The sequence below is a fragment of the Pelodiscus sinensis genome, chromosome 3 (assembly GCF_049634645.1).
Source record: "Pelodiscus sinensis isolate JC-2024 chromosome 3, ASM4963464v1, whole genome shotgun sequence".
NCBI classification, from domain to species: Eukaryota; Metazoa; Chordata; order Testudines; family Trionychidae; genus Pelodiscus; species Pelodiscus sinensis.
The window spans coordinates 153,480,976-153,552,652 of record NC_134713.1 but is presented as its reverse complement, the minus strand read 5'-3'; the positions used below and the strand labels follow the sequence as shown (position 1 = coordinate 153,552,652).

The following is a 71,677-nucleotide window of genomic DNA, read 5'->3' as shown; positions in this document are numbered from 1 at the left end:
ACAATGTCATTGAAGGCATATTTTGTTGCTGTGCTTTCTGTAAATTGACTTCTAAGTAATTTATCACAATCACAATTATTTTTAAAATCAGTTGCAAAGTCAATTAAGTAAATGCAATCAATTTTCCATAATTAAGTTAATTGCCAATTGCTTTTCTCTTGTTTCCATTTCTAAATCACTCTCAGTTACCTGGATAGCATAATGGAGTGAAATGTAGCAATTTTTTTTATGATCTATGAGCTACTCGTGGCTTATCAGTGTTCTATTATTTAGCCTAAATTCTTCAAATAACCAAGCACACTCTTGCACCTGCGTGGTGCCCACTGCCTTTGATAGCACAAAAATGTGTCTGCAAGCGGTCAATTGCAGGAGTGATTCTGCAGTCAGATTCATTGTTGCGAACTTCTGTGCTATTGGCTACAATAGATTTCTGGACAGGGGCCTAATGGACCAGCTGTTTGAGGTACTGAGCGCCATCAACAAGCACTGAATCTGTGAAAGCCTAGAGCAATCAGCACCTCACAGGATCAGACCGTAACATATCTGATTGTAGGACCATGGCCTGAGATTCTGATTGCGTCACTGTCATTGGTGTTTTTCATTCAGCTGTGTGAGCTGTAACCCATAATCAGTCTAGGACTTTTGAAAGATTTGGACTTGGAGCTGCACCATTGTTTTGCTTAGGCCCCGCCCAGTGGGCTAGTACAGCTAAGGTGTGTAGCAGCCCAAGAGATGCTGAAGGTTAGAATATTGAAAGAGTAGAGGGGTCCACGCACCAAGGCTCATCCTTCCCAATTAATGGGAACTGAGGCCTCATAGCACCTCACAGGACACGCTCAGCACCCTGTAGGACAGAGTGTTAAAGCAATAAATGCAGGAGGAGTGGCTAGAGTACCAGCTCCTAGATAGGAACATCTGGGGAGTCAGAGTTGTACATTATTCAGAATGAAAGGCCCTTCCCTATGGAACTTGTCTGTCTCAGCTTGAACCTCTCAGCCACCAGTGCACAGCGTAACACCCATAGTTTCAAGAGGGGGCAATTACCAGGGTGGTATATAGTGAAATAATACACACAAGACTCCCATGGGTCAACAAAGTATGCATGTTCTTTTTTTAATGTTGTTTGGCAACCAGAAACTATGGCGTGGATGGTGTCAAGGGAAGCAGTTCTCCTGAAGTCAATGATGCTACACCTATAGTTCACCAACTGAGGATCTGGCTTTATACAAGAGGCTCCCATAAATTAGGAAATATCTATATAATAAATACATAAGCATATCAGTGGTTGGCAGTCATTGCCTCTAATAGGAAAGACAAGCAATGAAAAAGTCATCATCTCTGTTCTTTTATTCATTTTCATGCCTCACATTGAATTTCTTTCCAAATCATGTTTTATGAATTATTATTATTGATCATTATATTTTTTAATCTCTTTTTCCTTTTAAAAATGTAATATTGGCCACCAGTGCAGAGGCTGATAAAACAAGATAACCCACTCCAATGATCCTGGAGGTTTAGCGGATGGGATTTTGTTTTCAAGCTTTCCAATGCAAAAGAGAAATAAAACCAGCAGGTAGGAAGAAAGATGCAAAGTGAAATTCAAGATGCTAGCTAAGATGGAAAGCTGCATTTCTCCGGAGGTCTTATGCTTCCCTTCTTCCGGAAGACAGGAAGGAGCAGACTGTTCATGACAGAAAAGAGAAAACTTCTGGGGGTCTTCAGGGGAAACTCAATCAAAGAAATTATTTTCCCACAGACCAGGGCTGAGCAAACCTTAATGGCTTTTTCCTGATAGAAGAATAAATCATCTATGAATTTATGACCTGGCCTGAATATGACAACCCCTAAACACATTCCAAGTCTGGAAGTATGGGAGTGTTTATTTTTTGTTTTGGTTCTCCCCAGCTAATTCCATTAATGAGAAGAGTAGTTCTCAAAGATCTTTGCAGGTTATAGCAAAAAGGTGCCAAATTAAGAGAAAACAAAAGCTCCTACCATGTGCTTCCAAGCTCTCCCCCTCCCCATACTATGAGAGATCAAATTAAGTGTAAGCACATGGTGAACTGAGAGACAAGTCAGGTTTTTTAGGCGCGGCGTTGGGACCATGTGCAGGCTATTCCAGATGGACAGAAGACTGTAAAACCTGGGCAGAAAGGAAAGGTAGTTGAAAGGAGGCAGAGGACAGCTGGTGTACAACTTCTGACACAAAATTGCTGATGGGACGTGCTATTAGCTGGACCTCTGCTGAACTGATGTATGACTCTGGATCACTTTGTTTATTTAAATAGAAGCTAACATTTTAACAGCAGTAAAGAGCAGAGTAAATAATTCGCCCCGCAGGCTATAAATGCAAGTAGGCTTTCCCAAGCTTTCAAAATATATGGGCTGTATTTAAGGGGATGACTACACTACAAGATAAGGTTGAATTAAGATACACAAATTTCAGCTATATTAATTGCATCGCTGAAGTCCAAGTTCTGTTAATCGAATTTTGGCACTGTCCACACTGCAGGAAGTCCAAGTGGAGAACACTCTCCCTTTGACTTCCCCCACTTCTTGTGGATACAGGACTAATGGCATTGACTGGAGCGCTCCTCTCGTTCGAATTAGCGTGTCTTCACTAGACCCACTAATTCCAACCTTGAAAGAGCCACAGCAGCAGCTTCGATCTTCTTTGTAGTGTAGACGTACCGACTGCATCTTGATTTGTGTACCTGTATTGTTTAGGCAGACAGTCAACATTGTAAAATAAGTTGACAATATAATCATCTTTTCTTGGCTTTTCTTTGCACAAAAAGCAAACCACCAAGGGAACACTACTCAAGTATTTCCTTTATGCTCATAAGTTAATCAACAAACATCAGGGGATAAGACAGTTTTATAGCTTTCCAGTAAAATGCAGACACCAAGTGATTTTACAGCTCCTTTTCAAGAGTGTGGCAGAAAGTCTGAGCCCTGCTTGCAAAGCTGGCAACATTTTTACAGGAGAAAATAATTTGTGTATGACATGCTACCCTGATCACCTAAGGAAGGCCAAGAGGGCTATGCCTACACTGCACTCTTCTTTCGAAATAACTCATGTTATTTTGAAATAACAGAGTGCATGCCTACATGGCAAGCCCATTATTTCAAAATAACAGGCTTCTTACTCTGACTTCTTAAACCTTCATTTCATGAGGAGTAAGGCTATGTCTACACAGCAGCATTATTTCGGAATAAAGTCCCCTCTACACTCAAAGCAGTTATTTCAACATAATGTCAAAATAATGTCGAGCTGGAGGACTTCTTACTCTGACCCCTGTAACTCTCATTGTACAAAAGTAAGGGAAGTTGGAGGAGGAGTGCTCTTACTCAGACTTCCTGCTGCATATTAGCTTATTTCGGCTAAAAGTGCCAAAAGCCGAAATAAGCTTATTTTGACTTAAGCTACGCAATTGACATAGCTCAGGTTGTGTAGCTTATTTAGGCTTTCGCCTTGCTGTGTAGACGTGCCCTAAGGGAAGTTGAAGGAAAAGTGTTCTTCCTTCAACTTCCTACTGTGTAGACAGTGCCAAAAGTCAAGTTAACATAGCTAAAGTTGTGTATCTTAACCTGACATTAGCCCACAATTTAGACATGCCTGAGGATGGTTAAGTATATGGGAGGCAAAATAAACTCATTATCAAAAACTAATCCTCTTTGACTCCAAAATAAGTGTCAATCGTGGACTATTATTTCGTAGCAGTGGGAGTCACTCCTCTATTTGTCACCCGCAGAGATTCAGTCCCCACTTAATTCTGCCTGAAGGAAATAAACACGTTTTTCAGTATAGAAGTAGAGACTTACCACATTTGACAAGTTATGTCTTTTTCCCATGTCATTACCTACATCTTAAATACTGCAGCAGACCTTGTTCTCAATAGAGCTGGTTTTTAAAAGGGAGGGGGAAGGTGACATGGGAATTTCATCTCTTTTCTCCCCTTCAAATTTCAAAATTTCATCAAAGTTACAAAATTTGAAAAATCACAGAAAGTCTGAAAAATTAGGGGGCCACTCACTCAGATGTCAAAATCTCTTTCCCCATTTTGTAGCAAGAAGCAATGTGCCATCAACATTGTAATTTTCTAGTTCGCAGTGGTTCTGGATGCCTGTCATTAGAAGCAGAGTGAGTTTGTGTGAAGCTGTGTGTTTATTTACAGATCTCTACACTAACCTGTATTGCCTACCTTGAGCCTATTTCCTGGCTGAACCATCGATAGCAAAAACACAGCTACAGTTCAGAGGTCTCTGGCCCATGAATCTTCCAGCGAAACTAAAATGATCCCAGCCTTAGGGTACGTCTACACTGCATGGCTATTTCAGGATACTGGAGGTATCCCAATATAGCTAACCCGTCTACACAAGCTGCCCATTATTTGAAAATACTTTTCAAAATAACGGGCGCGCTATTTTGCCATCCCAGTAAATCTTGTTGCATGAGGCATAAGGGATGGATGCATTATTTTGAAACTTGGCACTATGTAGACTCACCAAATTTCAAAATTAGCTATTTCGAATTACTTTCAAAATAAGATACGCAATTTGCGCAGCGCAAATTGTGTATCTTATTTTGAGTGTAGGGTGCTGTGTAGATGCATCCTTACACACCGCTTTCTAATGCACCAAAGAGATGTAGGTTTCCGCAAGAGTTCATTCTCTCTTAAGAAGGGACATAAATCAAATCTGCTTTGTCAAAAAAAAGATATTTCCAGACGGATCTTTTTCTTTTGGCCTGTACTGCGCATTTCCTTCCTGTCCACACAACATTTCAGCCTCCTCGATACAAACAAAACGAGTTGGGCTTTTTTCTTCTTTAAACAATCTTTTAAGAATTAACAACATAATAGATACTTTAGGGTATAATTCTGCCTTTCTGAGGATCTTGGCGCAGAGTCTCCAGCAAGGCCTAGCAAAAATTAGGGGGCAGGGAAGGGAGAATGAAAAATAACTTTTCCAACTTTTCTCTCTTCCAACTTGTCTGAAATAACTTTCCAACCTTCTTCCCTTAATAGCTGCTTTCCTGCATCCCTGCGACCCTGCCTTGCACCCTCTAGGCTTGGGGGGGGGGGGGGAAATTGCGCAGCGTCGCTGGTAGGCAGATCCATACCCATGTATGGGGTGGAGAGAGAAACCTGGTTTGCTTTTGCATTTCATCCTCCAACCTCTTAGCAAACAGCCCGGAAGCTAAGGCAGCCTCTCTTACAAACACGGTGTTTATTTGAAACCTGCTTTTCACTCCCTGGGCCCTTTACAGCCGAACAAGTTCGCGGTTTCTTCCCAGTAAAACGTCAATATTGTCTTAATAGCTGCTGGGGAGGAGGGAGGACCTCTTCGCAGGGATCCTCATAAAAGCCTTTTATTTAGTTTCCAACATTTTCGTGCAATCAATAAAAGTTGTCTGTTATCAAGCAGCGCATTTAGCAAGGCAGTTTATTGCCTGCCGGGCAGATTAAGGAAGAGACAGGAGTGCACCATACATGGAAGGGACTCCTGATTCCCTAGATCTTAGGCTCGGATTCATAAAATACCCCCATCCATTACAGTGCCGATATCTGGAGCCAGCAAATATATACAGACCATAAATTTTCACTGGCCCTGCTCTCGGGTACTTAGAGGCGTCCCAGCTCCGCCTGCCCGCATTCTTCGCCCAGAGCAGGGGCTGGCTGGGGGCTGGGTTACAGGAGAAGGAGCGGGGCAGCCAAAAGATGTTCGCCTTGTCATTTATCAAGTCCGTTATGACTCTGCGATGCAGCAAATGGGTTGTGTAAAGAGGCAACGCTTGACAAGGTGGCATCGTTATCCTGTCCACATGATGCATAATATTAGTGTTAGGGCTTAGATCATCGCATGCTTTTAAAATCATCACCGCTAACTAGAGGCAGGGCGAGCTGGGGGCAGCAGGGAGCAAAAGTTTCCATGTCGGTAATGATGACAGATGGCGGGGTTTAGGGGCGCGGACGTTCCCACAAATAAACATGTCTACTGTAGAGGGGGGCGGCTCGAATTCTCGGGAGGGACGGGTTTGGGGGTGCGCCCCGAGCCTTACGGTTGGCAGGACCCCACTCCTCGAAGTGCAGCTGCCGTTCAGCCCTTCCTCGCTCAGCGCCCCTGGAGAGCTTTCCCGTCGGGACACACCCTCTGCCCCCAAGCCCAGCTGTCACCAGAGCTCGGGCAATGAAGAGCTGCGGCAGCTCTGCCCAGGCAGTGTAAACAGTCCCCACACCGGATTAAAGGCTAGACGCCCCGGCGAATTAAAGGTTCTGTACCAAACGGGCACGAAGATGCGTCAACAGGAGGAGACATGGGAAGGGGACCGGGACTATGAAGTAGCCTGAAGTACAATTGGGAACTAACGCAGAACCGTGTGAAACTGGCCCGGAAGCGAACTCGAAGCGTTGTTCGCTCCGATTGCAAGCGCAGCGCGGCCTAGAACCCACGACGCCATGCGCCTACCGCGGCACTCGCGATGGGGCCGCTGCATTGTAACATGTGTGGCCCGTGCTTGGTGTCATCCCCCCCCCCCCCGAACTGACAGGCTCCAAGCGCGCTTGGCTGGTCTCCTCTGTCTTTCCATGAGTTATCGCAGGCAGGTTGGCCCGGCTGGCATGGCTCCGCGGCGGCGAAGCCCCTTTTGATTTCCCACCGCTGACGGGCTGGTGGAACAAACGTGGGTTCAGCAGGGCCTCCAGCCAGGCTCCTCCTTAGTACGGGCTCCCCAAAGCCAGACTCCCCGCCCCGGCAGAGCTCCAGGAGGGAGAACTCCAGCACAAATCACACAGGGGAGAAGCAAAGCAGCTGCAACTTTCCTCTTCGGCGGCTCTGATAAATGCGGGACTTGGCCCGGCCCCCCAGAGACTCGCTGTGCCGGGCCCACCCGGAGAGTTTCTATTATTCACGAGTATTACCTGCAACACTGATTCCTGCTACTCTTGCTAACAAAGTGACGCATCGACATAAATACTCGAAGGGGGGGGGGGTTATTGTCCGGTGGACATATCTGTAATTCCGCATAGATGGGGGGGGGGGGGGGGACACTTGCTTCTCCGCATAGGGCATCTGAGATTGCCCGAGCGCCCTTAGGCGCAGGACGATGGGCTACAAAGGCACAGGCCGGATTTGCAGAGCTTGTTGGGTCGACTCCACACACACCGCAGGAAGCTCCCCATCGCCCCCTGGGCTGGAGACCCGGGAGCGGTCACGCCCGGGCCGCAGGCAGCTAGAGACCCGAGAGTTGGAGGCTGCCCGGCAGGGGCCGATGGGTGACTTCTTAGGGGGCTTGGAAAGGGGGGAGAGCAACAAAAGGGATGAAATCAGCGAAGGGGGGAGACTGACACGACGCCCCTGGCTGGTGTCGCTAAGCGGTGACACTGCCCTGGGCTTGTGTCCCGGCGCTCCCCGCTCTTGCTTTTTCAGGGCCCGGGGAAAGACGTGGGCAGTCACAGCAGGGCCTGAGCAGTGGACACAGGCAAGTCACTCAGCGCAGGCCCTGTGAGGGGCAACCGCATCCGCATCCCTCCACCCCAATCCTCCTGCCTGTGTCCTGCAGGCCTTTCTTCTCAGCCCAGGCGGAGTGCAGGACCCGCGCCTCCCTGCCCAAGCTCCAGCGGATTTCACCGCGGTCTAAACCAGTGTTTCTCAACCAGTGGTACCAGTACCCTTAAGAGTACTGAGAGAAGCCTGGGGGTAGGTCAACACAACGGAAATTTGGAGAAAAGTGAATTTTTGTTGTAAGTTTTACAGCGTTTTATTATTTCTTTGTACTTTTTACACCCAAAAAATGTCATTGCCCGCCTGGCTACAATTAAGTTGTTTTAAAAAAAAGTGTTGCAATGATAGATAAAAAATATGTGTCTGAAAACTGTAGATGCTGGGAGTACTTATCAATTTTTAAAGGGGTACTTTATTTAAAAAGGTTGAGAAACACTGGTCTAGAATTTAGAAAAAGAGCGACTTGCCACCGGACCCAAGCACTGCGCGATCTCCAAAGCGTAGTATTAAGCGCCCTGCCGGATTGTATTGGCGCAAACCCAGAGCTGTTCCCCTGGACGGGCAGAAACAGCAAGGGGGACACCTCTCAGCGTTGGGAGGCCGTAACTGGGGGCGGGCAGACGCTCTCCGGGTTTGCATTCCGAAAGTGAATCGTTTTGTTATAGTATTCGGATAGCGGCGTGTTTGGAAACTGGCTTGTCCAGTTTCCATAGGAGGGAATGTGCTATGGAAATTGATCCTTCCTCGCAACTCCGGAAAGTGAAATTGGATAGATAGATAGATAGATAGATAGATAGATAGATAGATAGATAGATAGATAGATAGATAGATAGATAGATAGATAGATAGATCCGACAATCGACAAAGGAGCACCGTAAACACTTCTCCCGAGACTGCGATTTTTACAGAACTACACAGATGAAAACGATTTGCATCCACCAGCAGTGACTCTCTCCTTTAAAACCAACTCCGCACAATTCCCATTTCCCGTCCACATGTTTCATGGAGATTTCAAAACGCTCAGGCACCCCGGGGGTTGTGCTGTTGAGAGTTTCCAAGCCGGGTTTGATGGCCCTCGTGGGCTATGCCTGTAACCAGACCGAGGGACTGAAACCTTTTCCTCCCCGTGGGCCACTCCATGGTCAGAAGCCGAATTCCCCAAGAAGTCAAAAGGGCAGCTCCGCACGATGCGTAACTCAGCCAGCTATCCAGTGCGCCCCCCCAGCCACCCCCAAGCGCAGCATGAACAACGCTTCTAAGCGTCTCAACCCCGCTCCTTCCGCTGATTTGGCTGGCCGGGGACTTTGCACTAAGGCTCTAAATGCGGGTTTTAGGGCCGTTGTGTTTGTGTCCGTACAAAGCAAGTTGGCAAGGTGTGGACAGCAGGTCGGGGCGCCTGAGAGAAGTGGAAGAGCTGCGGAGAAACGGGAAAGGATGGGCAAGTGGCCATTAAAACCTTGGACTTCTGTCCATCTCGGGCTTTTCAGCACGTTGGGCTGCCCGCATGCTCCGGGCTTGCTTATCAGCTGCCATGTGACCTGAGTCCTCCCATGTCACATTCACTTTTTCGCTGGCGTTGATTTCGCTACGCATCGAGCTGCCCTAGGCCGACCCCTCCGCCTTGCAGGACGTGCTGGCTCCCAGCCGAGAGCTGTGACCCACAGTCGGTTTTGGGCCGCACGTGCCCTAGCCATTGGGGTCTTACACGTTACTCGCCATGCAGACCTGGCGTTGGCCATTTGACCTCGGAGACAGAAGGCTGCTAAGTAGCGATCGCTCCCATTGGAAAGAGCCACTCGGAGGGTCTTTGCCCCAGCAGCTATTGGCCTCCACGCGATCCCACTGGGCGTAAGACCAATCGCGCCGTGCCCCTGGAAGGTTTGTAGCCGTGGGAGCATTCGGCGCGCAACTCCCACGGACACATGGTACCGGCGGGGAAAGGCTCCCTCCTGGGGCACCCTCTAGCAGCTCTCCTAAAACCCCAATTAGCCCCGGCTAAACCCATGGCGGGAGCGGCGGCTCTCCGTCCTCAGCCAGGTGGTGCGGATCAGAACGCTCCAGGAATCTCTTCCCTCCCGCCTGGACCTCCCAGCAAACTTTGACATCAATAATACGCTTAATGGAGCTCATTAGGCGGGGAGTCCCACGCTTTTGGAGCAAGGAAACTTCCTAGACTGTGTGTGTGTGTCCCTCCCCGCCACCGCGCTCGGGACTGATCAGAGAGCAAAGCACCTCCCATGGTTGTTAAGGTGGGGGAAGTTGGACCCATCCCTCAAACGGGGCACTTGTCAATGCAGGATGCTCTGTTAAGACAAGCGCGGGTGTTCGGGCGCGTTGGGGTGTATCGTGTATCCCTCTGCTCTGACGACCCCAAAGGTCAGGAGGAACTGTTACTTAGCTGGGAAGTGCTCCCACGGTACCTGCGCTCTCTAATCGGTTTTCATTTTAATTGCCGCAGCAGATTCCTCATCCAGCCACCGATTCATTAAGACAAATGAGACCATGACAAACCCCGCAGGCTCTTTCGAGAAATTAGTGAGTGAAGGACGGACAAATGGTTATTTACTTGTTCCCATAATATAAGAACTAGGGGCCACCAAATGAAATTAATGGGCAGCAGGTTTTAAACAAATAAAAGGAAGTTCTTCTTCACACAGTGCACAGTCAACCTGTGGTACTCCTTGCCTGTGGAGGCTAGGATATAACAGGGTTTTAAAAAGAGCTAGATAAATTCATGGAGGTTAAGTCCATTAATGGCTATTAGCCAGGATGGGTAAGGAATGGTGTCCCTAGCTTCAGTTTGTGGAGGGTGGAGATGGATGGCAGGAGAGAGATCGCAAATAGTATTTGTGACTGCATCTCGCTAATTGGCCACTGCCTGTTGAATTGACCCTTACACATCCGTCTCTTGCAATGGTTGGTAGGAATGCCGTCCCAAGCTCGTGAGCACGCAAATATATATTTCAACGGGCTCTGAAGGTTTTACTCCGAAGAATACGTCCCCCCCCCCCCTCACACATACTATACGACTTTTGATGCCTTATTTTAGAGGTAAATATGTAGCATATTTAACTATCGGCGGAAGGGTCCAGGAGCGGCTGTTGTAACGTTATAAATGCATCAAAATGTGACCCCAGAGTATGGAAGATGGAATATTTCATGCTACACACGCACATACCCAAAAAAGAGTCAAATAAAGGCTAGTAGACTGGCCGAGGCGGTGAAGTTATGAAAGGAGACTTCAGATTTCTTTTCTAGGAGCCTGTCCAGGTCCACCGTCGAGAATACACATAGCAAACGTTGTGCCTGAATTATAGCTGAGGGTTTGCTTTATTTGAGTTCAGTTGTGTTTATTTAAGAAAGTGAATAAAGGTTTTGTGTAAACAGCCATTATTTCTGATGAGCGCTCCGCAGCAATAAGGAGGGGGTGTGTTTTTGTTTGGGGATGTTTTTAAAGCAAAGATTGTGGCAAAAGTTGACATTTCGGGGATTGCAATTTGTCTTATGGACGCCAGCCAGTCCCGAAGCATAAACTGTAAGGGAGATTGTGTGGGCAGGCGTGTGAAATAGGGATTCCGAACAAAGTCAAGTTTGAAAACAATTATGTAAACTGAAGCCTGATCTCCAACTATGTCTTTGTTCAGAAATGGAGGCTTCTCGCTGGAGGTGTGAACTCAGCGTTTATTCAGGTTCCTCTGCTCTTCCTCGCTTTTCCTAATGTTTAACACGAACAACTGTTTGATGAACGCAGAGGAAAGAAATAGAATTTAACCAAGCAGGGAGGATGGTGTAATTATCTTCCCTGAATAGATGCACGAGTGTGTGTGTGATGCTGATAGATACAGCCCTTGAGGCAATGTCTGTTTCCTAACAACAATATTTTTAATCTACAGGAGTTCAATAGATTTGTCTATCAAATGTGCCTGTTTTGAAAAATGTGTACTATGTTAGAGCTTGGTTTGTATTTCAGTGTGTTTGAGACTGTTCGTCCCGAGGGTACCGGGGAGAATCCCATGGAAAACCTCCACGCTATGGGCTAAGTACTAGGCTGTCAGAAACATATACTTATTTGTAAACTACTCCTGAAAAGTAGCCCTGCTAGATGCTTGGGTTCAGAAAGAGAGAGAGACCCGGATTGGGTTGTATTATAGGTGATTAGGAAAGCTGCCACGCTCAGATGAACTAGTAGGAAAAGGCCCCGCCGTTTATTATTAATTTTATTCTCCCCCACATGAAAACTGGAGGAGGGGAAATACCTTCTCTCTCTTCGGTGTAATTGATCGCGTTCCCCTGCCTGCTTCTCATAAAATGCTCCATCTACGCTGTGACTGAACTTCTCCCCCCACTGTACGCGATCAATGGAAAATACAAGATACTGCGTGAGCCATTCCGAAAAGTCCCCAGGGAGAGCCAGTGGATGTACAGAAGCGCTGATGGCGTTTAAAAGCGCAGTTAAGCTACCGAGAAGAACCAGAGGCGGGGTTTGGATGAGGAAACCCATTTCTAAAGGGAAATGTCCATTACCGTTTCTCTGGGACTAGCAGTCGATTCTTTGCTTCAAAGAAACTTCAATAGACTACACAAAAGTTCTGCTTCAATAAATCCCTCTCGTGCTCCCACAGTGCATTCAACGTGCTTGGAAGGAACTGACAGCAAAAGATTTCAAAACCTCATTCACTAAATCCTTCAGGCCAGGGGGAAATACTAGATCAAGTAGCAGAAACTAGCTGACGGACTCTGGTCCTTGGTTTTAAAGCTATCTGAGGAATTGGCAACTGGGATAACTCCAGGTCCTTAATTTTAGAGCCGGATTTTTCACTTTCGGTTAAAAATAAAAACAATAAAAAATCTTTAACATCAGACTAATCATTTAAAAATAGTTTATATTTCTTGTAAGGTTAAATAGTATATACTGACAGATCTGGGTATAATCCCAACCGAATCCTTACTAATATAACATTGTATGTACATCTGAAAGATTGAAGAAGAGAGACAAACAATGTCACATCCTTCCATTCAAGATGGATAACGCTATCTTTTAATATTTTCAAAGAAATCGAGGTTTTTTTCTCCCCTGTCAGATAGCATTTAAGGGAGAACCATTATGGACAGATATTTTTTCCTGGGGAGGAAGAAATATTCTTCCACTCTGCGAATTTAAAACACAAAAAACCGAGTAAACGAAATGCGCAAACCAAGCCCAGGGAGGTGAGCTACGACTGCAAAACCTTTCTTCTCCTTTCTAAATATTTCCCCAGCAGTAGGCACAGCGTTGGCCTCTGAAACTTTATCCTCCAAGGTGTACAGGAAGTGTACGAATGTTGAACGTTCGTCAAGAATTAACTTCTAATATTTTCGTGACTCCTTTCTTATGGCGCACCAGGAGTGCTCCTTCTGGATCTGATCAGCTTTCTCGGTAGTGCTGGTTTTTAGTCAACCTGATGGTTTCTTTTAAGATGTTATGCTTAAAACGTTGTGGCCACACGGTAAACTACGGCTCTGTGGACATTTCTCTCTGAGCTCCTGCTTCGCTCATTTCTTATGACCGGTCTCTGACTTCTGTATTCTAATCTATTGTATCAAAAGTCACCCAACGCCACCTTTAAGGTATAATGTGTAAAGTCACATTTACAAAAGAATCGGACAACTTTTAAACAAGAGGAAAGGGTTGTATTTATATACAGACTTTCCGAAGCCTTTTATCTCTCCTTTCTAATAAGTTGGGTAACGATCGTCCAGTTATTTGCTAAAATATACCTCGCGGTATGTTTGAACTAACCTGTTCGAGCTTGTTTTTATAAAATAAACAAAAATAAATACGTGATTATTTGCAAGCTGCGTTAGATAGTTTTGCTGAGAATAAAGAGAGCGTGTGTAACATTTTGCTGGCTACTTGTGTATTTACAGTTATAACGCGTTTCTTTAAAACAAACTCAGAGCTAACATATGCTGCAAGCACGATAAATAATCCATTTATTATTTCCTGATATTTGAAGCCTATTTTGCTCACAAATAAATATATTTATATACGTGAGCTTTCAAACAGATACACAGAACATAGTCGGAGGGATTTTCTCCTCATGTCTGTTGAATGCAGTAAAAATTAAGGCTGGGAAGATCTCACAAAACATTTATTCGCTACAGATTTTCTGTAGGCCTGACAAATATGAAATTTCAGTCTGCACTGAAAATGGTTTGAACCAAAAAGAAAACAAAAGTGGCGTAAGTTTCTTGAACTAGAATGAAAATAAAATAGTTTGGTAGGTTCCACGTAGAGCACCGTTACAGAAATACCCACGTTGCTTTAAAGGTTGCTTTCCATTTACCCACCTAATTATTTTAGTAAGGCTAGAATAGCTGTGGCCCGGAGGAAAGGGCAAGATTCCCATGTACTTCAATGGGGAGAAAGCTCGTGCCATAATGTTTGCCAGCTATATTTCCTTATTGTGTGGTGACAATGCAAACAGGTAGGAGGCATTCGATTTCCCCTGGAGCCCCCATAGAAATGCTTTGGAGCGTCAGGAACAATGAAGAAAACGGGTTTGAAAATCTGAGATTTGGGGCTGGTTCAGGGAGGGGGGTAAGACGTAACCCCTCCCCCCCTTTGCTAGAACTCAGGTGCATTCATCTCGGGAATACCACCTGGCCTGTCACTGTCGCTATGCCTCGAAGGGATGAGAAAGCTGCTCTCTCTTTATTGTCAGCCAGCGTTTATTTCTTGCTATTGTTGTGGAATGACTGAAAGCCTCCCCAGCTCTGTTAGGCTTTCCCTTTGCTTTTGTGGGGCAAGACAAGGACAATCTCGTTCTGTTTGCTAAGACTTTCGCCTTGAGACGGGACAAGGGGTTTGATCCCTTACGCCCCATCTCCGCCATTTGTGTACGGGGGAGCGGATTTCAGGGTTCCTCAAGGAGCCGCCAGCCCCAGGGTTCCAGCGCAGCGATGAGGCTTCCTGCCCAGTGAAGGGCAGGATTTGGGGGCCCATCCCTCTTTTTAAAGAGAGCTGTGGGAGATGAATCGAGAGGGCGGACTGGAGCCATTTGATCACAGCCCAGACCCTGCCAGGAGATGGACAAGCAGAGAAGGGCGATCCACGCGCCTCCTGCCACGGAAAGGAAAGCACCCCGCCAGCCCCCAGCCAGACATTCACAGCGCCTCCATTGGACTAAGGACGAGCAGGTAGCACGCAGCCATTCTAGACATCCGCCTACCCACTCCACTGGGGCTACGTCTAAACTACACCCCTCTGCCGACAGAGCGGTGTAGTTTAGACACCCCCACGCTCCTCCCAGGTCAGAGCCTCCGTGCCACATAGAGAGTGCGCGGTCCCGTTTCCTCGGGCTTGTTGACCGCTGACTTTAACGAGATCAGAGGAAGGTCTCTCTAATCCCAGCGATTCTTAGGTCACAAACCCTTCTAGCCTTTCCTAGCTGTGAAAGAGCCAGCCCTTGAACAAAACTTCAATGGCCTGCGAGGGGTTAGGAGTTGGTCCAGGTTCTGAGAAGCATCAGAGTAACCTGGTTGGCTATTCACACCCATCGGTGAAGAGGATGCAAAGTATCGCTAAAACGCACACATTTACAGTTTAGACACAAAGCAAAAACCCAAGCCATCCACACTCCCTGCCTAGTGCTTTAGAGCAGTGTTTCTCAACCAGTGGTACGACTAGGAGTACCCTCAGGGGTACTCAAGAGAAGTCTGGGGGGTACATCAACACAACTGAAATTTGGAGAAAACTGAATTTTTGTTTTAAGTTTTACAGCACTTTATTTCATCACCTGTCTGGCTATGATTAAGTTGTTTAAACAAATGTGTTGCAATAGTAGAAAAAAGTGTGTGTCTGAAAACTGTAGGTACTGAGGGTACCTATACTTTTTTAAAAAGGGCACTTTATTTAAAAAAAGGCTGAGAAACACTGCTTTAGAGCATCCGTTTTTCCAGGGATACTCACAAACATGATTGGCAGGAAATGCAATTTGCTCGTTCAGGCTGGTCAAGCTGTGCATAAGCACTTCATATACACCGTGTAATATAGCTTCGTGTACGCAGGACTGATCGTTCACTCAGGAATTATTTTTAAAAAATCTACGAATTTAATTAGTCCGATTTTCATTTACACCTCTGGAAAATTAATCCGAATCTTTTAAATCGGATTCGTCTACTTAAATTGTGAACGTATTAGTTGTCTTTAATACGCTGGAGGGATGAATGCACAGTATCAGCCTTCAAATCCCCCTCTGGCAAATTGTAACCACCCAGTTCGACCTGTTCCTGGCAACAAACTAGACAGGGTTACAAACCATAGCAAACATTTTATTTACAGGGTGTTTTGGTTTCAGTGCAGTCTCTCTTGGCCGGATTACACAAAGCAACACATGGCAATGGCTGAGGAGTGCGCTGGTAAAATATTTCACATTGTAACTGGTTGGATGGCGAGGTTGAAAGGTGGCGGTAGAGACGGGCAGGGGGGCGGGACGAGGGGACAGAGCAGCCTCGCAGGCCCCCGCTTGGCTTAGCCGGGGCAGCTGGTCCCGCAGAGCCGGGCAGGACCGCGAGCCGACCCGCACAGGAGCAGGTTCCAGGTCCCGCAGCGAGGCGCGGGCTGCCCGAGTTTGCTACCTCGCCTCTCGTATGTACAAACAAGGCCTGGGCGCTTCGGGATCGCCCCATGCCGCCGGGCGGCTCCCCTCCCTGCGCACCCCGGAGATCTTCGGCACGGCGGGCCCGCAGGCTGCGGCGCCCCGGGCGCATAAATTAGCAATGGTCCTGTCCAGAGAGTCTCTGGGCTCTGCCACGCCGGGCGCTCCGGCTCCCTCTCTAAAGGCCGCCGAGCGGGGGCGCCGGGCTCTCGGCTCCGGGCGGCGGGGGCGGCGCTGCGGGCAGGTCCGGGCTCCCCGAGGACCTGATGACACTGGTCTGGTGCAGGCCCGGTTCGGCGCCCTCAGTCCGTTCCGTGTCGCTGGGGGCCATGTCCAGAGACTCCGCCTCGCTGCTCTCGCTCTCCGCTTCCGACCGGCTGGGGCTCTGCTCCCGCTCGCCCTCGGCCGCGGCTAGCGCGCTGGCCTTCTCGGCAGGTTCCTTCTCCTTCTCCTTCTGGGCCTGCGCTTCCTTGGAGTGTCTCCATTTCATGCGTCTGTTCTGGAACCAGACCTTCACCTAAGCGCCGCCGAGACACAACAGAGACCCGCCCAGATCAGTGAAGGCTGAGACACGCAAACCTCCGCTTCTCTTTCCCCCTCTCCCCGCCCCCCAAGCCTCGCTGGCCTGCGGGGACATTCGCCCTCTTCAGAGCTCCCAGCCGGGCCACACTCGCGCCAGCGATGGCTGGGGTCAGTTAAAACAATGCCCTGAACTGTGTCTGAATCGGTTCTGAACGCTCCAGGCCGGCCACTGGCCACCAAAGGCCTGAGCAGCCGCCTCTCAGTTTATTCCGCCTCATTCGAAAGGCCTCTCCCCAAAGATGAATTTATCTGTAAATACACGGCTGTGCCTACATCTACACTAGCTCTATCCGTCGTGTATAGAGCTGATCTAACACAGAACGCAAATACTGAATCCCAGGCGTTCGTGTGAATTCTCCGCCCGAGCCTCTGATTACAAAATGCGTTGGGAAAGGGATTCTAGACAGCCAGATGTCCGGGCAAGGCTATTCGTTTCCACTTGGATTTATAAATTGCGAAAGAGTCTGGAGCGAGCCCTGTCACATCCCTAACAGCATTTAGCCAGTGCCCAGAGGAGCTAGACAGAGCTGGGATACAACGAGGCAGCCCAAGCTGCCCTCATTCTCCTCCGGCCGAAAAATAGCTTAGCTTTGTCTGGTTTGTGTTTGTTGGGGGTGTTTAAATACAAGAGAGTGGGTTTTTTTCCTTCTTCTTTTTCGTCCAGGAAACCAAATCTTGCTCAACAGACCGCAACCTTGTACAGTTTTAGACACTGAGGGTCATCAATAGTGGAATCAAACTTAGTGGCGTTTAATGATTCCGTTCGAAAAGAAGTTTTCACTTCCTCAGAACGAGGGATTTCATAACCCAAAAAGAGAGAATTACAAACAAAATCTTGTCCTCTATTTCCCTTGAGAAAAACTGCCTCCTACAGTGAATTGCACTTCAAGAAAGTTCATAATTATCGTCTCCCACGGCCTATTCGCTGACTTGCCCCTACTTTTTTGCATTTGCCAAAACAAACGCACAGGGCATATTGACATAAATCTCTGGGATCTAGAGATTTTCTGTGCTAGAAGATGCAGATACATGAATTTGCAGCTTCACTGTAAAATGGATTTAATAGCGGCACATATTAATATGCTGCTTGCCCGTATTTTAAAATGACTCCATAACGCTACAGAAAGAGGTAAGGGGGGATAAGACACATTGATCTATATTTGCTCTATCGGATTTAAGAGAGGAGGGGAGAGGAAAACGCAAACCCCCCAAAAAGAGGCTCTTACTTGGGCATCAGTCAGTCCCAGCATCGCTGCAAGTTGTTTTCTGTCCGGTTTCGTGACATATTTCTGAATTTCAAATCTTTTCTCTAACCCTTTCCTCTGTAGATTGGAAAAAACCGCTCTGGACCAAGAACGTTTTCTTTTGTATGTTTGAGGCAACGTGTCCTTCGTTAAAACCGCATAAGGACCTGTTGATTTGAAAAGAGGGAGAAGAGAGACAAACCGTGTCATTTGCAGTGTGTACGAAGAGAAGCTGTAAATAAGGTACAAATAATCGAGAGAGGGGTGCCTGAGAGAAAAGCCCAATGGAGGCCAACTAAATGCCACCTAGTATCACAACTTCATATTTTCTTATTAATTTATTGCATCTTTTTAAAAGTCTTTCCCTCCCAGCGATTACTTTCACTAGCTAGCGCTAGCTTTTGTGATCACTTTGTTAGACGCATTGTCCTCCCCACATGCAGCCCACCTCCAAGATTTTCGTTGTAGAGATGTCACAGTGTGATCCTCCCTAAAAAAAGAAACTTCAGCTTTCAAGCATCCGCCAAATCTCTTTTGGGTTAGCGCTCCTATGGCTCTATATAGACGCACTGAGGCAGGCCCTGCTGGTAACTGATTTGTGCCAGGGATGGATTTAAGAGGGAGGATTTGTACCTGGAAAAGTGTCTTGAAACTGGTGCTGAACTGAATTCCTTGAGTTTGTGTTTAAGGGACCGAGAATAGTAGAGGCCTCGTTAATGGGATCTAGAGACGCGAAGAACTGGCCGGCTGAAGGCTGCAAGGTGGGGAGATGAACCCCAGTTTGGCGGCTTGTAGTTAATAAGGAGGTCAGATCTGTGAGCACAGGAACAAGGAGAGCTCTGTTATATTGCAATATAAATCCACACACCTCGAAGCTTCTAATGAATTGATCTGATTCACCTACAGCTTCTAATGAACTGAACTGATTCACCTACAGTGTGTGTGGGGGAGTCGGGGCGGGGGCGCAGTCGCTTTTCTACCGTCAGACACAATGAAGAGTGTGGGCGGTGGGGAAATCACACTTTCGAAGTGACAGAACAGGAATGCATAAGCCAGGGAACTTGATACAGTTGTTTCCCTCTGGAGGTGCAGTATTTTCCCCTAGAACCGGAGTTCCTTTAATAATAAAAACGGGTTGTCAGCGTGTTTACACGCTGCGTAAGGAGACTGAGTGCAGCAAAAGCCTTCCAAAATGTGATTGCCATCTGCGTACAATCTTTAGAGAGCGGTGAGCGATTTTTTAAAAAGCAGTGTATTCTCAGCGAGAAGCTTTCACAGCACACGGGACTGCCGATTGGCGTGAAAGGACACTGCCGAAAAACAAACACACTCCCTCGATAGTCGCGGTGGTTTTTGTTAAGATTAAGACTAGCTACAAACTGACAGCAAGAAAAGCTCAGATCTCTACCTCTCAGCGTGTTGCTTTCCTTGACTTTGGGATCAAACTCCGCGGACAAAATCCGATCAATCCCAAATTTCAGGTCTTTGCTGGAAGGAGCCGGAGCCGAGGAGTTGTGCGTTTGGTTCCCTTGCAGCCGGCCCGGGGTCGGGGCGCCGCTGCTACTGGCCGCTCCGGGCGATCGGTGCGGGTGGTGGTGGTGAGGGTAGGCGGCAGAGAGCGGGGAGAGCCTAGCGGGGAAGCCGGCGGGGGTATCCGGGGCCACCACCGGGGTGGGTCTGAGCGGGGAGCCGGAGGGGTGGAACGGGGCGTGGGCATGGACCGCTCCCAAGTGAGCGGCCAGGCTGGCGGCGGACCCCCCGGGCAGGCTCTCGGCCTCGCCGGCCCCGGCGTGCAGGATGTCTGCGATGCAGAACGAAGGCTTCTTCCCCGCGGCGTGCTCCAGGGGGAAGCAGCCGCCCGGGCCGGACGCGGAGCAGTACGCCGCGGACCACAGGCTGAAGTTCGAGGCGTAGAAAGGGGCCAGGCCGGCCGTGTACATCCTGCTGTCGGGCCGCGGGGCAGCCGCCCTCGGCGAGTTGTCCCGGCCCTGGCGAGCGGCGAGTCCCCTGCCGTGCAGCCCGGGAGCAAAGGTGCCGGCCGCGGCGCGCGGGAGAGTGGGGCCGCTCCTCTGCCTGCAGCGCGCCCGGCCGCTCGGAGGGGGGAACCCACCCAAAACGAGCCCCCGCGCCCCGCGCCCGGCCCGCCTCCGCCCGCCGAATGGGCAGGGGCGCCGCTGTCAGCCGCTCGCCCGCCCGCCGCCGCTCATTGGCCAGCCGGCAGCCAATCAGCGCAGAGGGGCGGGGGCAGGCGGCGGCTGGCCACGCTGGGCAGCTCCTGCGGCCGTCCCCGGGGAGCGCGCGCTGCACTTGTAGCGTTCCCTGTCCCCGAGCAAGGCGCTGGGCAAGAGCTGAAGGGAACATCCCGCTCTATATACCTAGCTTGCCTGCCCCGAGCCCCCGCCCTACTCCTCCTTAAGGGGGGACTGGCAGCCCCGATCTGCCCTCTGTCGTCGGAGCTTCTGCATAGAGGTGGGGGTGAATATGTATCTACCCACGCTGCTACCCTTATTCATGCCCCTTCCACCTTGCGGGATCCTGAACTAGGGAGGAGGTGCAGCCGCACACTACAGCTAAAGAAGGGAGCTGAAAATCCTACTATAAACAGGGCTGCTTCCCCTCCGCTTCCTCCTTAAAATGGGCTAAGGAGCCTAAAACTCTTCTGTGTAGAGTGCTGTCTTCTTCTCTCTCCGCTCAGCCTCCCTAAAGTTTGCTGTGTTAGTCCTCACATCGGACTATCACAAGACTGTAGCAGTCTGACTTAGAGACACGCTTCAGCTACCAGTTCCGATTGCGAAATATTTCATCGACACAAAGTAAAATCTTGTATAATAAGAGCGAAAACCTGCTTTAAAATAGTTCCACATTAGAGACGTTTCCTTCCAAACAAGTGAGACTTGGCAGTTCTGCAGAGAATGTACATTTCATAGTAAGGGCGGTGTATAAGTACTTACGTGAACTCTGCCCTGTTGGCTCTGGGCTGCCTATAAATAATAGCGACAGATCTTGCAGACAATGGTACTAACTTCGTTCTATTGTATACTTTTGTCAAGAACGTACCTTGCACTTTTCTATTTGCTTTATACATTCACTGTAAAGACTCTGTAAGTATTTTGTAAATACAGCAAACAAACAAAGAGCCCTACAAACATTTAGGAGACGGCAAAATAAGTAACTATATTTTCTGGAGGGCTTTACTAACAAGGCTTCAACGCAACTGATGTGATGTTCAATATCCACATTTCCACCTACTTGACTATGGAAATAGATTTTTTTTATAGTATCTTCTTATAGAAGGACATATTAACAACTCCTCGTAGGTATTTAATTTTCATTAGCCAGGTTGCATCTGTGTTTGTTCGTTTTAAACATTTCAAATAATTCCGAGAGTTTTCGGTGAAAAGCAAGAAATTCAACCTTTTTTTCTTTCTTCAAGTCTGAATAGCCAATGCCGGGGGGGAAAAATCACCTGTAATCTTAGACTGTCTTATTTCTCAGCCAAGTGCCAGCATAAACAGCATATGTGATTTCATGTATGCATACTCACCTAGTTATAGAAAACAACTCAGCATTTATTTTTAATGAGACTACGCAGAATAATAGAAGCATGATGGATTGTGAAGATTTATCCAGAAACTCAGGGTATTTGGGGAAACGGCGAATTAGATTTGAATGTTTCATATTTTTTTAAAATATAAAGATCTGTCGGCAGAAGAAAAACCCACCCATTTCGCCTTTTCAGATGCCTTTAAAGCAAGCCTGTGAATTTCAGCCAGACGAAAACATGTTATCAATCTAATTTTAAAAAGTATAAGGAAGTATGGTTCTTCAATAATATCCCATTCGTGCTCATAAAAGGAGCTCTTACAAAAATTATTTCCCACTCATCTCAGGGCTGCTCAAGATATTTCAGAGCAATCAGCAAAGAACGGGGGCTTTCTTTTCTAGACACAATTACTTTTTGCCACTTTGTAATGTTCCTCTTTGATTCAGATCGTGTACACAGGGGACTGTATCAAGAAGCACAGTAATAAAATGACAGTGTTCACTTCCAAATGAAATACTTTGGGGAAAGAAATCCCGGGAAATCTTGTTTATTGAAAGATCTGTTCAAAGCGAAATATTCCAAGGCAACTTTATGACAGGACACTTTTAGTATTTATCAAACACACTTCATAGAAACATTTAGCAAAGTGCTAGGCGTCAGATAGCAGCGGTTTGGCAGTTTTATCACTGTGCATTGTTATAAGTGCGAATATGTATGATCAGGAACAAGGTAAAACTTTAAGAGCGACAAAAAGTAAGTGTGCAGGAAAGAGAAATCTTTTCTCCACTGATTGTTGGGAAGTAGGGCGTGCAGCACAGCGGGTACCTCAATGAGCATCGTTTGGATATGTAACAAGAAATACAACTTGGTTTTTCGCAGCAGCAATCAATGATAATGCGTCAAGGATTCTCTCTTGAACTAACTCAGGCATGAGGTTAAGATTCTTCTACTTTTTTCACGTTATTTAGGACCCAATCCAGAGTCATCCCTACCTACACGCAACCTAGGTGTAGGGCACCTACATATTTGAGGTACCCCTGGGTCTTAATGTCACCCCCTCCCTAGCTTTTCCCATCCCTGTTCTGTGGTTACGCTCTGGCGAAGATCTAGTTAACTTAAAAGTGGAAAAGCCTGCCAGACCTATTAGCAGAACACCCAACCTGTGAAACGGCCATTCAAGTGGTAATGAAGCGATTTAACCGGCATTTGCCAACCTCATGTGTATACAGTCAGTTCCTAAATTTACCGTGTTAGTCTATGGGACCTTAGTGTAAAATTTTCTTTAAACATTTTCATTAGTGAACATTATAAAATCACAACTCTAAAAAGCTGTCATTCTTTCTAGCTGCCATCCGGCAGAGGGGAACCAGTTTACTAGGACTGTCTAGGGTCCTACACATCCTAAGGACAGCCCTGGCCCTGGCCCGGGCCTCCTCCATTGGTCTGGTTTTAGCCACTCATCTCCGCTCCCTCCCTCTAATTTTGGGTGGAGTCTCCCCTTTGCACGTGTCCGGCAGGCAGCAAGTCTAGGTGGGATCCCGGAGTTCCAAGAGAAGAGTGATCAGCCCCCTACCCAACCTGCTTTCTTAGCATTTTCCGCTCCGTGTGGGGCGGGATCCAGCCAAGTGCTGGGGGCGGGGAGGGGGGGGAGAGGTTCATTCTTGAAGGACAGAAATAATGTGATGAAAGTGGTACCCACTCTGCAGCAAAGCACTTGACCCTGGGCCGTGCCTTGTACTGGACAGGTTGGATTTGGGACACTTGAGTGACTCGGGAAAGGCAGGTGCAAAAATCCCCTTCTAGAACCCCACTCCCGAGACAACAACCCAGCTGCCTCCTTCTGGGGGGGGGGGGGTATTACTTTAGGAGATCACCGGCCCAGGGGCCAAGTCCCCTCCACACGCGCACACCCCATCTCTAGACAAAACGGCCCCTTTCCAGAGTCAATAATCTGCCCCCTTTTAGAAGCCTCCCCCCACTATTCCAGTCAGTCACGAAGATGATCCCTTGCGGGGGCAGCTGGGAACAGCGAGTTCCCCTGTGTGAGAGCAAGAAGCTTTCCCCGGGGGATTCGATGCTTCGGTGTGAGGGGGCCCCTAATCCGAAATATCAGCTCCCCTCTCCTATGGGCACGCATTGCGATCGCCCCCTTTTGCTCTGGAGCAGCAAGACGTCTGGTCCTGCGGCATGTCCAAGGAGAGCTCCTGCCCAAGACAAACAGCCTCCTCACTCAGAAACCAGAGCCGCCCCCTCCTCGGGAACCGGCCCTGCTCCGAGGCAAGGAGACTCGCACAGCCCCGTGGCCGAGGGGGCTCGCAACCCCTCCTCCTCTTGCATAGAAGCAAGAAGGATGCAGGAAGCTCAGGACTCACTGAAGTTCAGGTCATCTCCTGTTTTTGATAGGCTCCAGCTCGGACTAAATGAGCGGATGCGCCTGCGAGATTTGTCCCAAAATAGAAGCGGCTTTAGTATTTTAGGATACAGCAGAAATCCTTATTTCTTCCGGCGCAAAACTTTATAATGAGCGCGAGCACTTCCCTTTTCAATATTTGTGCAACTTTATCTCGACCAGCAAGTTGCTCTGGTGACGCAAATCCGCCCTTGTGGATTTCAGCTCCAGGACTAAAGGCAAGGAAATCAATTCCCCTCTAGCAACGAAAACATAAATATACAGCTGCGACTTTCCCCTTTAATCTTGCTTTCCGAGGCACTCTGAGAAGGACACACATGGACAAGAGGGGAACTACTCGGCCAAAAGGAGAACTTCTTGGAGGAGCTCAGTCTTGAAGGACGTTTTTGAAGCTGTCAAGGGAGGGAAAGAAGTGATTCAAAATGAAATAATTCAAATTGCTCTCGCCTTCCTTCCCCTCCCCAGTAAGAAACAAGGTTATTATCATAGTGGAAGCAGCGTGTCTATAAAATATGCGCACGATCTCCAATCCCTTTAACTTAAAGACAGATTACATTGAGCAAAATTTCATTACATTAAGGAGTAAAAGAAACTGTAGCAGTTTCTTGGAATTAGAAGTCTGTCTCCCCAGGATGGTTTATGCATTGAGTTATGAGTGTTTCTTTCTACCTTTTCCAGCCCATTTGTCCTATGTGTTTATATTTTGCTATCTTCCCACGCACGTACTTATTTATGCCATGTGCATACGCGTGTGTGTAATAAAGCTTTCTTATTCCCGCACACACAAACCCCGCTATGGGCACTGTTTAGGAACCTCGATAGATGGATCTCTCCAACCAGTATCTGTTTCTCGGTAAATGGTACTCCGGTGTTCTCAAGAGGAACTGTGTAAAGAAAGCAGGAAATATTACAGGCAGGTAGTTCTGAAGAGGAGGATAAATCTAATCGCGAAGGGAAGGGTTAGTGGCTGAGTGTGCAAACTTGACTGTCCCAGAGCTCCAGTCAGTGCTATCCTAGGGCCAGATCTCCCCGGTCTGGGATGAGTTGGTTAGACGAATGGTTTACTGCTAGCAAAATAAAACTGGAAAACTCCAGGTGTTGAACCAAAGATCAGTTTGAGCGACTTTATTTTGGTCCCAGTCAGAGCCATGCTTACGCATATGCAGCTGGGAACTGCACTCAAAAATGTGGGGGCACCGCTGAGTATTAATGTCCATTCACCCACCACTTCCAATCCCTGTTCTGTGGCTCTGCTTCCTCCAGAGAGGCTCTATTTAACTTTAAAACAAAAAAGTCGGTCAGCGCTATTAGCAGCCTCTGAACTGGTGAAAGAGCCATTCAAGTGGTAATGAAGCCATTCAACGGGCATTTGCCAACCCCAGGTACATAGTCAGTTTCTGAGTGTATGGGTTAGTCCACAGGACCTTCGTTTAAAAATGTCATTAAAATATTTCATTAGTGTGTCGCTAAAGATTATTAAATCACATCTCTAAAAAAACATCATCCCCCTGCCCTGGGCTGCTCTTGGGCACAGGGGCATGGGTATAATAGTAGTACTGCACAGGGCCCCATACATCCTAAGGATGGCCCTAGTCACAGTAAAGGTTTCTCTGGTGCTGCTGCTCTTAATGACTGTTACAGACAGTCCTGTGCTTTCATTTCATCCCATTTCCTGTAGTTAGTCACATTTTATCAGTTTGATCGCTCTCCAATGACATATCTATATAATGCGTGTTTTACTTTATTTTTTCAACCGTGCTTTTCCGCACAGTCCCTAGAACAACGTGCATAGAAAAGCCTTACTCACCCAGACCCAACAATCTAGGGAACAGGATGCAAGAATGACCCAGCTCACCAGAAACATGCCAGCAAAATCAGGTGCAGCTGAGCACTGTAGGAAATGTGACAAAGTCATCGCACGCTCCTATCCTGGACCACTAATACTAGTGGGCATTATAGCAGACCTTTCTCTGGTAAAGGCAATCTCTTCCATAAGCACTAATTAAGTCATCCTGGCATTTCTAGGCTGGGTGAACACTTGTGTAGACACAAGACTACTCAGGAGCTAACACTGTAATGGTGCCTGATTGTATGTACAATGATACATCCCAGTTGTGCTTTGTTACTGTTGTTTAGTGCTAATACATTTTACTAATGCAAATAAATAGGGCTACTTGTTTGTCAGGGTGGGGGTGTCTCTTACTCCCTGTTTCTATTGACACACTCAGACCCTGATCTGATTGGGGCTTTAGGCTCATAGAAATAATAAACAATGCTGCATGCTGATTCTTCTTGTTTTCCTGTTTGTTAAGCGGAACTCACCTAAGTGCTCTTTGGTGGTTCTAGTGGCACTCTGAACACTACTCTGACGTGGTTTGATAACCTACTCACCAGAGGTGGCATGTAATAATAACCCCAGTTTCCATCTGGTTAAAAAAATATAGCAAAGTGCTTGAGCCATCGTAGAGCCAGACTTCATTTGAGGGACGGGTTGGTTTTTTCACCCTATGGTGGTGGGGACCTTGTTTCCTAATAGCCGATGCGCTGGATTTTAATTGGCTTTGTGATTCTGCACGTGTTTGACTGTTACTTCCCGCTCTCAGGGACACCTGTTTGTAATGTGCTTTGTCCGGAAGTAGGGAGGTGTTTTACTTGTGGTTGACACATTTCAGGACCTTCCACATTATCAATCCAGCAACACTCTGAAATAAATTGGAGTCAATGAGAAGATTGATCCTTCGGAGGTCCAACTTCTGAAGTTTGATTTCATGGGTCTAGTGTAAACCCCCAAATCGAATGCTGAGGGCAGCCTTTTCCAGTGTCCTGTGCTCCTCATTGTGCGAGGAGTAAGGGAAGCCGATGGGAATGCACGCTCCTGTTGGCCTCCCACAGTGTAGATGCCACTCGGCTTGGCTTAAATAAGCAGAATCCAGCTACACCGTTTGCTGGTCTAGGGCAGACCTAGGCTAATAGACTAGCAGCAGTTCTGTAACCACCTATAGCGTTTGTAATGTGTAGAATGAACAACAATACCCTGAAATAAGCCTCACTGTGAATGTGTGGCTGGCATAAGGATTTTCTGCAACATGCCTGCAGGGGCCACTGGTTTATCCAGAGTTAGTGGAAGCTGAACCTCACAGACCTTCATTGGAAAATTTGTTCTCTGGTGACACCTACTGGCTAGCTGTTAAAACTAATCTCACTGCAATTTTAACAGAGCCCAACAAGGCCCTGCGATGCATTCCTTTCCTCTGGCTGATACAGAGAGTTTCCATAATCGGCTTTGACAAACACCTGTTTCCTGCACAACACTACCACCACTAAAAGGGCATTTCCTTAAGGTCTAAACAGCCTGCACCGAGGAAAATCCTTTGGTTCTCTGCATCATAATTCAAGTTCATTAGCTGTTAGTAGGATGATTGGCCAGAGTTGAGCTGCAGTCAGGTTATCAGCTGATGATGAAATGGACATAAAGTAAAGACAAGCAAGAAATCTTTGAGATTTCTGTGATTTGCTATAAGCCTCGTTCCCTACATCTGATTGCTACAGAGAAGCAAGCAGTTGGTGTTTTCCAGCAGCATAGGTTACTTCAGAAAGGCCATGTCCACACTACAGAGAAGATCGAAGCAGCCACAGTCAATCTTCTGGGGTTTAATTAGCAGGTCTAGTGAAGAAATGCTAATTTGAACTGAGACGGGCGCTCCCATCAATGCCAGTAGTCCTGCTTTTATGAGGAGTAAGGGAAACTGAAGGGAGAGTGTACTTCCTCCAACTTCCTGCAGTGTGGACGGTGCCAAAATTCAAGTTAAGATACTTCAACTTAAGCTATGCAATTAACATGGATGAAATTGCATATCTTAATTCGAATTTATCTCCTAAGTGCAGACCAGGGGAAAGTGAGCAGCCTAAGCAGGTCTGATTTTCCTCTCCTTCTCATTAGTGTAAATTGTTCATAATTCCATGAAAGTACAAGGAGTGATGCCTAGGCCCATTGTATTTAACTCTAAACAGGGTAGGCAAAGCCTACTCTGATGATCTCCAACTGAAAGGAGGACACAAAACTAATAGTTGGGAAAGAGGTAGACAGACATAAAATATCTCTGGACATAAAATATTTCCCTCAGCTAATCATCTGTACGCCACCTTCACCACGAAGGAAAGGCAAGACACTGTTCGCAATATTTTCTCAGAGCCACAAATGAACAGGGTGGCTATCCTGGAAATCCCTTGATTTTTCCTCTTCGCTGTTCGATGTAATATGTCATTATTTATTTAGTACTTAATTTGCTGGACACCAATGGAATGTTCTGTGCTGATCAGAACACAGTGGAAGGCATGGTCACTGATCTAAACAGTGATGCAATATTACAGGAACCCAGACAGAGTCTGCTTACACCAGATAAATCCATTGACTTCAATTTGCATCAGCATGAGAGAAGTTTCAGGATCATATTGCACCAGCTGGCCCGTGAAGAGGTAAGTATAAGAGAGGTGCTGATATGGCAGAAAATATGGATAGAGAGGAAGATACAACTATATCAGATATGATTCACTGTTGTTTGTATAGTGGAGTAAAGGTGACAGGCTTCACAGAAGTGCTGGATTATTATTTTACATAATCTTGGAATAGCTAGCGTTGTCACATGTACATGTGGCCAGATGTAGCTCTATACCCATTTACTCTAGCTGAAAACTGTCATTTCATAAAATGTAGGCAATTCTTATATTGTGCCTTTTAGTTAGGCATCTCAAGATACTTTACAAATGTGTCATAACTGAGGTAGGTAAGTATTTTACCAGTTTTGTGATGATTGCAGGGAAGCATAGAAGGGTGTAAAGTCAATGGATTTTCTGAGAATCTGTCCCAGAATTTTAAAGCAAAAGTCACACAGTGAAGTAGTGATAGAGATGGGCATAGAACCTAGAAATCCTGGCTCTCATTTTCTTATTCCCCATGAGAGTCACTGTGGACCTAACTCACCGCTGCATTACTCCAGTCTTACGCTACTATACGCCCACCCATTTAAATAAAACTGTACTGGAATAATGCAATAGTTTATCAGGACCACTGCCTCTTCAGCAACATGTTAAATTCACTGTGTAGAAAACCTACTAAACGTCCAAAGGAAATGAAGTTATCAAAAAGCAGCCAAATGGATTCTTAATGAAAATTACTCTATAAAATTCATCTGGATTTTTAAAATATCAATGATTTCTTCCAACCCACCTTTCATATAAAGGATTGGCTTTATACATTGTATGTGTCACTGCTTCAATGCATTTTAAAATAATTTCTTCCTTTCTCATTAACTTATTTAAAAACCCAATTGAATAATGCCATCAGCAATTTTACGCTTCACATCTTAACCCTATTTACGCATATGAGTGGCTTTCCTGGTAAATACAAAATCAAACTACCAGTCAGAGAAGATTTATGATCCAATAAATAAGTATGCCATAGTATGTAGAGTATAAGTCAGTGGTCCTCAGCCAGGGGTATGAATACCTATGGGGATACACAGAGGTCTTTCAGGGGATACTGGATTAAATATTTGGCTAATTTTACAACAAACTTCATAAAAAGCACAGTGAAGTTGTACAAACTAATAATGCTCTGTATACTGTACACTGAAATGTAAACACAATATTTGTTTTCCAATGTATTTTATATTTACATGGCAAAAATGAGAAAGTGCACAATATTTCAGGAATAGCGTGCTGAGAGACTTTGTGGCTGCAAGACAAATCAGACTCCTGAAAGGGTACAATCCTCTGGAAAGATTGATACCCACTGACATAAACAAACACCCTCTGAGGAGGCTGATTCCCTCACTGCCGCTGTATCTACAATAGAGAAAGCCCAATACAGCTATTCACCACATTATCAGCTCCATGGTCAGCTAACCATTTCCTTTTGCCAGACTCCAGCATGTCTTTTAGCACTCGAGTTCCGTCACTGCTGAATAACCCAAGGGGTGATAAGAGAGGTTCCTTCTCACTATGCTGTTTGATTTGATCAGCACAGTGGATTTTTCTGCCTTTAAATAGCTAGCAGCTTGTCTGATGTTCTCTCAACCTCTCCTAGTTACAGTGTTCACCTGGCAGTGCAGCTACAGTGACTTCCATAGATCCTGCACTGTGCAAGTAGGAACATAAGTACTGCTGCACCATTCACCTAGGTTCCTGCCTGTGGAACTATCCATTATGCACTACTTTAACCAAATGGGGAAAATAAACATAAAATGCACCCATTTTCCAGAAACAGACCTGAGAAAATACATTGTTTTGGCCATGTTTAAAAATTCTGCCACCATTTCCTTGACATGCTCGGAAGCTCCCATGATTCAGAGCAATGACTTGACATTTGATAGGGGGTGGCCTTAGAGCCAGGGATGTGCTTTTTGCTTTCCCTGTGAAAATCCATCAACATTTGGCCAAATTATACACCTTTGAAAAACAACAGTTCATATATGCTCAGTAGAGACATGCAGCTAAGATCTCCAAAAATTCCATGCACACTAAGCATGTCCCAGCCTCTCATAGCTCGAAGGACTGAGCAGACTGCATTTGTACCATCACAATAGAGCCATTGAACTTGTTCCATTCCCTCAAAGTTTCTATGGGTGACCAGACTGCACATGTACCATCCCCAGAGTGACAGAGTATGCTCTAGCCCAGGGCTATAGGGGTGAAACTGGATTTTCCCCCTAAGTGCTCGGAATGACCCCTCTGCTATCTCCCAGGCAGTGCAGAGGAGGAAGCTGTGTGGCTTGAATGCAGCTGGGATAAAAGCTAGACATGAGGGGAGGGAAAAACTTGACTGAGATGAGGAATTTACAGAGACTTGGACTTGGAGAGGGAGAGAAACAAGAGCTGGGAGCCAGAGGGAAGAATGGGATAGGGAGGAGGCTGAGATTTGGGTGGAGACTGGGACTGTCTGGGCACTGCAACTGGAAGCCAATGGAGGGATAGCATGTTCAGCCTGGTTGGCTAAGGAGACTGGGAGCAAGGGAGTCTGGGACTCGATGGTCAGGGAAGCTGGGACTGGAAGCTATAGTGGGAGAGAGTGGGACCAGGAAGCAGGGAAGGAATAGGATGGGGATTGGGAACAGTTGGCTGGAGTAGGGGGATTCTGAGACTGGCTGAGAAGGTGGGAGAGACTGGCTAGCCAGAGAGACTGAGACAGGGAGCCAAGAAGAGATGGGAAAAAGTTGATACTGGATAAGGAGACTGGGTCTGTGGGACAGAAAGGAGAAAGGGGAGAGAAGCATCAGAGGAACAGCCGTATGAACCCTGCCTCGTTATGTGCACAGGATGTACAGTGCTCAGTTAATGAGGAACACATATTTCATGATAGGTTCTTCAGTCTAGCAGAGAAAGGCATGACATGATCCAATGGCTGGAAGATGAAGCTAGACTATTTCACACCAGAAAAAAGACATATTTTTTAACAATGAAAGTAAGTAACTAAGAGCACATCTACACTGCAGGGCAAAAGTCAAATTAATATACGTAATTTCAGCTACGTCAATTGCATAGCTTAAGTTGAAATAGCTTAATTCGGCTTTTGGCACTGTCTACACAGCAGGAAATCCGAGAAAGAGCACTCTTCCTCCAACTTCCCTTACTCCTTGTGAAATGAGGGTTACAGGAGTCAGAGTAAGAAGTCCTCCAGCTCGAAATTATTTCTAAATAACGTCAGTTATTCCAAAATAATGCTGCTGAGTAGACGTACCCTAATGGAATTATTTAGCAAAGTTCGTGGTGGATTCTCCATCAATGGCCTTTTCTGAATCAAGATTGGATATTTTTCTAAAGATAAAAGTATCTTTATTAGGAATTATTTTGGGGAAGTTCTGTGGCCTGTGCTATGCGGGAAGATCACAGTAGATTATCTCAGTGGTCCCTTCTGGCCTTGGAAGCTGTATAGAAATAATTAAAGTTCCTATACTCATGCTAAAAGTTTATCAGAAATCACACAGCAGTCTTATTGTGCCCTAGTAGCAGGCCAAAGGCTTGTCAACCCTTCTTTATGGGGTCGGTGATCCATGGGACAGAAGATTCTGTCCATTTGCTGGCTCAGAAAAAAAAGTCCACAGCCAGTTTAAACATAACGTTTTCATGTCAGAAGCCTTTTTGTTTTCTGTTGGTATCTGGAAAAAACAGTTGGCACCACTCTATACAAGTCTCTTCAGTGGCTGTTACTTCTTCAGGAGTGTTTACAATCTGAGTGATTCATCTTAATCTTTCCCCGTTCTTTTTATTTCCTAGATGAGTTAAAATAACCCCTCCCATGCTGAAGATGCATATAATCCTTACGCCATAGTGATACATAAACTTAATGTTGTATGTCCCCTGGCAAAACTGCATATGGTTGCAATAGCTGTCACAATCATGTATTTAAAGATTGTATTATAATTCATACACACAAGGGAGCAAAACTAAGGATCCACAGGCAACCTTAATTTTGGAAATTCCTTAGTTTAGGGATTGACTTGGCAACCTTAATCATGTGTTTTCTTTATATGCAATAGATATGCAAGTACAATGATATATTCTGAGTGATATATTCTGAAAGGCAAATCCTCTGGAATTAATTTTGGCGTTTGTTTTGTCTTCTTACTAAAATCCTTCCAGATCATTTTAGAAAATCACATTGATAATGTAAGTGTAGATCCATCTGGTGATTCTTGAGTCTTATTTCCATTTGTGTTCATTTTCACACATAAAATGATATGTAGAACTGGGGGTAGAGGCTCATGTTCCAGGAGAACATGGTTTGGTGTAGCATTATGGGCTCAGGCTGGTAAACTGAGTTCAGGCTGCCCACAAGGAGCCCTAGACTGAAGCCTCAATAAATGGCATTGGCTATTCAGCAAGGTGAGTAAAGACTGTCCTACAGCATTACCTATTGCTCTTGCCCATGCTATTTCTGCTTCTAAAATTCAACAGCCAGTTTATACTCAGCACTGCTGAGAAGAGTGCAAGGTGATTCTAAGCCATTTTTAGCTATATTGATCCTGAAACAGTAATTTAAATGATCAGGTAATTTAAAGTTAGCTTATTTTTTCCTTCATCACTGCTCTTACTTCATGGCTTGCTGAAAGTCTGTGCACAATACATTAAAGAAGGCAGAGGTAGGCTCATCCCAAATTCTTTCCTGAAAGCCTTAACTTGAATGATCTGGCCAGGAGGTGGAGAGTTATACACCCAGGCTATGTCAACACTGCACTCTAAACTCGAAATAATCTACACAATTTGCGCTACACAAATTCGAGTTTATTTCAAATTTCAAAATAAAGTGCTATTTCGAGACATCTCTTAACCCTTGTGGAACGAGGGTTACCAAGATGCCTAAATAGCACGCCCATTATTTCAAAAAATATTTCAAAATAATGGGTGGCTTGTGAAGATCAGTATCCCAAAATGACTTTGATGTGTAGACATATCCCTAGGGATTAAATCTAAGTCTTCTGTGTAAAAGGCACAGAATAAGTTTTGTGCAGATATTGTATTTAAAGCACTGTGGTTTTATTTATTTTCATAGACTCAGAAGTGCCTGCTACTTCCCAGTTAAAAGCAGCCTCTGCCACAGTGAGATGAGCAGGCACTGCGGGGGCTCCTTAGCTAATGGGAGTCATTCCCTAACAGCAGCAACAGCTGACAAAGGGGGGGGAGGATGTAGAAAGGGTGGGGTTACAGTAAAGCTAATGAACTATACTGTTCTGTCAGGCACATCTTAGTGCTTTCAGTTCCATCATGTGGCTTGGGAGAGGTGGGGAGTGTCCAAAGTTTTGATTCTCAGGATATTTTTCATGTTAAATGGAACTGTAATGAAGACCACTGTGTTGAGAAGTGATCATTATCAGGGCTATGACTGGTTTCTGTAGAGTCGGGGGAAGGGAAGAGAGGAGGTTAAGCCGATTGCTCTATATTTTCCAGTTGAGAAGCTGAGCTGTCACTTGTCATCTGTCAGAGGAAGGGGGAGCTAACGTGGCTTTAAGCCACTGTTGTGCTCTCCAGAGAGCCAGAGAGCACTCTGGAGGACGGAGAGTCCCTAGACTTCACTTAGTCTGCCCAATTTGTCCTATGCGCTGCAGTTCTGCCTGGCCTTTCTGGTATGCTGCGTGCTGGAGTCCAGCCCCTGACATGTCCCTCTTGCCTCCAACTCCAAGCCCCAGTATGACCCCTATACCAGGGTTTGTGATAGGGTGCTCAGATGGCAGAATTACAGCTGCTTGCTGCCGCACCAGCACTGAGGGCACGTCTACACTACAGGACAAAGCCGAGTTAAGCTACGCAACTTTAGCTACGTTAATTGTGTAGCTGACATCGAAGTAGCATAACTCGGCATTTGGCGCTGTCTACACTGCAGAGAATCTCAGGAAGAACACTCTTCCTCTGACTTCCCTTACTCCTTGTGGAAGCAGGGTTACCGGCATCGACTGAAGCGCCCCTCTCAGTTCGAATTAGCTTAACTAGACTGCTAATTTGAACCCTGGAAGATTGAGAGCAGCAGCTTTGATCTTCCTCTGTAGTGTAGTTGTACCCTGAGGGGCTCCAATCCCCTCCCAGCTGCATGCTGGGCTTTTAATACCTCATTCACCTCTCTTGCCCTACTTGGCATAAAGACACAGAGTAGGAATAGGATCGCCATCATATATTTTGCACTTGTGGTCACTCCATTGACTCCATGGGCTTTTGGTCAGTACATTGCATTTGAGATCTCAAGGCTCTCATAGTGGAGTAAGTCTTATCCCCATTTTACAGATAGGAAAATTGAGGTACATAGGGAAAGAAACCACCCTTTCTTTCCCTCATTGACGTCAGTGGGTTTTAGATTAGGCCCACAGAGCTGATGACTTGCTCAAGGTCATACATGGAACCAGTGGCAGTTTTAATGATAGAACCCAAGCCTGTATAAAAGAGAACAGTGTGATTCTTCATGTAGTTCCAGAGCATAACTTACTGTTTCCTCGTGCTGAACTGATTTCAGTGTACAGCATCAATGTGAAATGTAAAAGTGGTTTAATAAAGCCGAAAATGAGCCCCTACAGTGATGTATTTCTATTGTGATGGGGAAGGAGAATCTTACAGTGGTCACTACAAATTGTAATAGTTCTAGGAAAGAAATGGCTTGTTATCCCTTTATTATTTAAACTGGGTTTTACTAGTCACTCTGAAGTTCTAGAGTGGTACTAGAGTGGACTGGGCCACGGCTTCAAGTGGCTCCCCTTGGCTGCAAATGGCAAAACAGAGCCAATAGGAGCAGCAAGACTCCATGGCCACAGCACCAGTAAGTAACCAAATCGGTGTGGCCAGTTACCAGGTTAAACCAAATACACAGAGAAGGTTACTTCTTCTTTTTGTCCAATTTTTTCCTTCTTTCCCTCCTCCCCCTCCCCCCCCCCCCCCCCCCCCCATTCCCTTATTTATTTTTGGTTCTGGACATCCAACACTCCAGTCATCTGAAGAAGTGGGTTTTGCCCACGAAAGCTCATGATGCCATCTGCATGTTTTATTAGTCTTTACAGTGCTACCAGACCATTGGTTGTTTTTTAGGTTCCTCAAAGTGATTTCATGGACCACTTTGAGAAACACTGCTCTAAAGCAAGTAAATATCATTATTTTTCTTGGTAGAAGCATATTTCATTTAAAAATTGTTCTCTAATTTTTGAGTCACCCATCGCATGATTTATATGCATAACATGTATCAGGAACCTTAATACATCCAGACCCATATGAAAAGTTAGGTTTTGGTGTGGTTTTTTGGGTCTTCAGCACAACATCTGATGAAATGCTCCAAGCAGAGGGCTGAACAAGTTCCTCTCCTCTGGCTGTACAGATGAAAAATAGTCTGTTGTGTCAATTCCTCAGATGCCTATTTTTACACCTTCTGTTTGTTCTTCGTTTGACGTTGTTAATCACAGTCCCACCAAAGCTCTATTGTTCAGCTCTTCAAGAAGAATGTTGTTATATTGACTGTTTTTGCGTCAGCCCAGCACTCTCTGGAGCTGCACTTGGATGAAATTAGATAATTTCCATTAGTAGAACATGCATTATTAGTCCCCAATGCCAAATTGAAAAGCGAGCTAAGATTACTATTTCTGGCTGTGTTCACCTCAGGAAGGAACCTTCTCAGCTTTAATGGGATTTTGCTATTGTTGGTTGCCTTCTGTTTGACATTGTGCCAGCAGGGTTGAAAATTGTTTAGAAAGCTGCATGAAATATAATAGAGCCCCAGCCATTTGCTGCAGCACATTCCAGCCTGATGTTTATTTTGAAAAAAAAATGGAAAAAAAATATTGTCCTTGGCAGAAAACAAACCAGTAAATTGACTCTTGGAACATATGCTTCTTGTTGCTGTTGTGTTTAAAAAAATCCCTGCCAGTATCAGTGAATTACAGTCAGAAGTGATACATCTCTCCTAATATTTCTAATGATCTTCATTACATCTAAAGGCAGATCATGGCTGTATCCTGCATATTTATTGCAGAAGAATAAGTCGGGAGGTAAAAAGTCAGATCCAGAAAAAACAAAAAAAAGAAATCCAGAACGGGTACAAAGAACACTCAGTCTTTTCTCTGTGATTAAAATATGTCCCAATCTCCCAGGGGAGCCAGAAGAATATTAGTTTTAGGGCCAGAGTCCATGAAGTGCCAAATGATTTCAGGCCCATTTGAACACAATGGATGCTAGCACCTTCAACTCTATTGAAGATCATCGGGGGAGAATCAGCAGTTCTCAGGATAAGGATTTATATGTAAGTTCTACCTGTTATTATTAAGGAACCCTTCTTTGATTTCCTTTCGCTGCCCCTTTGCCTTGACTCACCCTGCACAACTCGATCAGACCATTCATTTTGTTGTTTTTAGGAGAGTGGAGAGGATGGGAAGGAACTCCTTCTCAACCTTGACAACTCCCCAGTGATCTGGTTTTGCTCTATATAGTATTGTTTTGTTCCATGAATGTTGCCTTATAATAATTACCAATGAAACCAGAGTTGACTTTGGAGTGAAAGTTTCCAGTTATTTGGCATTGCCAGCATATAAGCTATCTAAGCCTATTCAAATGTGGTACATGTTTTTTTTCATGGAATTGAAATCCAAAAATACATTTTCCCTCCCGGTTCCCTTCAAGCTAAAGGCCAGCTCCACCTTTATTGGACACTCAAAATGGTGAAAAACCTTAATAACTAGAACAAAGTTGCCCTACTTTAAAAAAAAGTCTCCTAAGCCTCCGGGCCTGCTTTTGCTACTACCCACCAATGCATTCATTGTATTTCAATAATAATCCAGGACAGTCTCTGATTTTATAGTAATCTTTTATGTATTTATTTCAATTCCAACTTAGGTTATGTCTTCACAGCAGGCTTTGTGCTCAAGAAGCTTTTGCAGAAGAGATCTTTTTGCACATAAAAACTCTGTTCCCCATCCACACACACCTTTTTGCACAAGAGCTCTTGCACAAAAAGGAGTTATTCCTCACAAAAGGTGGAATACCTACACCAGAAAAACTCCTCTGTTCTTCCGTTTTACTTGTGCAAAAACATGCTTGAGGTGTGGATGCTCCATGAGTATTTGCACAAAAACCCTGTAGTGTAGACCTAGTCTTATAGAGAAGAAAAGGTCACCCATTCCTGGCACGGGGCACCCTGATAGATATTGAAAAGCAATCAGGCTAAAAGCAAAATGGCATTAGCAAACCAACTGGAGTTGTCCACCCAGAGAAATCCACTCACAAATACTGATCTTCCTTATCTCAGCTTTTGTGCCACCATAATCACCACCATAAAAAATCCACCTCACTCCGCAGATCTCCAAGTGTCAGCCATTCCCAAAAACCTGTCTAAGTGGAGGGTTTTTTCAACAGGCTCCAATGGTTATTGGATTGGAGATATTTGCAACCAAGGATGGTGAATTAATTCTGGTGTCAAAAAAGCCTAGTGGAGAAGGCTCTGCTGCAGCTCCTGTTCTTGTCTGCTAAGGGATTGTTCTCCGGTATCCTAGCTTGGGTTTCACTGCTGCAGCAATATGGCATGGGGAGAAAGTCACAGGCAGCCAATGCAAATTCTGGAGCAATTATTTTACCTGCTCATGGTTAGATTCTCCATTTACCAAACAGACTATTGCCTATTGCCCCGGCTTCCGCTGGTTTAAGTTGAAGAACCTCATAGAGCACCCATGCAGCAGTCTAACCTTCAAGAGACAAAGTCATGCTAATGAGCTCTGCATTTGAGAAGGAGATGCACTACTTCCTGACGCTTCCAGAAACTCCTTCCTGGTTCCTGCTGCTACCTGAGGGGCAGCTGAGAGTCTAACAAGACCCCAGGTTGTGAACTTGACTGACAAATGGCAGATACAGGCATGCTCAGAAGTCCTGAGATCATCTCCCACAGCGATGTAAGCGAAACCAAAAATGAGCACGCTTATTTCTAAGTAACAGTGTCCATTGGGAGACTTATACTGGTATAACTACAGTGGTATAATTACTCAAGACTTTGGGTCAGATGGAGAGAATTGGAGGTCATCAGGGTAATGAAAACACTTTAACTCTGAACCTTCATCTGTCTCTTCTAGCCTTCCCTCCCCCTGCAAATGCCTTGTGAACACATGGAACAGGATGGGTTGTAGAGCAGAACTCCAGGAGAGAACCCTCACAATCTCCCAAAACTGCCCTGCAGAATCTGTGTGAGAGGAAAGAATGAAATCCTATCCCATGTCCACTCGGGTTGGCAAGCAAGGCATTGCTTCAGCACACACAAGGGCTTTGAGATACAATGGAGCAATCCATACTCCAGCACCAACCAACTTAAACTCTATCTGCAGTTTGGCATACTAAGCGTATACACTACGCTAGAGCTAGTCTGGGGGCAGACAACTTCCTGCACCCAAAGGTTTTGTCTATACTTCGCTGCCTTCAGCCACACAGCCATGTCACTAAAAGTCGGACGGTGTAAACTGCTGTCACTTTTGTCAACAAAATACTTCCATCCCCCCGAGTGGGGTCTGATAAGGAAAGCACTCCTGCCGACAGCATGCCAATACATTGGCACTTGCCTTGGCAAAACTTTTGTCTTTCGGGGGAAGGGAAGAGTTAAGCACATGTGAATGACAAAAGTTCAATTGGCAGTGTAGACAAAGCCTTAACAACCCAACCTTCCAGCTCTCCTTTTAGATCCCGCTGCTCAACCACCGGGCCAGTCTTCCAGTGTCATCCAGCTCAGTCTCAGTGGAAAGTCACAGGGTCGAGGCCCTGATTATTAATTGGGCATTAGGCCCAAACCAAACTCCCAAATGTGATTACTCCTGAACTTTGTGGGCGGTCCAGATCTGAACTTTGTGACTCAGGCCCATCCCTACAAACATGCCACTAGGGACTGATCCCCAAAATAAGAGCCTACTTTACCTCAGCTATAGACAATTGAAATGAAGGCTGGTAGCACCTTACTCCAAAACCAAGTGCCAAATTCTGTGATCCAGATCTGAGTTTTCCACCTAGGGGACGTCTACACAGCAACATTATCTCAAAAAAACTTAGTCTGCGTCTACACAGCAGGCAGTTATTTTCAAATAATGCTAAAATACTGTCAAGCTGGAGGAGTTCTTACTCCGACTCCTGTAGCCCTCATTTTATGAGAAGTAAAGGAAGTTGGAGGAAGGGTGCTCTATTTCAAAATAAGTGCAGTGTAGACACTCCCAATTTTGAAATAAGCTATTTCGAAATAAGCTACGCAATTGACGTAGCTCAATTTGCTTAGCTTATTTAGAGTTAAGCCCTGCAATGTAGACACACTCCTAGAGGCTTCCTTAGATTATTTCCAGGTATATCTTGACCATTACTCCACAGATGAGAGGCCCATGCTACTTACCAGAAAGTCTATCATGATGGTAGGTCACTAATGTCTCTGAAATGCATGTCAGAGAGATGAACGTTGGGATGTGCAGAGGCCTATATGAAATGAGCTGGTCTCCGCACTTAGTGGGGGATTTGGCTCACTGCAGAGGTATGTACATTCCAAACAGTTGCACTATAGTGGCCGCCCTTCTTGGCAAGTTAAAGTCGTAAACTAAGGAATTTTTGCACAGGTAGGGATCCCTCCAGGTCAGATTTATGGGCATCAGTTGGGGCTGTATAAGCAAGGATCAGTTTGCCACCAATCATAGTGGGTACTTCTTTGGCTACAGTACTTCTATCTCCAGTGCTAGCCATCCAACTGTAAATTCTGGAGCCAAACCAAAGAATAAAACATTCATAAACTGTAGTTTGGGGGGGAACATCTGTATTTGTAAGTGTGGGTAAACTCATCTGCACCCTCAGCTTCTCTTCTCTTCGTGCGTTTGTCTTTTCTTCCCCTTATTTCCCCCATGCTGTGAAATGTTCATTGCTTCTTGCTAAGGAAAGTTTGATAAGGATCTTGCTGAGCATGGCATTAGGGAAACCGACTGCTCCAAAAAGGAACCAACTATTGTGGTTAAAGCACTTCAAAGTTATAGCAGTATCTTGTTTTTGTTATACCAAATACATAAATAAAATGAGGATGAACAATGTGTTTTCATTTAAGAGCTAGTGTGGGAAAATCCATGTCTTGTTACAGTGGGAAGCAGGATGGTATATAACTGACAAAGAAAAACTGTAAATATTGTGTGTGTCAATGGAAAGGATTTTGAGTTGATTAATAATCTATGGTCAAACATCATTCGGAATCAATAAGATTCACGTTAAAAAAACACGCAAACCCCACATGCTTAATGTGGTTTCATTGTGAAGCCATACATTTGCCCCATACTTGCTCAAAGCCTGGAGCTGACATGAATTCTTTGTGACTCTTAGGAAAGCTTTTGATCTATCTGGGCAGTGTTTTTAGTGCCTTACAACCTTTTCCCTTCAATCAAGCAAGTTTTATATGGTTTCCTATTTTGCAACCAAAGTTTTCTGCAGCTATAGCACTGTCCTAGGTGGCAGTGTTTTGGACTGTTAGTGTGAAATACAGCAATACTATTTTTATTAAGGGATCTTATAGTTAGGTGCCTAGAGGTTAGATACTTTAGGACCAAATTCTCCACCCTTATGCAGAACATGAGTAATTCCTAGGCTCCCGCCTTTTTTTGTTTCTGTTGTCTCTTTTGATTGTGTACTCTGAGCCAGGGATTGTCTTGTACTATGTGTTTGTGCAGTGCCTAACACAAACTGGTCCCAGTCCTGGCTGGGCCTACAATGCAAATCAAGATTTTAATCTTAAAACCAAGCAGGTCTGGTGACTCTTAGCTGTTAGGACTCTTTGCTAGACATTTGAGACCCAAGCTCAGGACAGCTATTAAAAAGCAGCAAGGCAGGATTTAGCAGCACTTTATGCTTGTCAGAGAGCCCTGCAACAACAACAATCAGAATAATAGCCTGCAGTGAGAAAGTGGGACTGAAAGTCTGTTCTTTAAAGTTTTCTTTTATTGTTGGTAACCTTTGTTCATAGCTAGCTAGGAACAGGGGGAGAACAAGTGAGATTCCATTCTCTGGTGCTGTGGGACTCAGTGATCCTTTAATAATAATAACTGAAAAAAAATTAACTGCACTACATAATCCTGTTGTTAAGGTCAGTGGGGGAAAAAAAGGCCTTCAACTCTCAATGGTATGAACTAGAAAAGCTCAGCTGGATTAAAAAAAAAGTCTGTGTGACTCAGCCAGCAGTAAGCTCAGAGAATGTGTGGTTTCTTAGGATCTTCATCTTGCATCCTACAGGGAGGAGGAGGGGAAATGAGCATGATGTTGTGTTTCATCACCAACTTGGGAAAATTAACATTTTTAGGCATTTATGTTTTAATTGGCAACCGAAGCCTCCACTAACTCCAGCTTGTGATTGTCTAAAGAGTAGAGTAGCGCTAGAAATGACACCACACCTGGCCAGGCCATTTTTCCATTGTCTTCAGTGTCTGGAAAATAGGTGCCTGTGCTGACGGATTTTCCTGAATAGACGATGACAGTGATCATTTCATTTCTTTTGCCAGAACTGCATGGAGGCTCAGTCTATTGTAGTGCACATACACCGAGCACATTTTCCAAAGACAGCCTCAGGCTTGGAGTATCACTGCAAGGCTGTTAGCCTGAGCAGTGCAGAGAGGAGACTGAGGCTGTGTCTAGACTACATGCCTCTGTCATCAGAGCCATGTAGATTTGTTGTTTTGGCAAAGGCAAATGAAGCGGCGATTTAAATGATCGCGGCTTCATTTAAATTTACATGGCTGCCGCGCTGAGCCGACAAACAGCTGATCAGCTGTTTGTCCGCTCAGCGCGTTAGTCTGGACGCTCCCCTGTCGACATCAAAGCCCTTTGTCGGCAGCCCCGTTATTCCTCGTGGGATGAGGTTTACCGGGGCTGCCGACAAAGGGCTTTGATGTCGGCAGGGGAGCGTCCAGACTAGCGCGCTGAGCGGACAAACAGCTGATCAGCTGTTTGTCGGCTCAGCGCGGCAGCCATGTAAATTTAAATGAAGCCGCGATCATTTAAATCGCCGCTTCATTTGCCTTTGCCAAAACAACAAATCTACATGGCTCCGTCAACGGAGCCATGTAATTTAGACATACCCTGAAAGACACCATCAACAGAGCCAGCTAAGCTGTGATGTGCAGCTGAGCAGACAGCCAGTGCAGGCCCTGGGGCAAGGTGTGGTGGGGCTGGCTCTGTGTTCCCAGGGGACATAGGTCCTAGGTGGAAGGGGCAGCCACTCTCACTGCTGCCTAGACTGCAGCACGCCTCCCTCCTCCTCCCAGCACCACACCCAGTGACCCTCTGGCAGCAACTGAAAGGAGGCCGGGGCTCTGGCTACTGCTACTGCCTCAGTAGCAGCAGTGGTGGCTGGACACTCCAGGCCTTAGTGTTGCTGGGCCCTGGGGCAACAGATCCCTTTGTGCTCCCGTTGGCGAGCTGGGAGAAGGGGGGTGTTAGTTGAACTAGGTGGCCTGACAGATGGGAAGGCTAGTGGTAAATATTTTACAGGATTGTGGACAGGAGCTTTTTGTTTTAGGTGGGAAGAGACAGAGGGTATGTCTACACTACAAAGTTATTTCGAACTAACAGCCGTTAGTTTGAATTAACTTTGATAGGCGCTACACTAGCAAACCGCTAGTTCGAACTTAATTCAAACTAGCGGAGCGCTTAATTCGAACTAGGTAAACCTCATTGCACGAGGACTAACGCCTAGTTCGAATAAACTAGTTCGAATTAAGGGCTGTGTAGCCACTTAATTCGAACTAGTGGGAGGCTAGCCCTTCCCAGCTTGCCCTGGTGGCCACTCTGGCCAACACCAGGGAAACTCTTCTGCCCCCCTCCTGGCCCCGGAGCCCTTAAAGGGCCACGGGCTGGCTACAGTGTTTTTGCCAGTTGCAAGTCTGCCAGCACCCAGCCAGCAAACCATGCACCTGCCACCTGATGAGCCAGCCACCCGCTGCCCCCCAGCCCTCTCCCTCTTCCCGGGACCAGGCTGGCGGCTCACAGGAGCGTGCCCGGGACCGCAAGAGGCGGGCGCCCGCTTGGTCAAGTGCGGAGATCATGGACCTCATCGAGGTTTGGGGGGAAGCCTCCAATGTCCATGATATCCACACTAGCCACAGAAACGTGGCCATGTACAGCCGCATGGCTGACAGCCTGGCTGCCAGAGGCCACCAGTGGAGCCAGGATCAGGTCCGCTGTAAAATTAAGGACCTGCGGCAGTTATACTCCCGGGCCTGCCAGCCAGGGGCCGACCTGGAGGCCTGCCCCCCACTTTGAGGCCCTGGACCGTATCCTGGGGGCTCATGCCATCCATGCCCCCCAGGTGGTGATTGACCCCGGGGCAGAGGGACCCGTCCCGGACATGGATGAGGAGGAGCAGGAGGACGCCGAGAGCTAGGAGCCTGCCAGGAGCCTACCCAGGACCCCCGAGGAACCCCACAGAGCACAACGTCTGTGTCGTCCGAGGCCAGGGAGGCCTCCATATGTGAGTACCATCATGCTCCCCTTATGTGTATGGGGGATTGTGGGGGGAGAGGGAGCCCAGGGACCATGCGCCTTGCCAGACTAGCCCACATTAATGTCCGTGAACTGTCCCCGCTGGTCACACACGGCCTGCAGGAGCACGGAGAAGTACCCCTTGCGGTTCACGTACTGGGAGGCCTGGTGTTCCGGGGCACGGATGGGGATGTGCATCCCGTCGATGGCTCCCCTGCAGTTGGGGAAGCCGAGGGCGCTGAACCCCCGGATGACGGCGTCCGGGTCGGCGAGGCGGACCACCCTGCGGAGCAGCACCCGGTTGATGGCCTTGACCACCTGCAGAGAAACACAGCAAAGCGCGAATCACTGGGGAGCCCAGGTGGCTGGGAGTGTTCGTGCCCTGGCAATGCCCTGCGCCCCACTCCCGGAAGCAACTCCCCCCCTGGAGGCATGTAGTACGGCCGGGACAGACCGACCCCTCCAGTGCGGGGAACTTTCGCCTCCTCCCCCCCATTTTCCTTGGGGCGGCCCATCCCCTCCTTGCAGCCCCCCTCCCCCCCAGCCCAGTGGCCGGCGAGTGCTGTATCTGCATGAGCACTGCTCCGATGGTGGATCTCCCCACGCCGAACTGGTTCCCAACGGATCGGTAGCTGTCCGGCGTGGAGAGCTTCCAGAGGGTGATGGCCACATGCTTCTGGAGGGGGGTGGTGGGCCTCTGCACAGAGCAGGGGCAAGCCACTTGCAGAGCTCCAGGAAGGTGTCCCTCTTCATCCTGAAGTTCTGGGTCCACTGCCTGTCTCCCCAGCTCTCCAGGACGATGTGGTCCCACCAGTCGGTGCTGGTGTCCAGACGCCAGATGAGGCGGCACACGCCGGCATCCAGGCACCGCTGCGGCTCCTCCACAGCCCCCAGGGAGGCCAGGCGGAGAGGCAGGGGGCTGACGTGCACCAGGTGGTGCCAGGCAGCCTCTAGCTATTGCTGGCAGGCTTGCAGCAGCAAGTCCACAAACTGCACCAGAAACTGCAGGGTGAGCTCTGGCTCCATGTTGCCACCTGCAGCAGCGTCCCCGAAGGGAACCACCGACACAGACGGGAGCAGAGAAAAACACTTTCCTGTCCCTCGGCGAGGTAGGCAAGCAAGTGGAAAAGCTGAGAACCGGCTGTCCAGGGGGGTCCCTTTAAGCACGAGCCTCAGATAGCCTCAGACAGCAGCCACACAAAGCAACTACTGACCTGATGCCCTGACAGAACCGGTTTCAGCTGCCATTAAGTGCGCCCCAGCGTCCAATCAGTGTGGATGTGCTAGTTCGAATTAGCAAAACGCTAATTCAAACTAATTTTTAAGTCTAGCTGCACTAATTCGAACTAGGCTGAAGTGTAGACATACCCAGAGAGACAAGTGGGGCTGGATTAATACAATTCAGGGCCCTAGGCAAACTACAGCATGGGTTCCATACTCTCTGCCTGACTCCCTGCCCCCCAACTGGTGAGAGCAGCAGGGTCAATGCCCCTTTCAGAGGAACAGCCTGGGTCCCTGCATCCCATCTCAGAAAAACTGGGTTGCCAGCAGTCAGGGTGTATATGTATCTGCTTGGGTCTGAGGGCCAGGGCTACTGCAGTCTTCTGCTGTTACACAGAGACCTTTTCACGGGTGGGCTTGGCAAGGTCTCTCAGAGCAGGGGGCCTTGGACACCCCATTGAGATGCCTGGGGAACTTCATACTCCTCAGAGTTATTTGGTGCAGGCTGGTGTGGCACAGTCACTGCCCTGCCCCAAACCCTTTCCGCCCAAAGCCCCACGCCTTCTGAGAGCACAGAGCTGCCCTCCCCACATCTTGCCCAGGGGCCCAGTGTGTCTATCGGGCCCGCAGTTCAGGTCTCATTCAGGTCTTTCAAGTTGAGCATCTAAAAATGGAGGCACCCAAAATCACTTGTCACTTGGGACAGTGCTTACAAGGTTTAGGGCCAGACCCAACAGCCAAGAGGGAATGAGAACTGGGATTTTGCTCCATGCTAAGACACACTTTATAATCCTTCTATTCATAAGTCTTACTCTAAATCCAAACACAAACATTTTAAACCAAAACCAAAAAAGAGACATGGGTGAGGTGCAGCAACCCTTTGCTTGTTTTTTAAAATCAATAAAACAGACTTAAATAGTCCTTTGTGAACAAATTCTATTTATTTTTCTTGGAAAGTTTCTGCATCCTTAACTTCTTTTAGACGTGTAAGAGGTGAATGACTAAGTGGAAACTATTATCTTTGCAGAGTCCCTCTCTGCTGGCAGAAGGCCACGCTTAGAGGGAAAGTGAAATGAGATAAACAAGAGAGAGTTACTGTGTTTTAACTTCTTCTTGTGATGATCAGTTGGGAGGGAATATTGGTTGTACAGGTTGAACCTTTCTAATCCGGCACTCTCTGGTCTGGCAACATCCATGGTCCAGCATGATTTTAGTTAGCCAGGTGTCCAATTACCATGGGTGTGACCAAGTTTCCTGCTGTCCCATAAAGTTTGTTTACAGCTACCCATCCTGGCTCTCAGTGTTCTGTGCTGTTATTGAGCACTAATTTACCCCACATGTCTTCTAAGAGCCCGGGAAGCAGTGGAAGTGCTGGCAATGCTGCTAGATAATATTGGCCTCCTATGGTTCAGAAAATTCTCTGGTTCGGCACCAGGTAGGTCCTGAGGGTGCCGGACTAGAGACGTTCAACCTGTATTGGAAAGAGAGCTCTGGACAGAGGGTTGTTAAAGCATTTTAGAAAATTTTAAATACAAGCAACTAAACAACTAATGTAGGTCAACTTTACCCCTATTGTAAATACATATTGTTCTATTAACTTCAGTGCAGTTGTGGCCACTTAACACCTGGAGTTAATTTGGCACTGCCTTTTTTCTGAGAGAGATCAGCCACTCTCTGTTCCTCTGCCACCCTTCAAACAAATCAAAGATAACTCTAACCAACAAAGAAGTAAAACTGAATTAAGCATAAAATTATCTAGTTTGTTCAAGGATGTGTTGTCTATTATGATGATTATTTATGAGCTATAGTGCTGTAGCAGGTAAGAGCCCAGTCCTGGGCTCGGATCCCAATGTGCTAGCTGCTGTATAAACAACACAGAACAAAAAGATAGCCCTTGCCCCCAAAGAGTTTACAATCTAAGTCGGTGGGTTAGAACATGGTCGTAACCATTAAGAATTCTTGGCTTTTTCCCTGGCTCTGTCACTGACTTGCTGCACGATGTCGCAAGTCACTTAGCCTCTCTCTCTGCTTCAGTTCCCCCATCAGTTAAATCAGGGGGGGCAATATTTTTGCCCAGGAGGCACTTCAAAAATTTTTGTAAAGTAGCCCCGGGCCACCACGGAAGGGATGGGGCCTAAACAGGAAGGGGTGGGGCTACCCCACCCACAGACCATGAATGGTCTGGGAGTGGGGGAGCCCCTTTGTCCCCCTTCCCATTAGGGACCCATGCCCTGGAAGAGGCTTGGCACACTCTTCAGGGCCTGGGGACAGGGGAGGGTGGGAAGCCTCCTCCCCACAGGGCCGGGGTAGGGCGAAGGAAACTTCATGCAGCTCCCCAACCCCAAGGCCCTGATTGGTCTGGGGATGGAGGAGCACGTGAAACCTCCTCCGCTCTCCCCTCCTGCCCTGTGAGCAGTGCATGGGCAGAGCGGAGAAAGCTTCATGCGCTCCCCTGCTTCATAGCCTTAATTAGCCTCGGGGAGGGGACGCAGAAGGGCCTCTGCAGGCTGGATCCACCCGCTTGGCAGGCCAGATCTGGGGAGGCCCTTTTGCCCACCCCTGAGTTAAATGAACATGCTTCCTTGCTTCCCAGCAGTGCTATGAGGCTTTAATATTTAAGTCTGGATGGTGCCTTAAAACTACAACCCCCCCAGTAGGGGGCACAGTGAAGGCAAGGTGGTGTCACTAGAGCTGTGTTTACACAGGGAAAATTTGGACCCATAAGTCCTCACTTGCAGATAATGCATATGCATGTTCCTCCTTGGGTTATCCAATCGTGCTTTGAGGAGGGGTAGATGGCAGTGTTACAATCCATGAATCTAAAGCACAACAGCCTTGTCACTGCTCCCACCAACAGAATGACACTGGGCAAAACTATGGGTCTGCATTTACTTAGTCTGCCACTGACGCACTAAGGCTAGCTACAATTCTGCCATGTTTGTGAGGCTCTTTGGTGGGAAGGTGCTCCGGGAGTATAAACTGCTGATGTCCAGTGGATAATCTGGGGTATTTTTTCACTCAAGAGAAGGGGTTGACAGTTACATGATTACATTTCAAACAAAGTTTACATAGGTGTTAATGGCTTAAGATACGAAAAAATTCTTTTAACAAAATTTTGGGTTTGTTGCAGATATCTAAAACTCTGATCTTAATGATTTTTAAAATCCTGTGTTACTAATTACTACATGGTAAATTGTATTCCATTAAGGACAGATTATGTAGTAGAGTTCTGGCTCTTATGAATCAGAAGTAGCAAGTACTAGGTGTGATGCTAGTTTTGTAGGATGAAAACTTATTTGCGAGCTCTTTGAAACACGCATCTGTCTACAAACCCTTAAGCCATGTATTAACTTGTTCTGGGGCTTCTAATCGTTGAATTGGTGACACACATAAGGTGAAAGTTTCAAACCAGGAGAACTTTTATCTGTTTTTACAGCATGGATCCTAAACATACCTCAGAGAAACTGAATAAGCCTTAGTGAATGCTTTTTATTCTCCTTTCCAGTGTCAATAAATATTGTATTAGTCATGCTCACCTTGCAAATACTATTTATAGTTGACTCATATATTTGTTTAGCATCTTAAAAGCTAAGTTTTATGTGGATAATATGCATTTTGGTGTGTTTACTAGCTTGAGTTGTTAGGAAAGATGATGATACGTGTACTCCAAGGGTAGTGTTAATTTTTTTATTTGATTTCATATTAAATATTGTACGTATTGCTCCTTGTTAACTATCCCTTATTTTAATACATTTTCTTCCACACATATGAACTGTTTAAAATATATAATTTTATATATGTTTTTGTTTGTATTGGTGGTGCACATCCACACTTTCAATATTGATGGTACACATAAGAAATTTCAACATTCCAAAAGGAAATTCAACCCACCCAAGGATAGAAAATGTTAGCGGGAACACTGGCTATCCCCTTCTGCATTGTCTGAGAATGGAACATTCCTTTTGCGTCCAGATGTTCACAAGTGGAGGCTGAGTGCTTACCAAATCAACAATAGGAAACAAAACAAAAATATTACACTGCTGAATGCATCCATCACAGCAGGGAATATGCGTGCAATGAGATTGACAGTGTCATCTTGAGAGTGCAATAATTGCCTGACCTATGGCAGTTTTCAGAGGGGTAACTGAGTTAGTCTGTACAGGATAAACTTAAAAAACAACAAATAGTCTGATAGCACTTCAAACACTAATGAAACATGTAGATGTTATCATGACCTTTTGTGGGCACAACCCACTTCTTCGGATGGGCTGTGCCCATTAAAGCTCATGATACCATCTCTGGCAATTTTGTAAGGGTTGATTTGGTAGGCAGCTATGCTGTAATTTATGTCTCCCATCTAGCACTTTAGACCTAAATTATGCCACACTGATGCCTAAATTGTATAGCTGGGAATCCCCAAGCCACCTATCCACAGAACCTCCACCCTGATCGGGTCCTATCAGAACAACAGCCTTTGTTATTTATATTGCTTTTTATCTTTGTTACGTTGCATCCACATTTTCAGAACAATACAGATTTCTGTTAATAAACAATGTAAACCCACCTTGTAGCATCTGCTGATAAGAGGTTTAAGGTTTGGGGAACTAGTCAGCAACATGGGCTGCCTGGTATGCAAGAAAATGTTGGAGTAAACTTTGGGTTTGGGGCAAGCAGGAAGTGTTTGAGGCTTGCTGTATTGGGAATGGGATCCAGCATTTCTTTTCCAGCCACTTTGGAGATGGGATACAGGAGACTTTAAATTTAGGGTGGGGAAGGTTTGAACCTATACTTCAATGGTCCCCAACCTTTTGTGGCTGCTGGGTGCCCAGGGGCAGGGCCGCTCACGCGCTGTGCTTCCGGGGGTGGGGCCATGCATGCACCGTGTGCCCAGGAGTGGGGGCCGCTCACGTGCCCTGAGCCCAGGGCCGGCACCACACATGTATCGCACGCCGGGGGCGGGCCCAGCCCAGATGTTTTGGCAGGCACACATAAATGCCCTGGTGGGCATCATGGCACCCGCGGGCACCGCGTTGGGGACCACTGCTGTACTTGCACAACCCAGCAAGTTTTGAACTCAGCTAGATGCCCTACTACACCTTGCCCCAACATCTGATCATAAAAATAACTAATGGGCTAGGGTATATGGAAATGTAGCCCTTTATTTGTAGAAAAGCAGAATTGCTCAACTCTGCATTATAGATATTATACCAACCACTATTAAGGGTTTGTATACACTGCAATGTAAGCCAAGGAATTAATGGCACTAAAGTCAGCTGACCAGTGTTAGGGAACCCTGGATTTGAGCATCTACATTGTATTTTAACCCTAGTAAAACTTTTCTGACCCATGTTTGAACCTAGGGCTCTGATGTCCACATTGTAATATGCAGACCTGAGTCAAAGTAATCCTAGCCCAGTCTCTCAAGTGCTTCCACCTCCACCCTGAAATGTGGCTGCTCTAGTCGTAGGACCCTAGCACACTGTGGGGAAACTGTACTGCCTGCCCTGCATGTTACCAGGAAGAAGCTCACTTTGCAAAAGCTTTGATCAGTTTGCACTCTATTGTGAACCCAGGCGGCTCTCTGATAACGTGCTCACAGATCGGTGATCAGCAGAGAATGGGTTAACGAGGATCTGATGGGGGGGTGGTTCTGCTTTGAATAAAGTGGGTTTCAGATTGCTGGGAGAGCGAGGGCTAACGGTGTTGTCCCATGGAATTGTGATACTTCTGGCTGAATGCTGGGGCCAGAGTCAAGTGGGGCTGCATCTACACTGGAAAGCAATAGGGGTCCTGCTTTAACTTAAACTCAGACGCACAAGCCCTGTAGAGTCCTGGGACCCTGGGTCTGAAGCCTAGGTTAGAACAATTGCAGTGTAGCTGCAAGGAAGGTTAGGTTCGAGCGTAGGGTCAAGCATGGGCTTATGGTGCAGTGCAGACATACCCTAACAGACAGTCTCCTTTGGTTGAGCTGGTGCTTTTGGAGCAGGACGACCTGCATTCTCCCTCCACTGCAGCTGGGAAGTTACCACAAGCCATGAGGTATGGCAGAGGGACAAATGTGTATGGCAAGGTGGGGGCAACTTTGTTGCAATACAATGTGAGGTGTCCCCTTTGCTCACGGTTATAAGTCAGCCCAGTTTTGAACTTAAAAATGTCGATTTGTCTTTTTTTTTTAATGATTTTTCATTATTGCATATCTGTGCAGCTCCTGTGTCCAGCTGGACATGGAGGCTGTTCTCAGTGTTCCCAGCCCTGTGCATCAGAAAGCCTATGAAACTGCATGCTCAGGAGATTCCCAGCCTGATTTTGCAGCCTCAGCAACATCATGTTGTTTGGGTAACATTTACAAACATTAGCAACTTAGCAGTTGCATATGGTGGGACCCCAAAGCTGTTGTCCTAAACTTCCATCAACTTATTCCCAGCAGTAATCTCATTGGCTTGAAGGAATTATGCACTTGAATGAGGGCTTGCTGAACCAGGCCACCCCAGTGACATTTGCTTGTTACTATTTTTAGTCCAAAGAATTTTGAAGCATGGGGCAGTATGGACGTGCATCACTTCATTCACAAATTAAACAGCAGCTTATTAAAAATCCACTTGATAAACAATACAATATGCACGCAGTGTGAGTGACATGTGAAGGTGCTAACACATTGCTGAGTTCTCAGGGCTAGCTTAATAGCAAAAGGTCTGTTGTACTTGACTGCCCTCTACACTTGAATAAAAGAAATACCCACTTGGCAAGACAAGGCCCAGCGATGCTCCCAGCAAAGTCAAATGTGAATGTTGTCTTCAATTAAAACGATAAAATTAAATTTAACAAAAGCACCAGGCCTTAAGAACATGTTCTATCTAGTTTCTCAACAACTTCATGCCATGATGCCCCAAGTAGGAAAAATGTGCCACTGCAAATGTTTATAATATCTGATTTAACATTATACAATTTCCCGCAGTCATAAACCAGAACAAATACTTAAAGATTTATTACATCCTTCCCTCCAGGGATTTAAACTGTAGTTAAATAATACAGTAGTTAAACAGCACAGATGCAAAGCACAGTCATTCTGCATCCAGGATTCCTAAAAGGCGCATTCTTTTCCATAGGGATTTAGGTCTAAAAACCTCAATGATAAGTGTCTAAATACAGGCAGTCCCCGGGTTACGTACAAGATAGGAACTGTAGGTTTGTTCTTAAATTGAATTTGTATGTAAGTCGGAACTGGTACATATTGTAGGGGAAACTCCAGCCAAACATTTCTCCAGAGCTCAGTTTTATTCTCCCACACCTCACTTCCCTCAGTCCTTTATTCTCAAGCTGAGGTGTCTGCTGAGAAAAGCCGCTCCACGTCTCCATGGTCTGCTGTGGGAGGGCACTAGCTTCGCGTCTCCCTGGTCTGCTGGGGGGAAGCAGCTAATGTGGGGTTGCCTCACCCTGTTTGTAAGTAGGGATCCGATGTAAGTCGGATCCATGTAACCCGGGGACTGCCTGTACACCCTTTCCTATTTGCACTGAATAATAGTATGCATTTCAAATTTTGTCCTTTCAGAGAAATGTTAAGCTGTTATTAGAGATATTTTTTGTAGTAGTAAAGAATTGCTCCTGTAGACTGGACTGAACTCTGGATAGGACATGTATCCTGGACCATGTTTTATAGCACTGTAGTTGTGCATAATATAAATGTTGACTTTTGTGTCACTATTAAAAGAAGGTAACTTTTCTGGTCCATTGCCCCCTTTTATGTCTATTTTCTATGACTGTCTTGTCCTGCAAGTAGAGGAGGGAAGCTTTTCTTTGCTGCTTTCTGACAATGCCATTCATAAAGAGTGGAATTTTCAAAAGCACTCAGTGTCATCCTAATCCTACTTCCATTAAAATCCTATTCCTAGAGTTTTAAAGAGGGTGGGTAGAAAGTTATGGTGGTTAGCCAAACAAATGGTTTTCTGATAATCCCTGAGGCAAATTAGGACTATTATAGCATGATATAATGCAGGATTAGGATTGAGTGTGTTGATATCACTTATCAGAAGGGTAGTCAGATTAATCTGCATTTGAAAAAACAATGAGGAGTCCTGTGGAACCTAAAGGCTAAAGCTATGGCTACATTGCAATGCTATTTCGGGATATCAGAGTATCCCGAAATAGCTATCCTGTGTTTTCACAGCAAGCTCATTGTTTCTGGGCTCATTATTCCAATGCCCCTGTAAAACTCATTCTGCGAGGAGTAAGGGACATTTCAGAATAGAGCTTTATTTCGAAATTTGGTGCTATGTAGATAGCGCAAAATGATGAAATAAGCTATTTCGAAATAGCATTGAGATAAGATACACAATTTATGTAGCTCAAATTGTGTATCTTATATTGAGTTACAGTGCAGCGTAGATGCACCTTAACAGATTTAGCTGGGCACAAGTGTTCATGGGCAAAGACCCACTTTGTCACAACTGACAAAGTGGGTCTTTGCCCACGAAAATGTATGCCCAAATTAATCTGTTAGTCTGTAAGGTGCCACAGGACTCCTTTTTGGTTTTGGTATCAATTGTGGCCACAGATGCTCGAAGTGCTGTGCTGTTCTGCAAAGGGAGTCTGTAGAAGTAGAAAATCATGGGGTTCCATATTTATTCTCTCAGTGATTTTTCAAAGCATATCTACTCATTTGACAAGAGGGTTTTTTTTCTAACTGCTATCCCTACAAACTGCCAAGAGCAGGAAACTGTGATCTTTCTGGTTCATAAATTGCTACTAGCAAAATGGGGTGACATTCTGTTTTGTGCAACCAACTTGAGTGAAGCGGTGACAAAGATATAAGTTGGGGTACAATGTAAACCTGCTTTCAGAATGTAGTTAACTCTGTTGAAGCCAAAACAGAACCTACCTCTTTCATTCAGCTTGCAGATTTTGCAGTGCTAAGAGGACCAAAAAGTAATAAAAACTTGTTTTTATTTATTATCCCTGCCATAAGCAGATGTGTCCCTGAATACAAATAAGGGACAATTCTGTTATGTGCACATTTTACAGTCACTTATCTGTCTACATATATTTCAGCAGAAGTCTTAGTAGTTTGCTGTTGGTCATCACTACTCTTCCCCCATTTCCGAAAAAGAGATTGAGGATTGATACCATACTTCGGTTAACACTGAGCAATAGAAATAATTAAACATAAGAACATAAAAATGACCATACTGGGTCAGACCAAAGGTCCATCTAGCCCAGTATCCTGTCTGCCGACAGTGGCCAGCATCAGGTGCCCCGGAGAGGGTGGACCAAAGACAATGATCAAGCGATTTGTCTCCTGCCATCCTTCTCCAGCCTCTGACAAACAGAGGCCAGGGACACCATTTCTATCCCCTGGCTAATAGCCTTTTATGGACCTAGCCTCCATGAAATTATCTAGCTTCTCTTTAAACTCTGTTAGGGTATGTCTACACGACAAAGATAATTCGAACTAACAGACATTAGCTTGAATTAACTTTGATAGGCGCTACACAGGCAAACCGCTAGTTCAAACTTAATTCGAACTAGGTAAACCTCATTCTATGAGGACTAACGCCTAGTTCGAATTAAGTAGTTCGAATTAAGGGCTGTGTAGCCACTTAATTCGAACTAGTGGGAGGCTAGCCCTCCCCAGCTTGCCCTGGTGGCCACTCTGGGCACCACCAGGGAAACTCGTCTGCCCTCATCCCGGCCCCGGAGCCCTTAAAGGGGCATGGTCTGGCTACGGTGCCCGTACCAGGTGCAAGCCTGCCAGCAACCAGCCAGCAGACCCTGCACCTTGCACGGCACGAACCAGCCACCCGCTGCCACCCGGGAGCCTGCCCGGGTCCACAATAGGCGGGCGCACACCTGGTCTAGTGCTGACATCGTGGACCTCATCCACGACCTCCGCACTAGGCACAGGAAAGTGGCCGTCTAGGGCAGGATAGCTGCCAGCCTGGCCACCCAGGAGCAGGTTTGCATGAAAATCAAGGTGGTCCAGTGAGACCCCCGACTCTGAGCCCTGAGCTTAGAATGGCCGTACTGGGTCAGACCAAAGGTCCATCTAGCCCAGTAGCCTGTCTGCCGACAGTGGCCAACACTAGGGACCTTGGGGGGATGGACCAAAGACAATGACCAAGCCATTTGTCTCGTGCCATCCCTCTCCAGCCGTCCACAAACAGAGGCCAGGGACACCATTTCTATCCCCTGGCTAATAACAATCCATGGACCCAAACTCCATGACTTGATCTCACTTCTCTTTAAACTCTGTTCTAGTTCTAGCCTTCACAGCCTCCTGCAGCAAGGAGTTCCACAGGTTGACTCTTTGCTTTGTGAAGAACAACTTTCTGTTGTTAGTTTGAAGCCTGCTACCCATTCATTTCATTTGGTGTCCTCTAGTCCTTCTATTATGGGAACTAATGAAGAACTTTTCTTTATGCACCCTCGCCACACCACTTGTGCTTTTATAGACCTCTAGCATATCCCCCCTCAGTCTCCTCTTTTCTAAGCTGAAAAGTCCCAGTCTCTTTAGCCTCTCTTCATATGGGACCTGTTCCAAACCCCTAATCATTTTAGTTGCCCTCCCCTCTCCCACCCTCTCTCTTCCCCTCTCCCACCACCTTTTCCCAGTCTCTCCGAGTTTTGTTCAATAAAGAGAGTTTCTATTTTTGAACACACGTGTCCTTTATTTTGTACATCAGGAAGGGGGGGTTAGGGAAGGGTAAGTGGAAGGAGGTGAGGGAGGAATGGGGTACAAACCCCCAATGGGGAGGACTGGGGTGGCTCTGTGGGCTCCTTGGGGTGGAAGCTCTCCTGCAGCCCCCCGATTGACACCCCTCCAGATGGCAGCCTGCGGCAAGTGCAGCCGGGCTGATGGCTTAGTGCTGTGATGTGCCGAGTGTGGGCACTCAGGGCACTCCAAGTCAGGACTGCTTTGCTGTCCCTCATCGAGGTAGACAAGCAAGCGGGGAACCCTGATAACTGTCTGTCCGGGGTGGGGGTCGGGTCCCTTTAAGCACAGCCCTCAGCTAGCCTAACTTCGGTTCAGGGTCCACTCAATGTGAACATACTATTTCGAATTAGCAAAATGTTAATTCGAACTAGTTTTTAGGTCTAGATGCACTAGTTCAAATTAGCTTAGTTCGAATTAACTAATTCGAATTAAGTTAGTTCGAATTAGTGCTGTAGTGTAGACATACCCTTAAAGTCCTAGCCTTCACAGCCTCCTTTGGCAAGGAGTTCCACAGGTTGACTATGTGCTGTGTGAAGAAGAACTTACTTTTATTAGTTTTAAACCTGCTACCCGTTAACTTCATTTGGTGTCCTCTAGTTCTTCTATTATGGGAACTAATAAATAACTTTCCTTTATTCGCCATCTCCATACCACTCATGATTTTATATACCTCTTTTAAATCCCCCCTCAGTCTCTTCTTTCCTAAACTGAAAAGTACCAGTCGTTTTAACCTCTCTTCATATGGGACCTGTTCCAAACCCCTAATCATTTTAGTTGCCCTTTTCTGAACCCTTTCCAAGGCCAAAATATCTTTTTTGAGGTGAGGAAACCACATCTGTACACAGTATTCAAGATGTGGGCGTACCATAGTTTTATACAGGGGCAGTAAGATATTCTGTGTCTTATCTTCTATCCCTTTCTTAATAATTCCTAGCATCCTATTTGCCTTTTTGACCACCACTGCACACTGTATGGAAGTTTTCAGAGAACTATCCACGATAACTCCAAGATCTCTTTCCTGATTTGTCATAGCCAAATTAACCCTCATCATACTGTACATATAGTTGGGGTTATTTTTCCCGATGTGCATTACTTTACACTTATCCACATTAAATTTCACTTGCCATTTTGTTGCCCAATCACTCAGTTTGGTGAGATCTTTTTGGAGTCCCTCACAGTCTGCTTCTGTCTTGACTATCCTAAACAGTTTGGTATCATCTGCAAACTTTACCACCTTACTGCTTACACCTTTCTCCAGATCATTTATGAATAAGTTGAACACGATTGGACCCAGGACTGACCCTTGGGGGACACCACACGTTACCCCTCTCCATTCTGAAAATTTACCATTTATTCCTACCCTTTGTTTTCTGTCTTCTAACCAGTTCTCAATCCATGAAAGGACCTTTCCTCTTGTCCCGTAGCAATGTAATTTACACAAGAGCCTTTGGTGAAGGACCTTGTCAAAGGCTTTCTGAAAATCTAAGTATACTATATCTACTGGATCCTCCTTGACTGCATGTTTGTTAATCCCTTCAAAGAACTCTAATAGATTAGTAAAACAGGATTTCCCTTTACAGAAACCATGTTGATTTTTGTCCAACAAATTATGTTCTTTTACGTGCCTCACAATTTTATTCTTTACTATTGTTTCAACTAATTTGCCCAGTACTGAAGTTAGACTTACCGGTCTGTAATTGCCAGGATCACCTCTTTTTAAATATTGGTGTCATGTTAGCTACCTTCCAGTCATTAGGTACGGAAGCCGATTTAAAGGATAGGTTACAAACCACAGATAATAGTTCAGCAATTTCCCATTTTAGTTCTTTTAGAACCCTTGGATGAATGCCATCCGGTCCTGGAGATTTATTAACATTAAGTTTTACTATTTGTTCCAAAACCTCCTCTAATGATACTTCAATCCAGGATAGTTCCTCAGGGTATGTCTACACTACCCCGCTAGTTCAAACTAGCGGGGTAATGTAGGCATACCGCACTTGCAAATGAAGCCCGGGATTTGAATTTCCCGGGCTTCATTTGCATAAGCGGGGCGCCGCCATTTTTAAAACCCCGCTCGTTCGAACCCCGTGCAGCGCGGCTACACAGGGCATGAACTAGGTAGTTTGAACTAGGCTTCAATCCGGGACAGTTCCTCAGATTCATCACCCACAAAGGATGGTGCAGATTTGGGAATCTCCCTAATGTCCTCAGCCGTGAAGACTGAAGCAAAGAAATCATTGTTTCTCCGCAATGGCTTTATCTTCCTTGATTGCTCCTTTTATATCTCAATCGTTTAGGAGACCTTCAGGTTTTTAGCAGGTTTCCTGCTTCTAATGTACTTAAAAACATTTTGTTATTTCTTTTTGAGTTTTTGGTTAGTTTATGAATTTTTGAAAAGACAATGGGCTAACACATATCACTATTCCCTGGATCTAGCATGGAAAAGGGGCCAGCCAAAATAAGAAAACCTTTTCAAAACAGCTGATGGGACTTGTTGTAAAATGTATTTTGCCAACTCTGTCAAGTTTCCAAGATTTCTTGAAAACTATATTGAAAACTATAGGTTTTTTTAAGTAGTTAATATGATGAGCAAGATGTTCTCTTTATATCCTCTCTGTTTCCTCAACAACATGCACTTTTCTTCAAGCAATATATGAAAAATGCCTGGATTGTTTGCATCAAGTAGGTCATTACTGGTCTAAAAACCATTGGAAAATTCATGTTAACAGCTATTTGACAAGCGTGTATTTCAAGCTACACAAAAAGCTTGGAGTGTATAGGCTAGTGTTTCAATTGATTTGAAATATAGCCTAGCATTTGTCTTGGCTGCATTAACAAGATCTGTTTTACCATTACATTTATATTTATGATGACTAAGGGCAGATTATAGTTGTTAAAATTTGTCCTCCTGACATGAAAACACTACTTTGTCATTAATACATTTTGTAGTTTAAACTATGATGTCAGGTCAATGTAAAGGGTAAAAACTTTCCTAAAGTATGCACACATCATTTTTTTTAAAGCAATTGAGCCTAATGGAATAACAAAGGTCATCATAACAAACCATTACAGCTTTGGTCTTGGCAACTATGTCCACGGAAGAATCTCCAAGAAACAATCATCATTTCTCCAATGTTATGGCATTAGGACGACAGGAATGGTTCACAAATGAGTCATGTGGGCCCAGAAACGCAGTAGCTATGTGAAAGCTGAGCGATCAATTACTCATTTGTTTACCGAGAGCTTTCCTAACAGACATTAACCAGAACTTCTTGAAAAGAAGAGCTTTACAGCTGTCCTTGGGTGTCCCTTGAGCCTGCGCTCAGAGACTAAAAAGATTGCTTGATTTCTCTGTAAGTAATCTGGTATTTTTATTGAAATAAACAACAACATATGGACACATTTCCTATGCTCAGCCTGAGACCTAACAGGTGTAAAAATGTTAGAGAAGCATCGTGTGGGGATGGAGATGAGGACAGGAAGGGTGCCATAACGGCCATTATTCTGGAAAAACAATACTAGTGTCTACATAGCAACTGTGTTATTTCAAAAGAAAATTGAAATAACGGAGGGCGTTTTCCAACACTAGTAAACCTCATTCCATGAGGAATAATGCCTCTTCTAAAAAAGCTCTTTCAGAAGAGGGTGTCTGTGGATGTTCACTGCTGCTATGTTGAAATAAACCTATAATAGTGTGCAGGGTCTTCAGGCAGGGCCGGATTAAAGGGGGGCTAGCTGGGCAGCTGCCCGGGGAGCCAACCTATGGGAGGGCACCTGATTGAAGTGGTAAGGGGCACCGCATGCCCGGGGGTGGGGCTGTGCATACACTACGCTCCCGGGTGCGCGGCGCCCCTTACCACTTCAATCAGGCGCCGCCCCATAGGTTGGAGCCCAGGGGTGGGGCCGCAGTGCCCCTTACCATGTCAATCAGGTGCCACACGCCCAGGGGCGGGGCCGTGCATGCGCTGCACGCCCACTGCCCGAGGCACAAGTATGGCTTGGTCCGGCATTGTCACCAGGGCAGAAGCAGTAACCAAAACTCTTTTTAAATCCATTTCTTTGCAGTTACACTTCAAGACAAGGGGGGAGGGGGGGAGTTGCTTTAAGAATTTAAGTTAAACCTACAAATGCAAGGAAATTAAGAGTTGAGGCATAAAAAAATATATAATATATTCCAGCTTTATTAAATGTGTTAGTGTGAAATAAAATATATATATGATCTGCTCCTTCATGGTCACTGACACTGTAACAACTGGAATTGCTATTTCTATGTGTACATTTTTGTCTGTATATTTCCAGAGATGAATGTGGCACTTTATCTTTTTCTTACTATATAGTTTAGAATTGTGTGTCTGTCTGTCTGTCTGCGAGAACTCCTTTTAAACGGTAAGCGCTAGGACCACCACATTTGTTTTGCAGCTTCCTCTTACCATAGCTTAAAGCAAGGGCAGGGTTTGGTTATGCCATAGCAATTAGATGTGCAGGGAGTCTGATTTTGCTCGATGCAAAACAAAGGAAGGGGTGTAATAGCAGGGACTCATGAATGACCACAGGGAGGCTGCAAGCACAGGTGACAGTTATACTCAGGAATGATCACAGAAGGGCAGCAGCGCCCCGGAACAGCTGCTGGCCAGCAGCATAACCCTGGGGAGCAGCTGTCAGCCTCCAGGCTGCTCCTGCTGCCCTGCGCCACCCCTGGGCGACCATATCGCATAGCCTCCACCAATCCAAGCCAGTCCTGGGGGGCACTGGTGGGTGACCTGCTCCGCCTTGGGGAGAAGACAGTGGGCAGCCTGCGCAAACCACTCCCTACACCCTGCCACAGGCCAGCCAAATCTTCTAGTATGTCATATTTCAGACTGGTCTTTGCCCAAAGGACCTTACTATCTAAATTGGACAAGCACAAAACCCCCAAACCATTAAAATAGGCATGAGGGTGGTAGAAAAGAGAATACTGTTGGACTAGCAATGTGCCTAGACAGTGCAATTTCTAATATGCTGTTAATAATGAAAAACATTAATAATATGAGTCTCTCTCACAGGAAGAGGCCCAAGTTTTTTAAAGGTAGTTAGGTGTTATGGCTCTCAATGTTGCACTGTAAACTCATTTAGGAGCCTGGGCCTCATTTTTCAAAAGTTATTTAAGCACTTGGGAGCCAACATCTCATTGACATGGTTCCTTTGAGTTTGGGTGAACTGTGGACCAATTCACTGTTTATGATATATCTCCTCTTGGTTCCCATACAGAATTACTGCTAATGGTTTCAGGGTCACTGCAAATTTTTTTTTGGCTTCTATCCAGGTACCTACTGATAAGCAACCAAAGTAGCCTCTGATCTCCATAGAACAGAAAGAAACAGAATCCTGCATTCTTACTCTGCTTCTGACTTGTACTGTCTGTCACCTTGCTCAAGACACTTACAATTGTCCGCCACTGTTTTGCTACTGGTAAACTAGCTACATAATGGGTGACATTCTGTCCCTATTGAAGTCAATAGGAGTTTTGTGGCTGAGCCAGCATTTCATCCAATATGTGCAGTATCTGGCAGCATCTTGAAAGTGCTGTGGTGATTAATGGTCTAATTTCTGTGTATCACTGTAGAAACTGCAGAGTGAGGTGGGACAGAAAGAGGGAAACAAATAATAATGTAAGTAGCAAAAGTGAGCAAGACGAGAAAAGGAGGAAGTAAATAAGACAGAGGACAGGACACAGTGGAGAAGGTAGTTTAGTAGAGAGCTGAACAAACAATAGGGAAAAGGAAAGAAAAATAAGTGGGGGAAAAGAATATCATGGCTCTTAGTATCCTAGAACAGTAACATTTAGCAGCTATTAATCTTTATAGCACATTACATCTGTTGCAGCATAATTTCACAGGGATGAATTCTCCTAATTTCTGAACTATAATTAGATGGAAAAGAAATCCAAACCATTCCAATCCTCTCATTTTCAAGTACAAGCAATTGTACTTGTCTCCAAGAAAAACTACAGTGAGACAGAGTTATCACACTCCTACTGCCTCATTACTTCACAAACCATGTGATTTCTAAATATATTTTTGTCTGAATTAGTTGTAGGTGTATTTTCTTTACTTATCTGTCATTGAGATTAAGTTACTGCTGTAGGGCAAAATTCAGAATTAAGCATTAGCTGGTAGCATGAGTCGAGAATGTTTTGGCAACTCATAGGGTCAAACTGAGAATAACACATTTTTCAAAGGCCTGTGCAATGCAAAACTAAATCCCAAAAGACTGTGACAGTGAAACAAAGATCAGAAAATAATTATCTGAAGATAAATAAAAGGGCACATTTTTCCATGTAATCTTCCATCACTCAATTATCTTGTACACAGAATCTCTAAACTGACATATTCCAATTGTATCAATTCAGAAAAGACTCCCAGTCTCAAACAGTAGGGCTCCTTCACAGAGGGACCACACATTCAGTACCTACTGAGAAGAAAAGATTGGTATTAGTCATTTAGGCTTCATCTACGCTGCAGGGTTTTTGCGCAAGTAGCCTTCTTGTGCAAAAGCGTGTCCAGACCTCAAAGCACATTACAAAAGCAATGTGCTTTTGCACAAGAGAGTGTCCACACTGCATGTATGCTCTTGTGCCAGCAAGCTCTGATGGCCATTCGCAAGAGTGGTAGTGCAAAAAGGAGTTATTCCTCGTGGGGAGAGGAATAACTCTACTGGCAAAAGCCCTCTGTTCTGCCGATTTACTTGCACAAAAATGCACTTGAGGCGTGGACACTCCACCAGTTTTTGTGCAAAAACCTTGTAGTGTAGATGTAGCCTTAGGGTACTTCTACACAACAGCGCTATTTGAGGATACTTTCGGTATCCTGAAATAGCTATTCCATGTCTTGACAGAAATATAATGGACTCGCTATTCTGACATCCCTGTAAACTTCATTCCACAAGGAGTAAGGGACGTTTTGGAATAGCGATTTACTTCAAAATAAGTGCTGTGTAGACAGCGCCAAATTATGAAATAAGGTATTTCTAAATGAACTCAAAATAAGCTATGCAATTTGCATAGAGAAAGTGAAGTAGCTCCACGTGAATGCAGACATGCATTACAATCAGCAGGATTTAAAATTCAGTGAAACGGGTTTTAAAAGACTACTAAAAGGAATGACTAACATTAGTTGCTTAATGAAGGTGGGCATGCAAGGATCAGGGAAGTACCTATGGGAACAATCTCCAACAAGACTGTTTAATGTCTTTGATCTTTTGTAAAAGATAGCTTCCCTAATTATCACCTCTAATATCATTATCTCATAGACATCAACATCCCCCCCTCACCCTCCCTCTGTTCTAAAATCTGATTTGTCTATTTTATATGTGTTCACTTTTTTGTATTGTATCCCTTTGGTAAATACGGTCATGCCAATTTTCTTCCACAATTTGCTCTGAGGAAGTGGGTCTGGCCCACAAAAGCTCATCACCTAATAAACCCTCTTGTTAGTCTTTAAAGTGCTGCATAATCCTGTCTTTTGTTTCAGCAAGACCAGACTAACATGGCTACATCTCTATTACTATTCCACTGATATATGTGGTCAGAGTAAAATAAACGGGCAGATAAATTACAAATAGGAAATAATACCATCTAGCTCAGGAGTGGGCAAGATATGGTCCGAGAGCTGCATCCAGCCCACCAAGCCTTTTAATCCAGTTTGCCTGTCCCTGCAGCACAGAGCAGCACTGCTCAAAGCAGCTAGCTGCTCTCTGTGTCTCTATGCTGCAGAGGGGAGGGAGGAGGCTTTGTGCGCTGTCCCCACTCCCAACAAAATCTTTCAGGTACTATTGGCCAGAAACCGGCCAATGAGAGCCAAGAGATTTTGCTGCAGGTGGGGGCAGCACTCAAAGCCTTTCCCTCACGTCCCTACTTGCACCCCCTGCAGCCCAGAGAGCTTCATGGAACAAGTAGCCGGGGGCTGTTGGCAAGCAGGGAAGCCTGTGTCTCCCTGCCAGAGCCTGCCTCTGGCACCCCACCCCCTGCTGTGCCCCAACTCCCTCCCAGATCCTGCACCCCCTTCCTACATTGCTCCCCCAAGCCAGAATCTTCTCCTACACCCATACCCCCTCCCGAACCCTGCAACCCACTCTCCTGCCCCAGGTCACAGCCCCCTCCTTCACCCAAACTCCCTCTCAGACCCCCACACTCGCTCCTGCACCCCAGTCCCTTATCCTGAGCTCCCTTCTGCACCTAACTTCCATCCCAGACCCTGCACTCCTACATAGAAAAGTGCAGCCTTTGACCACTTACCAAAATCTCGGAGTGGTCCACCATCAAAAATTATTGCCCACCCCGATCTAGCTTGTATAGCTCTTGTCAGCACAGATCTTTGCTTTACTAAGGAGGTCAGTACCATGATCCCCATTTCATACTGTGTGAGCCCACCTATCCCTCTGACAGAATCGAAATTCAGAGTCCTCTGGTTTTCCTATAAGAGTTACTAACATCACAAACATGTAAATAGTGTAAGGAGCAAAGATGCCTAGAACATTCAGGCATGTGTGACATCAACTCGTGTAATAGAATCTTGAATTCAGGATCTGTCAGGTGGATAAGAGAAACTATTTTCAAATGTGGTTTTCAAGTGTATTTGTACTTCATTAATGATTTAAGATCTTAAAATTTGTATTTATTTAAAAAGCAGCAGCATTGTCAAACAGATGACAAAAAGAACAAAATGCAGCTTCTCTGCATGGACATCTGGAAAACCACAGCAGTAGGGAAATGGTTTTCTGACAACCATTTACCTAGCTCAGATTTAGAATCCCATGTTGCCAAGTGCTAACCTCTCTCTAGTAAAGAGTAGAGGGCAATCAGCACCCTCTGAATCAGCCCTTTGGGCTACCTTCTTTCTCCCAAATTTTTGTATCCATCTCCTGGAAGTTTATGCTTCATTATGTTTATGACAGTTTAAAATTGCTGTAAAATATTATTCACTGACTGCTGCAATGCATTGCAAAGCTTTATAAAGCATTAGCCATAGTGAGCTTAGATAGATATAATTTTGTAATAGTTAATTGTAGAGAAAGGAAACCACTTATATCCTTGGCCTTATTATCTCCTTCGGAGATGTACAATGGCTTTTCGGTTTATCCAAACATATCAATTGAAATCAATAGAGTTTTATCAGAGTAAAAAAATCAGAATTGGTCAGGATTCTATTTAAAGAACTTTACACACATCTCTCACTCTCATATTTGTGTGTGTGTGTCTGCAATTAATACATACTTATGCACAGGGCTTGACAAACAGCGGTGAAATCTACTCGCCAGCTCTGCACTGCGCATGCGCGTGCCGCCGGTGAATGGGGCGACCGGATGAAATCTATTCACCGTGGGCGAGTAGATTCAGTGATTTGTCGAGCCCTGCTTATGCATGCACAGATACACTTTGTCTTTTGTGTAAGCAATATACATGTTTCGTCTTAAGCAATAAGGTCAGGAAAGCTAACATGGAAGACTAAAATGTTCACAAAATACTCAAGAGGTCTGGAAAGAAAGCTGATCATCTTAAAATTGCAAGAAGTGGTAGGGCCTTTACCCAATGAGATAGTGTAGAAAAGGACGGAGTAAGTCAGCAAATGATCTTCTAACAGCAAATAAAAGAGATGAGATCACAGGCCAAAGCCTGTTTGGCATACTCAAGTGCCATGGCTCTTTATTGTCAGGATGTTGCTTCCACCAAACATTGTGGCTACGTCTACACTGGCCCCTTTTCCGGAAGGGGCATGTAAATTTCAGCAGTCGTCGTAGGGAAATCCGCGGGGGATTTAAATATCCCCCGCGGCATTTAAATAAAAATGTCCGCCGCTTTTTTCCGGCTTTTAAAAAAGCCGGAAAAGAGCGTCTAGACTGGCCCCGATCCTCCGGAAAAAGTGCCCTTTTCCGGAGGCTCTTATTCTTCGAAGTAAGAATAAGAGCCTCCGGAAAAGGGCACTTTTTCCGGAGGATCGGGGCCAGTCTAGACGCTCTTTTCCGGCTTTTTTAAAAGCCGGAAAAAAGCGGCGGACATTTTTATTTAAATGCCGCGGGGGATATTTAAATCCCCCGCGGATTTCCCTACGACGACTGCTGAAATTTACATGCCCCTTCCGGAAAAGGGGCCAGTGTAGACGTAGCCCTTATATACAGCTTGGTAGGGATTATCCACCATCACCTCTAACATAGCTAAAAAGATAAGTTCAAGGCCTGGGCAGCCAGTGACCTGGCCGCCCAAGGAGGCTAGCCCCTACCCCTCTCCTTGTCCTCCTCGTCTTCCTCCTTGCCCCTACAGGAGCCCAAAGCATGTTCATCATGGTCCATGACCCCAACACTGCTCAGCTGGTGCCAGGGAGGCAAGGCCCCAGCCCTGTCATGATGTAGCCACAGAGCCCACAACTCAGGCAGCACGGTCACTGCACCCACGGCTGCAGGGCTTCAACCCCCAGAGCTCTGGGCAGGCAATGCATCCAACCCCGACTCCTTGTGGGAAGTACACTGGCCTGGGGGAGCAGCCACACTAGGCTGTTTGGGGATGCCCAGCCTCCCCCTGCCTACAATACCCGGTGCCCAGGCTGTTCTAGCAATACTGTATTAATCCATAAACGAGCCAGTTCCCAGGGATGTGTCTGTCAGTGTCCCACTGAGACACAGAGACCTTGGCGTGAGTTAGCGACTAGTCTGCCAACCTCACAGCCTCTACTAAGGGGAGATTTTCACCTTATATAAATAAGGCAAATCATTGTCTAAGCACGCATGGAAAGCCTTAAAGCAACTCAGGCTCGCTCGGAAGTTCTACGCAGCTTTCACTGTATCCCAAGGCTCTTGCATAAAAATAGCAAGATGCTTGGCACCATAGCACTGACTGTCCATGATACAGAGGCAGCTGTGCAGGATGGCAGCTCTCCTGCGGACAGAGGCTGCTGGGGGTAAGGAGGCGAGGGAGGCTGCCACAAAGCAGCCTCTTTCTGCAACAGCCTGGGGTGGCCGTGGACAGAGGCTGCTTTGGCAGCAGCCACTGTCCATGGGGGGGGGTCTAAGCTCCCTGAAGACAGAAGATGCTCCAGCCTCTGTCTGCAGGGAGTTCGGACCCTTCCCCCATCCATGGACGGGGGCTGCTGTCATGAAGCAGCCTCTGTCCATGGTGAGCCAGGGACCGCTACAGGCAGAGGCTGCTTCATAGCCGCCTCCCCTGGCCCTCCACCCTCCCACATTACTGCCTCTGATAGAGGCAGCAGCATGGTGGGGGGGGGGGGGGAGGGAAGGTGGCACCATGGAGCTGCTTCTTTCCAGCTCCAGCTCCTGCTTCTTTCCCCCCTTGCTACCTAGGCTTATTGGTTAATGGTCTCGTTGACTACTCGTTCACATCCCTACCCAGTACTGGTTAATTAAAGTGGAACAGCTTCAATAGATAACATAGTGGGAGTCCTCATTACTGTAGCCCAATGGGCGGCAGGTGAGCCCTCTTCAACTCCCTTCTCGTGAGGCAAGGGGGGAATTAAGATGGTACGAACGGCCAGTCTGGGTCAGACCAAAGATCCTGGAGGCCCAGTCACCCATCTTCCGACAGTGGCCCATGCCAGCTGCTGCAATGTTGTCTTTTGGGATGGGGAGGGGATTCAGACAGGGATCCCTCACCAGTGACTCTCCCCAGGAGGTGGGAGTCCCTGATCATGGTGGAGAAGAGTGAGTGGGGGGAGGGTTACTGTCCAGTAGCAATTCCTCTTTTAATTAAGAGAGCAAGAGGGGCTGCAAATGGCCTCTTGATCAGCTGCACAGGCTCTGCTCTCATGCCAGCGGCCCTCTTGCCTGGCAGAGCAGGGATTTGACCCCAGGTGAGCACCCAGATTCCCTCTAAGCTGCGCGGCAGTTCAGCCCCGCAGCTGCTTAATGAGCCCCAACCAACCAACGGCTCAGGACTTGCGCACGGAACTGCTTGGCGGGGGAAGAGGCAAACCCCTGCTGAACAAGCAGCGGGGAAATTTGAAACAGGATCTCCTACAACCCAGGCAAATACCCTAACCACTGGACTGAGGGTGAGGGATTACAAGGGCACTAATTCAGGCAGAATATATTTAAATGAGGAGCTGCTGAAATATGGAATATGTAAGAACCACAAAAAGTAGCCACTGAAATAAAGAATGAACCCATTTAAAAACATTTTTAGAGCAAACTATAAGACTGAATTGTACCATACTGTGCAGCGGGTTTCAACAGGCATAAATGAAAACTAAGAAAAAACCACAGAGGTTTGTACCACACTGTGAATATATAAAGTACTACATAAATACTCAGGGTTATTTTCATTGTGACCACAGATGGAATTTGACCCAGGTCTTTACAGGGTAGGAGGCTAGTTCAATCACTCTTTCTATTACTTAGCCCTTCTATTACAAGGTTTTTAAATATTCTCCTTGCAGAGTATTACACACACACCATTCCAGCAGATGAAGGGCTTTTTGTTTGTTTTGAACTACAGGTAGTCCCCGGGTTACGTACAAGATAGGGACTGTAGGTTTATTCTTAAGTTGAATTTGTATGTAAGTCAGAACTGGTACATATTGTACCCCAGGTGTCCCCGATTCAGCCGCTGCTGAAACTGACCAGCAGCGGCTGAATCGGACACGCCTGGGGCAGAGCAGCTAGAGTACTGCTGGGTTGGTCTGGTAGCACCGACCCTTGGCGCGGTGGGACCAACCTGGCAGCACCCCAGCTGCTCTACCCCAGGTGTCCCCAAGTCAGCCGCTGCTGAAACTGATCAGCGGCTGATTCCAGGAAGCCCGTGGCAGAGCAGCTGTGCCTTGGGCTTCCTGTAGTCAGCGCTGGTCAGTTTCAGCAGCGGCTGACTTGGGGATGCCTGGGGCAGAGCAGCTGGGGTGCTGCCGGATTAGTCCAGTAGTGCCGCACCTCGGCGCTGTGGAACCAACCGGCAGCCCCCCAGCTGCTCTACCCCAGGCGCCCTGATTCAGCCTCTGCTGAAACTGACCAGCGGCGAGAAAAGCCTGGTCTGCTGGGGGGGGGGGTGCACTAGTTGTGCCCCCACCAGCAGACCAGGGAGACGCAGGCAGCGGGACCTCCCAGATGCGCCGCGGTCCCACCGCCCGGGTCCTCTGCGGCTTTGCTCCGCGTCATCTTGTTCTGCTGGGGGGCCCCGCCCCCCAGCAGACAAGGGAGACGCGGAGCAGCTTTTCTCGCCGCGGAGGACACGGGCGGCGGGACCGCCGCAGCGCGTCTCGGCGGTCTGCTGGAGGGGGCGCAGCTAGTGCAGGGTGAGTCACCCCGTTCGTAAGTAGGGATCCGATATAAGTCGGATCCATGTAACCCGGGGACTGCCTAAAAGATTTTAATTTACAAGGTTGAATATGTTGGAAATAATTTTCAAATGCTTTTAAAATAACTGCCCTTTGCAGTAAGCATACACATGTACTTTATTTAGGCCTCGGTTTACTAAAGCAACCCTATCTACAAAAAGCACTTCACTGCATGTTTTCATGAATGGGGCCCTAATATTTATATTACAATAGTCTCTGTAATGGATTGGTCATTCCCTCTGGATTGCCACCTGACGTACTGGGGTTTCACTGAGCTCTCCTGCTTCATTAGCCTGGAGTCCCTCACCCTATTTCACTGAATTAGACTCTCTAGCCTCTTGTAGCGCACACACAGGTAGGGTCACACCCAGCTGCAAATGAAGGCAGCTCTGTGCAAGAGTACTCACACATAGGGCGGTGCAGGGTGACTGCCTCAGGCCCTGGCTTTGGGGAGCCCCCAGGGACAGAGGATGGCTTGGGGAATTCCCCGGGCTCTGGAGCCGCCAGCAGGGGCCAGACCTGTCCCCTGCACTCACTAGTTGTGGCAGGAACTTCAGGAGGCTCTTAAAATAAGGAATAAGGGATCTTTCGGAAAAGGCTTTATTTTCTGAAAGATCCCGTCTAGACTGGCGCTTTTTTCCGGCAAAGCTCCGAGCCGGGAAAAAGCGGCAGCCATGTTTATGCAAATGAAGCGGGGGGGATTTAAATCCCCACTTCATTTGTAATTGCGATGTGTCTAATTTGCATCCCTTTTACAGAAAAGGGATGCAGTCTAGACACAGCCGGTATGTCTACACAGCAAAGCAAAACGCAGGGTTGGCCCATGCTAGCTGGGCTGACGGGTGTGGGCTGCAGGTCTATTTCACTCCTGGGCAGGCTTCCAGACTTGGTCTGCAGCCTCAGCTCTAGGACCCTGTGATGTGGGAGGAGCCCAGATCTTAAGCTCCAGCCCAAGGCCTGAAGCCTACCCAGCAATGAAACAACCCTGCAATCTGAGCCCTGCAAGCACAGGCCAGCCCCTCCCCCCATACACCTATTCACTACTACAGAGCCATGCCGTCCATAGGACAAATCGGGGCAGCTACCCCAGCCCTGCACTTTTGAGGGGGTGGGGCTCGAGGAAATGATGGAGTAGAGGCAGGGCAGGGCCTGCAGTGGCGAGGTGGGTTGCCCAGGGCCCTATGCCTGGGATACTGGGGGGGGAGGGTTGCCTCAGGCTCTGCGCCCCCTTCAGTATGGTCCTGCCGGGATACCTAAACTGGCACACCTTACTCTGGGTCAGTGCTGATTGTGTAGCGTATGTACCTTGCGACTTTCTAAGCAAGACTCAGATAATTCAAGCGTGAACCCAGATGTGCAGAGCCTTTTCTCCACACCTGTGGACCATGTGAATTTTCATTTCAAACATTAAGTTTAATAAAAATTGTGTGCCTCTTTATACCTTTCGTCTCTGCACCAAAGAGTTCACAGTCTACGTAGCAGAGGGGCAGTTGTGTTAGTCTGTATCTGCAAAACTAACAAGGAGCCCTGTGGCACCGTAAAGACTAACAGATTTATTTGGGCATAAGCTTTCATGGACAAATACCCACTTTGTCAGATGCAACCAAACACCCTTGGCCTGGCCCCAACCCACCCCTTCTCTGAGACCCCATCTGTCTACTCTCCATCTCCCCTCCCTCTATCACTCACTCTCCCCACCCTCACTCATACAGCGGTAGAGGGTTGGTGTATGGGGAGAGGGAGACAAGGCTTTGCTATGGAAATGGGGATAGAGATTGGGTGTGCTCCAGGCTGGGATCGAAGGGTTCAGAGGGCAGGAGAGGAATCAGGGTGGGAGGACTCAGTGGTGCCGACTCCAGGCAGCGCTTACCTCAAGCAGGTCCCAGAAGCAGCAGCATGTCCCCTCTCTGGCTTCGAGTTGGAGGTACAGCCAGGCAAATCTGCAGGCTTTAACCCATCCACAGGCACCTTTTAACGGCTTGGTCATTGGTGCTGACCAGAACCAACAGGGTCTCTTTTTGACCAGGAATTCTGGTAAAAAACCCAGACACCTGACAACCCTACCGTCCCACCACTACAGTCGCTGATGTCCGTACACACATACACAAACACACACACACACACACCACCACCACCACCCCTGGCAGCTCAGAACTTAGCATCCTGTGCCTGGAAGCTGCAGCAGCTGGGACCTGTGAGTGGGCTCCGTGCCAGCCTGCAGTGGCCAGAAGCGATGGGCAGCTCCCTGCTAGCTGACAGCTCCAGCCCTGTGGCCCCAGGGCTAACACAGAAAATGTCAAGGAAATCTATGCAAGTCATGGATCCTGTGACCTGCCTATCAAATCACTTAACGTACTGTGTTTCACATCTGTAAAATAGAGACAATGCTTAGCTGTTATGACAGTGTCATTATAATACTAAATGAATGGGTTTGAAATGCACAAAGACCTTCAGATGGAAGCCACACTATTATTTTGTAGGAATAATTAGCAGTCATGCTGCCAAATAGTTTTCCTGATCTTCCAAAGAACTA

The 71,677-nt window shown here is 46.3% G+C and overlaps 1 protein-coding gene and 1 long non-coding RNA gene across 3 annotated transcripts; one reads left to right on the top strand and one right to left on the bottom strand.

The window, feature by feature from the left end:
* Nucleotides 1-15,806: 15,806 nt before the first annotated feature.
* On the bottom strand, nt 15,807-20,260 carry HLX (H2.0 like homeobox). 2 transcript variants are annotated; one of them, XM_075925231.1, is made up of 4 exons: nt 19,380-20,260; nt 18,605-18,784; nt 17,954-18,138; nt 15,807-16,662 (listed from the first exon to the last, which is right to left on the bottom strand). In XM_075925231.1, the coding sequence occupies exons 1-4, from the start codon at nt 19,909-19,911 to the stop codon at nt 16,324-16,326; spliced, it is 1,236 nt and encodes a 411-aa protein (XP_075781346.1). In that variant the 5' UTR covers nt 19,912-20,260; the 3' UTR covers nt 15,807-16,323. The 2 variants fall into 2 exon arrangements, with proteins under 2 accessions (XP_075781346.1, XP_075781347.1); XM_075925232.1 differs by lacking the exon at nt 18,605-18,784 and having other exon boundaries at nt 19,380-20,258.
* LOC142828026 (uncharacterized) lies at nt 18,078-51,067 on the top strand. The gene is made up of 3 exons (XR_012902936.1): nt 18,078-18,214; nt 43,733-43,894; nt 44,693-51,067. It is a non-coding gene; the product is annotated as an uncharacterized LOC142828026 (long non-coding RNA).
* The last annotated feature ends 20,610 nt before the right edge of the window (nt 51,068-71,677 follow it).

Bases quoted from the DNA above. Each gene is read 5' to 3' on its own strand.
- HLX (XM_075925231.1), bottom strand. From the start codon at position 19,911: ATGTACACGGCCGGCCTGGCCCCTTTCTACGCCTCGAACTTCAGCCTG. The intron at 18,785-19,379 runs GTAGAGATCTGA...CTGTGCTCACAG, and splicing joins GGAAAGCAACACGCTGAGAG to ATCTGACCTCCTTATTAACT. The intron at 16,663-17,953 runs GTAAGAGCCTCT...GGCGGCGCTTAG, and splicing joins TGGGACTGACTGATGCCCAA to GTGAAGGTCTGGTTCCAGAA.